We start from the raw sequence: 72,089 nt of genomic DNA, 5'->3' as shown, positions 1-72,089 counted from the left end.
AAAAGGTGGGCAGATATAAGTGAGGTGTCCCTAAAAGCTGCAGAAAACCTATGAATATATGACTACCTAGATGCGGAGGTTGGCACCCTAAAGAAAAGGATGAGAATGGCGCCCCCGCTCGTGCGATGGCTGTCCCTAATCTCCTACCTTCTCCCTATAAGGATTACAGTCAGAAGAAGGAAGGCCAGATGGCTTGTAATATCATGTGAGAATATATGATGTTCTAAGAGCACAGTAAACCACCACCCCCCTTTTTTTCTTTTAAAATGTTGTCAATGTGATGTAAGAAATAGGGGATAGAGGTAATAAATCTTAACCCTATGCATCAATAAGGATATAAAACAAGAATCCAGGTCTGCTGCAGCATAATAATAACCTCAGCTCATGCAGTGCCAAGACACAAATGGTAAAGTCCCTACATCCAGGTAGGTTTGACCATAACATACATACAGATAAACGCCACAATGCATTTACAGATGTGTCACTATACCCATCCACTAGGACCTTTAGATAATAAAGTCAAAAGAATGATATAATCATATATACTCATCTGCTATATTCATGGTACACAGGTGGTTACGGGTCCAGATTAAGTGACTACTTCGGTAGTTGAAGACAAAAACTCTCAAAACTCTCGACGCGTTTCCCCCATAATTGGGTTCATCAGGAGAGACTAAGTGATAGCGTGGCAGTGTGGAGTTTCCAAAAATAAGGCTTTCTTGGATTTCGTCATACCTAACAGACCGGACATTCAGCATCTCCCACTCACACACCACTTCATCTCGCCCCCTATCTGTCGCTGTCCCTCAAGGTTCAGCTCTAGGACCCCTGCTCTTCTGCATCTACCCCTTTGGCCTGGGACAGTTCAGAGTCCTACGGCTTTCAGTATCACTAGTATGCTGATGACACACATATTTACCTCTCGAAATCACCCAATATCACCTCCTTACTAACCAGTATCCCACAATGTCTGTCCGCTATTTCATGTTTCTTCATCATTTTTCCATCTTACGCTACCTCCCCAACAGACCTATGCATCACAGTCAATGGCTGCTCACTCTCTCCAGTCCCGCAAGCTCCCTGCCTTGGGGTAACCCTTGACTCTGATCTCTCCTTCAAAACACACATTCAAGCCATCCTTTCCACTTCCTGCCAACTCCAACTCAAAAATATCTCCCAGGTCTCCACATTCCTCAATCAAGAATCTGCAAAAACACTAGTGCATGCCCTCATCATCTCCTGCTTCGACTACTGCAACCTTCTGTTTTGTGGCTTTTTATTAACACTCTTGCATCCATCCAATCTATCCTAACTTCTGCTGCCCGACTAATAAACCTATCCCCCGCTATTCCCCAGCCTCGCCTCTCTGCCAATCCCTTCACTGGCTCCCCATTGCCTAGAGACATTATTATTACTGTACATTTTTTATAGCGCCATTTATTCCATGGCGCTTTACATGTGAAAAGGGGGCAAATATAGACAAATACAATAAACATGAGCAAAAAACAAGGCACTAACAGGTACAGAAAGAGGGAGGACCCTGCCCGCGAAGACTCACAGTCTGCAGGCATGAGTTCAAAACCCTAACCTTGGCATACAAAGTCATCTGCAATCTGTCTCCTCCATACATCTGTGAACTAGTCTCCCAGTACTTACCTGCATGCAACCTTCGATCATCACAAGATTGCCTTCTGTACTCCCCTCTTCTCTTCCCACAATCACATACTAGATTTTTCTTATTTATCCCCCCACTCAGGAACGGTCTAGCCCAACATATCAGACTACTGCCTACCGTGGATACATTCAAAATGAACCTGAAGACCTACCTCTTCCGACAAACCTACAACTTGCAGTAACCCTCGTTCCACCAAACTGCTCCACGACCAGCTCAACCCTCACCTACTGTATCCTCACCCATGCCTTGTAGATTGTGAACCCTTGCGGGCAGGGTCCTTTCTACTCTTGTACCAGTCTGTAACTCGGTTTGTTCAAGATTATTGCACTTGTTTTTTGTTATGTATACCCCTTTTCAAATGTAAAGAGCGATGTTACAAACCGAGCTATAATAATAAATAATAATAATAACATGCCACTTCTACTGATTTCTGCAGAGATAATTATTCTCCATGTTCATGACATATTTAATACTTAGCAGAGCATCTTTGGCTGTTATGATCTGCTGCAAAAATAATGCCTATCCAGAGACCTGATTCTGGCAGCATTCCTGAGGAATCTTTGCCCATTCCTCATGGGCAAAAGCCTCAAGTTCACTAATATTCTTGGCTTTGCATTCTGCAGTCGCCTTCTTCAATTGCCACCAAAGATTTTTTATGGAGTTCAAGTCTGGCGACTGTGATAGCCACTTCAGAATTCCCCAGTACGTTTTCTGAAACCTAGTCTTGGTGGACTTTGAGGTATTTTTGGGATCATAGTCTGGCTGAAAGGTGCAATAGCACCCAAGTTTCATCTTCCTCATAGAAGGCATGACATTTTCTTCTGATATTTGATTAAATTCATGTTGTCTTCCAGATGGTAAAGATTTCCAGTGTCTGATGAAGCAAAGCAGCTCCAGAGTATCACTGAGCCACTGTGATGCTTCACTGTAGGCATCACTGAGCCTCCACCAGGCTGCACTGTAGGCAGGTTGTTTTTTTCAACTTATGCTTCAGTTTTCCTCGTTTAGACATACTATTGATCTAAAGGGACAAAAAATTCCATTTTTGCTTTATTTCTCCCTAGAACAAAATCCCAAAACTTCAGTTGCTTATTTATAGTTTTGAGCATATGAGACCTCATTTTCTTGTGCTTTTGGGTCAGTAGAAATGTACCTCTTGAAGCTCAGGCATGGGGACTTTCAGAGATTAGTATGTGTCTTACTGTGCAAATTAAAACCCCAGTGCCTACTGCCACTAAATCTTGCTGTAGGTCGTTTCAGTCATGTCACTTGAGAGTTGTTAACCACTTGCCTCCTCAGGAATCTGGTGGCAGACAGGGAGAGTGTCACGGACTTATGGCGACAGAGAAGAACCAGAAAACTGCGCTGTCTGATTTTTCACACTCTCGCACTGATTAGAAGATTAGAAGCACTTCACATTCATATTAAACACTGCGGGTTTCTTCTAGCAGTGCAGGGGTTAATCTGTTTCAGTTGAGAGCTTCTGGAAGTTTGCTTGCTTTGATGCTCTCAGCTGTCCAGAGTTAGCCACTCCCCTCTCCCATTTATACTGGCCTCTGGCATGCAGGGATTACCAGAGTTTGCTTCAAAGCGCATGGTTCAGGAGCTTGAGTTTTGTTGAGGAGGCATTTGGTGGATTCATCTAGAGACTGATGCTTGGTTTTGGTTGTGAGCAAATCCTCTTCTCCTACTTTGATTTTTCAGTTCCTTCACTCCCCGGTGCTCCCCTCTGTTGTTAGTGTGTGCATTTCGTATGATTGGTGTATTTTCCTATATCCCTGTACGTATTCTCTTGTTAGTCTGGTTGGTGTATTTCCATGCACTACTACTCCGGCTTCCTTGGGTGGGGGAAAGGAACAGACTAAGGGAAGATTCAGGAGCTCAGCAAGATGCATGGCAACTGTATCTTCACCATTAGAAGTAATCCAGCTAGCAGGGATAGTGCCCCCACCTAGCGCTAGGGACAGGCAAGTAGCCCCTGTCCCCAGGATACTCGACAACAGAGCTTCTACTTTCAGCCACGTTAACTTTGAACTTGAGAACATTGATTCCAATTGTGTCTCTGTGACCATGCACTGTTTTTGTATTTTGTTTATCCTTTTACCTTGTTTCTACAAGGCAATGATCTCTTAACTTTTTGGACAACTGTTTTAACAATTCAAGAAAATGAGTGAACTCAAGGCCAATACACAATGAGAAATGAACTAAGATTCCTTAAGAACGCTGCCAGAGACTGGTGTCTGGCTATATATCACGTTTGCAGCAGGTCATACCATCCAAAGGGCTCTACTAAGTACTACAAGTGTTTGTCATGAGGGGCTTGAATAATTCTGAGGCTGCAGTAATCAGTAAAGTGGCCATTTTGTGCTGAGTTTGAATAAATCCCTTGTTATATTAGTTGTGCTCTGTCATTTAAATTGTTATGGTTTGTTTGACACTGAAGTATTTCCTTCGGAGACTGTACATAAATTGATCCAGAGGTAAAAGCTCATTTGTGAGTTGGAAAATCAAATTTATAGCATATAAGTTTGGACTGTTCATTGTTGGGACTTACCGTAATGGCAACACAGCTAAAGCACAGTAAAATGGGATAGATGCATGATGGATGCTTTCCCATAACCAGTATGCAGTAACCATCATGGGAAGCAGTCTTGAGCACTTACTTAATGGATTTTGCAGGCGACATTACTTTTGATCTGAGTGCTATCCGACTAAACAACGGATCAGACTCGGACATGTTATTAAATGAGGCTGTGCACATGTCTGATCGCATTCAAGTATGCAAGTCTAATCAGACCGCAATCGGATAACGATGCTGAGTGCACATACACTTAGACCTGATTAGGCTGGTGTACTTACTTCCACTACTCGGACAACCTCTTCTCAATCCCTCTTTCCCCCTCAGTAACATAACACCTATACTTACGTCTGGGGCCAGTGCTGTTCCAGTGGTGTCTGCACTGGATCTCCTGGTGTTAAGCGCTCAGTTCCTTCGGATGTACAGGTGCTTCTCACAAAATTAGAATATCAACAAAAAGTTAATTTATTTCAGTTCTCCAATACAAAGAGTGAAACTCATAAATTATATAGAGTCATTACAAACAGAGTGATCTATTTCAAGTGTTTATTTCTGTTAAAGGGAACCTGTCACCTCCCCCCCCAGGCGTTTTAACTAAAAGAGCGACCTTGTGCAGCTGTAATGCTGCATTCTGACAAGGTGGCTCTTTTAGTTATTGGTGCTGTAACTGCAGAAATAATCGTTTTGTAATTTGTCAGAAAATACCTTTCTTCAGTCCTGGAGGCAGGCCTTTCCCCCCTGCTGCAGACGCCACACAGCCGTCACTCGGGTCTTCTTGGCGCCGGGCGCCGCCTCCTCACCGCTGTTTTGAAAATGAGCCGGCATCTGCGCTCTTTTGTCATGCCTTGGGCAGGCACAGTGAGCGCTGGCCGTCTTTCCTCATCTGCAGTCTAGCTGACTGCGCCTGTGCGGCCACCCTGCCTGTGAATCCCAGCCCCGCAGTGTCTTCTGCTTCTGAATTATTCTCACTGCAGGGCTGGGATTCACAGGCAGGGCGGCCGCACAGGCGCAGTCAGCTAGACTGCATATGAGGACAGAGGATGGCCAGCGCTCACTGCGCCTGCCCAAGGCATGACAAAAGAGCGCAGGCGCCGGCTGATTTCAAAACAGCGCTGAGGAGGCGGCGCCCGGCGCCAAGAGGATTTGAGTGACGGCTGTGTGGCGTCTGCAGCAGGGGGAAAGGCCTGCCTCCAGGACTGAAGAAAGGTATTTGGGACAAATTACAAAACGGATTATTTCTGCAGTTACAGCACCAATAACTAAAAGAGCCACCTTGTCAGAATGCATTACTGCTGCACAAGGTCGCTCTTTTAGTTAAAAACGCCTGGGGGGGTGACGGGTTCCCTTTAATGTTGATGATTATGGCGTACAGCCAATGAAAACCCAAAAGTCATTATCTCAGTAAATAAGAATAATTAACAAAAACACCTGCAAAGGCTTCCTAAGCGTTTAAAAAGGTCCCCTAGTCTGTTTCAGTACTCTCCACAATCATGGGGAAGACTGCTGACTTGACAGATGTCCAAAAGGCAGTCATTGACACACTCCACAAGGAGGGTAAGCCACAAAAGGTCATATTTTTTTTATTATTCTGTGGAAGCATGGTTGAACAGCAATGTCTGACCTTCATTTGTTCATTTTCATTGATCTTTTATTTATCATTACTTTTGCGAGATTCAGGTTATTTCTGTGACCATTGTGGGTTTTTCTATCATTAAACGAGGGGTACCAACAATTTTGACCATGTGTGTATTGTCATGGTTCTCAATGGCAAGAGAACGTAATAAAGCATACAAAAGGACTAGCTCTTGGAAGATGGGAACTCGAGCTGACCATGAGCTAAACCTACCGCACAACTAACAGCGGCCGGGTAGCGTGCCTACGTTTTATCCCTAGACGCCCAGCGCCAGCCGGAGAACTGACTGACCCTAGCAGAGGAAAATACAGACCTGGCTTACCTCTAGAGAAATTTTCCCCAAAAGGCAGACAGTAGCCCCCACATATATTGGCGGTGATTTTAGAGGAAATTGACATACGAAGTATGAAGATAGGTTTAGCAAATTGAGGTCCGCTTACTAGATAGTAGGAAGACAGAAAAGGGAACTTCACGGTCAGCTGAAAACCCTTTCAAAATACCATCCTGAAATTACTTTAAGACTCTAATATCAACTCATGACACCAGAGTGGCAATTTCAGCTCACAAGAGCTTCCAGCCTCAGAAATATTCAATCACAGAGAACTGGAACAAAAATGCAAAACAAACTTAGGACAACAAGTCCAACTTAGCTGATAGTTGTCTAGGAGCAGGAACATGCAACAGAAAGGCTTCTGTTAACATTGTTGGCTGGCATAGAAATGACTGAGGAGCAAGGCTAAATAGAAAACTCCCACATCCAGATGGAAAACAGGTGAACAGAGGAGATGAAGCACACAAGTGCAGTACCACCAGAAACCACCGGGGGAGCCCAGAAACCAAATTCACAACAGTACCCCCCCCTCAAGGAGGGGGCACTGAACCCTCACCAGAACCACCAGGGCGATCAGGATGAGCCCTATGAAAGGCACGGACCAAATCGGAGGCATGAACATCAGAGGCTGTCACCCAAGAGTTATCCTCCTGACCGTAGCCCTTCCACTTGACCAGATACTGAAGTCTCCGTCTGGAAACACGGGAGTCCAAGATCTTCTCGACAACGTACTCCAACTCACCCTCAACCAACACCGGAGCAGGAGGCTCCACGGAAGGCACAACCGGTACCTCATACCTGCGCAACAATGACCGATGGAAGACATTATGAATAGAAAAAGATGCAGGGAGGTCCAAACGAAAGGACACAGGGTTAAGAATCTCCAATATCTTGTACGGGCCGATGAACCGAGGCTTAAACTTAGGAGAAGAAACCTTCATAGGGACAAAACGAGAAGACAACCACACCAAGTCCCCAACACAAAGACGAGGACCAACACGACGACGGCGGTTGGCAAAATGCTGAGTCTTCTCCTGGGACAACTTCAAATTGTCCACCACATGCCCCCAAATCTGATGCAACCTCTCCACCACAGCATCCACTCCAGGACAATCCGAAGACTCCACCTGACCGGAAGAGAAACGAGGATGAAACCCCGAATTACAGAAGAAAGGAGAAACCAAGGTGGCAGAACTAGCCCGATTATTGAGGGCAAACTCCGCCAAGGGCAAAAAGGCAACCCAATCATCCTGATCCGCAGACACAAAACACCTCAAATAAGTCTCCAAGGTCTGATTAGTTCGCTCGGTCTGGCCATTAGTCTGAGGATGGAAAGCAGACGAAAAAGACAAATCAATGCCCATCCTAGCACAGAACGCTCGCCAAAATCTAGACACGAATTGGGTTCCCCTGTCAGAAACGATATTCTCCGGAATACCATGCAAGCGCACCACATTTTGAAAAAACAGAGGAACCAGCTCGGATGAGGAAGGCAATTTGGGCAAGGGAACCAAATGGACCATCTTAGAGAAACGGTCACACACCACCCAGATGACAGACATCTTCTGAGAAACAGGGAGATCAGAAATAAAATCCATGGAGATGTGAGTCCAAGGCCTCTTCGGAATAGGCAAGGATAACAACAATCCACTAGCCCGAGAACAACAAGGCTTGGCCCGAGCACAAACATCACAAGACTGCACAAAACCTCGCACATCTCGCGACAGGGAAGGCCACCAGAAGGACCTAGCCACCAAATCCCTGGTACCAAAGATTCCAGGATGACCTGCTAACGCAGAAGAATGGACCTCCGAGATGACTCTACTGGTCCAATCATCAGGAACAAACATTCTACCAGGCAGGCAACGATCAGGTCTATTCGCCTGAAACTCCTGCAAGACCCGTCGCAAGTCTGGGGAAACAGCAGATAATATCACTCCATCCTTAAGGATACCTGTAGGTTCAGAATTACCAGGGGAATCAGGCTCAAAACTCCTAGAAAGGGCATCCGCCTTCACATTTTTAGAACCTGGTAGGTAAGAAACCACAAAATTAAACCGAGAGAAAAATAACGACCAGCGCGCCTGTCTAGGATTCAGGCGCCTGGCAGACTCAAGATAAATCAAATTCTTGTGGTCAGTCAATACCACCACCTGATGTCTAGCCCCCTTAAGCCAATGACGCCACTCCTCAAAAGCCCACTTCATAGCCAAGAGCTCCCGATTACCAATATCATAATTTCGCTCAGCGGGCGAAAATTTACGAGAAAAGAACGCACAAGGTCTCATCACGGAGCAGTCGGAACTTTTCTGCGACAAAACCGCCCCAGCTCCGATTTCTGAAGCGTCAACCTCAACCTGAAAAGGAAGAGTAACATCAGGCTGACGCAATACAGGGGCGGAAGAAAAGCGGCGCTTAAGCTCCCGAAAGGCCTCCACAGCAGCAGGGGACCAATCAGCAACATCAGCACCCTTCTTAGTCAAATCAGTCAACGGTTTAGCAACATCAGAAAAACCAGTTATAAATCGACGATAAAAATTAGCAAAGCCCAAAAACTTCTGAAGGCTCTTAAGAGAAGAGGGTTGCGTCCAATCACAAATAGCCTGAACCTTGACAGGGTCCATCTCAATGGAAGAGGGGGAAAAAATGTACCCCAAAAACGAAATCTTTTGAACCCCAAAAACGCACTTAGAACCCTTTACACACAAGGAATTAGAGCGCAAAACCTGAAAAACCCTCCTGACCTGTTGGACATGAGAGTCCCAGTCATCCGAAAAAATCAAAATATCATCAAGATACACAATCAAAAATTTATCCAAACAATCACGGAAAATGTCATGCATAAAGGACTGAAAGACTGAAGGGGCACTTGAAAGACCAAAAGGCATTACTAAATACTCAAAATGGCCCTCAGGCGTATTAAATGCGGTTTTCCACTCATCCCCCTGCTTAATTCGCACCAAATTATACGCCCCACGAAGATCAATCTTAGAGAACCACTTGGCCCCCTTTATTCGAGCAAACAAATCAGTAAGCAGTGGCAAAGGATACTGATATTTAACCGTGATTTTATTCAAAAGCCGATAATCAATACACGGCCTCAAAGAGCCATCTTTTTTAGCTACAAAGAAAAAACCGGCTCCTAAGGGAGATGACGAAGGACGAATATGTCCCTTTTCCAAGGACTCCTTAATATATTCCCGCATAGCAGCATGTTCAGGCACAGATAGATTAAATAAACGACCCTTTGGAAACTTACTGCCCGGAATCAGATCTATAGTACAATCGCAATCTCTGTGCGGAGGTAGTGAACCAAGTTTAGGCTCCTCAAAAACGTCACGATAATCAGATAAAAATTCCGGAATCTCAGAGGGAATAGATGACGAAATGGAAACCAAAGGTACGTCCCCATGAGTCCCCTGACATCCCCAGCTTAACACAGACATTGCTTTCCAGTCGAGGACTGGGTTATGAGATTGCAGCCATGGCAATCCAAGCACCAACACATCATGTAGATTATACAACACAAGGAAGCGAATAATCTCCTGGTGATCCGGATTAATACGCATAGTTACTTGTGTCCAGTATTGTGGTTTGTTACTAGCCAATGGCGTGGAGTCAATACCCTTCAGAGGTATAGGAACTTCCAGAGGCTCTAAATCAAACCCACAGCGTTTGGCAAAGGACCAATCCATAAGACTCAAAGCGGCGCCAGAGTCGACATAGGCGTCCGCGGTAATAGACGATAAAGAGCAAATCAGGGTCACAGATAGAATAAACTTAGACTGTAAAGTGCCAATTGAAACAGACTTATCAACCTTCTTAGTACGTTTTGAGCATGCTGATATAACATGAGTTGAATCACCACAATAGAAGCATAACCCATTTTTTCGCCTAAAATTCTGTCGTTCGCTTCTGGACAGAATTCTATCACATTGCATAATCTCTGGCGTCTTCTCAGTAGACACTGCCAAATGGTGCACAGGTTTGCGCTCCCGCAAACGCCGATCAATCTGAATAGCCATTGTCATGGACTCATTCAGACCTGTAGGCACAGGGAACCCCACCATAACATCTTTAATGGCATCAGAGAGACCCTCTCTGAATTTCGCCGCCAGGGCGCACTCATTCCACTGAGTAAGCACAGACCACTTACGAAATTTTTGGCAGTATATTTCAGCCTCATCCTTCCCTTGAGACAGGGCCATTAAGGCTTTTTCAGCCTGAATTTCTAAATGAGGTTCCTCATAAAGCAACCCCAAAGCCAGGAAAAACGCATCCACATTGAGCAACGCAGGATCCCCTGGTGCCAAAGCAAATGCCCAATCCTGAGGGTCGCCCCGGAGCAAGGAAATTACAATCCTAACCTGCTGTGCAGGATCTCCAGCGGAGCGAGATCTCAGAGACAAAAATAATTTACAATTATGTTTGAAATTCTGGAAGCGAGATATATCCCCAGAGAAAAATTCAGGTAAAGGAATTCTAGGTTCAGATGTAGGAGCATGAATAACGAAATCCTGTAAGCTTTGAACCTTCATAGCGAGATTATTCAAACCTGTAGCTAAACTCTGAGGATCCATATTAATCAGGTGAAATCAGAACCATTCAAGGATTAGAAGGAGAGAGAGACGAAGGCTGCAGTAAGCAGAGATGCAAGTGAAACAACTAATGAGCAAACTCAGGAAAAAAAAAAAAATCTCTGCAGACTTCTTTTCTCTCCTTTCTTCTGCCAATTATTTTAACCCTTGGCCGGCCAAACTGTCATGGTTCTCAATGGCAAGAGAACGTAATAAAGCATACAAAAGGACTAGCTCTTGGAAGATGGGAACTCGAGCTGACCATGAGCTAAACCTACCGCACAACTAACAGCGGCCGGGTAGCGTGCCTACGTTTTATCCCTAGACGCCCAGCGCCAGCCGGAGAACTGACTGACCCTAGCAGAGGAAAATACAGACCTGGCTTACCTCTAGAGAAATTTTCCCCAAAAGGCAGACAGTAGCCCCCACATATATTGGCGGTGATTTTAGAGGAAATTGACATACGAAGTATGAAGATAGGTTTAGCAAATTGAGGTCCGCTTACTAGATAGTAGGAAGACAGAAAAGGGAACTTCACGGTCAGCTGAAAACCCTTTCAAAATACCATCCTGAAATTACTTTAAGACTCTAATATCAACTCATGACACCAGAGTGGCAATTTCAGCTCACAAGAGCTTCCAGCCTCAGAAATATTCAATCACAGAGAACTGGAACAAAAATGCAAAACAAACTTAGGACAACAAGTCCAACTTAGCTGATAGTTGTCTAGGAGCAGGAACATGCAACAGAAAGGCTTCTGGTAACATTGTTGGCCGGCATAGAAATGACTGAGGAGCAAGGCTAAATAGAAAACTCCCACATCCAGATGGAAAACAGGTGAACAGAGGAGATGAAGCACACAAGTGCAGTACCACCAGAAACCACCGGGGGAGCCCAGAAACCAAATTCACAACAGTGTATATAACACTGATAGATAGACGAAAAGCCAGCAATTCATCTGCCCGCGTACTGTAAAATCACTGCAGGAGCCGACAGGATAGAAGAGATGGATTACATACAGTAAATACATATAGAATCGGTAGATATACAGATGTCTGTGACAAATACAATTCATACAGTGTGCGTGCAGCTTACTGTACATGTATTTAATAAAAGATTATTTTTCTGTAAACAATGTCATGGGCTCCTGCGCAATTTTCGTAGCCAGCAGAAGGAAAGCCGACGGCTGGGAGCCGATGTTTATAGCATGGGAAGGGGGTAATACCCAGGGAGCTTCACATGCTATTAATACCAGCTCACAACTGTAGACTTAGCCTTTACTGGCTATTAAAATGGGAGACCCTAAAAAAAATGAGATAGGTTCCCCCCTATAATTAATAAGCAGCAAAGGCTATGCAGACAGCTGCGGGCTGATATTAGCTTAGGAAGGGGCGATGGGTACTGCACTCGGACGCTAAAAACATCGGCTCTCAGCCGCCCCAGAAAAGCGGCATCTCAGAACCCATGAACTCAAGTCATGTGACCCTGTTGACATAGCCAGTGGTACTTCTGCATGTCTATGTTGCTAAAATAAACAAAATACAAAAAAGAGAGATCAGAGTCTTCCTAAAGAATTGGTTCAGTACACACTTGAAGTATATATCAATACATAGGGTTTAAAAAGATGTATGAGTTTCCAGAGTATAATGAATCCCCTAGTCTAGAGGCTTATGCGGAGACGAACCTGGTAGTATTAAGTAGGTAGTTAGTACTTACATCTTAGCGATGTGTCCAGAGGGGAAAGATATATGTGACCAGAACCAATCAGCTGTTCTCGGTGTTGGCTGGAACTGCTCAGTTACGGAGCTGCACAGCACATCTACTGTATAGTGTCCACGGCCCAATACTGCACATCTACCCTGTATTCTAGTCAGAAGGGGGCGGATGTGCAGTACTGGCTGCGGCCACTATACAGTAGGCGGAGATATTCTGTGCAGCTCCGTAACTGAGCAGTTCCAGCCGCTGCCGCCACTGAGAACCACTGAGCGGTGGAAGTGCTGGGTGTTACCCCATCTGATCAGACATTGATGACTTATTCTTAGGCTGCCGTCACACTAGCAGTACTTGGTCAGTATTTTACAACAGTATTTGTAAGCCAAAACCAGGAGCGGAACAAATAGAGGAAATGTATAATAGAAACATCTGCACCACTTCTGCATTTATCACCTACGCCTGGTTTTGGTTTACAAATACTGATGTAAAATACTGACCAAATACTGATAGTGTGACGGCAGCCTAAGGATAGGCGATCAAGGTTAAAGTCCCTTAAACCTTCATGACGAGGCCAATTTCCGTTTTTGCATTTGTTTTTTTCCTCCTCTTCTTCCCAGCGCCATAACTCTTTTATTTTTCTGTCCACATAGACACATGAGCACTTGCTTTTTGCGGGACAAGTTGTACTTTTGAATGACACCATTCATTTTACCACATAGTGTACTGGAAAATGGGGAAAAAATCCAAGTGGGGTGAAATTGTAAAAAAAAAACACAATTCTGACATTGTTTTTGCGGTGTACATTTTTGGTAAAAATGACCTCGCGATATGATTTTCCTCATCAATATGTCACCAACATGTACAGATTTTGTATTATTTTGTTAGTAAAAAAATAAGAAGTTTGCAAAATAAATTTTTTTGTCGCTATTTTCCAAGACCCTTAACATTTTTATTTTTTGCCCAATGGAGCTGTGTGATCATTCATTTTTTGCTGGGCGAGACAACTTTTTTTATTAGTACCATTTTGGGACAGGTGTAACTTTTTGATCGCTAGTTACAGCCTTCTTTGTGGAATAGTGGCGACCAAAAAAACTTTATTTTGGCGTTCTTGAATTTTTTTCATTCAAGGCGTTTACTGATTGGGTTCATTGTGTTCCTATTTTGATATATTGGATATTCTGAAAGCGGCGATACCACACGTGCACTTTTTTTATACCTTTATTTTCAGTGGGGGGGAACGGGGATGATTTGAACTTTTGCTTTTTTTTTTCATGTTTTTTAAAAACTTTTTTTTTTTCGTACTGTTCTAGTTAGCTCCTTAGGGGACTTGAAGATGCGATGGTCTGGTCACTTGTACTACATATAGCAGAAATCACAGTCTTCTTTGAAGCCCGGCCACAGACTGGATTTCAAAGGAGTTCCATAAGGACAGGCACGGGGAACCCTTGAGCGCCATGAAAACCCATCGGCGACCTGCGATCATGTCACGGGCTCGCCAATGGGCGGAGATGACGCGTCCCAATGCCAGCGAGTGTTAAAGGCTGCCGTCAAACATTGACAGCAACATTTAGTAGGTTAACAATCACAGGCAGCGCACCGCTCCACCGGCGACTGTTAGTGGCAGGTACCTGGCTGTAGTACACAGCCATCACCTGCGGAGTATTGGGCAGGCGCACCCCGTGGACACGCTAAATATACCCGCTTCTAACATGCGCCATACATGTACCGTGGATGTCATGAAGGGGTTAAAAGACGCTCTAGAGACAGCACACGGGCACGGCACGGCGTTCTTAGGAATGCATGCGGTCATTCTTTTGAGCATTTCCTGAGCTCTTTTTCATACGTAATCCACCCGAAAAAGTCGCCGTGTGAACACGTCCTTACAGTGACAGCATCAGAAAATGGAGCCATTAATGAGCAGCATGAGTATAGAGTAATCTCAGCATCACCGTGCGTGACTGGAAACGTCTACATTTATTTATCCCATAAGGTAGATGCTGTAACCAATTGATAAAGCACCAGAATTGCCCTGCTCTGCTTGCTGAATCTCCTCGACAAAACAGTGATGATTGTAACTACACCAGAACGGTAGAAATCAAACGGGAAACCTACAAGAGCACGCGGGTCAGAGCACCTCACATGAAAAATGGCGGCAAAGTGACGGGTTACACGCAATGTCATGTGACCAGCAGCAGCGTCACAAAGCGTCAAGTACTTATAACTGCAGCAGACACATCAAGCAGCCAATCAGAGGCCAGCTATTTTCTAATGCAGATTAGAAATGTGATTGGCTGCTCTGGACGACCTCAGCTCGCTATTGGTTCATACTGTACATACATATAAAACGCATGATGAGGAATCTGCTGAATTATGAGAAAAACTAGCGCCGTATCCCAGCAACAGAGACCCGACACTTGTACGTGTAGCGCCGCGCTCTATGCACGGAGAGCTGCGTCACAGCCGCTTCCCTCCTGAGGTGACGGAGTCTCATCGTTTTCTGCCTACGTGTTTGACCACATTGACACGTGGCTGAGGAGGCGGAGCCGCACTGACGCCCCGCCCTCCTGGCCAGCGCTTCCCGAGTCCGCCGCTTCCTGAATGTACCATGGAGACGGAGGCCGGTGTGTGGGCGCTGCTGGAGCGGAGCGTGAGTACGGGGGGCGGCCGTGTAATGTGGGGTCTGCAGGGGCAGCTCATGGTGATGTGCGGACATGTCACTGCTGCTGCGGGACCACCGTTACACCCGGCTACTGGTCATGTACACCTACATAGCCTGACATATCCTACCGCTGCCAGTCTCAGGCGCCCCATGTGCCAGTCCCGGGTGCCCCCATGCGTCTATGTACCAGTCCCGGGTGTCGCTATGTACCAGTCCCGGGTGCCCTCATGCTGCTGCATGCCAGTTCTGGGTGCTGCTATGTACCAGTCCCGGGTCCCCCATGCCGCTGTGTACCAGTCCTGGGTCCCCCATGCCGCTATGTACTAGTCCCGGGTGCCCCCATGCTGCTGCATGCCAGTTCCGGGTGTCGCTATGTACCAGTCCCGGGTCCCCCATGCCGCTGTGTACCAGTCCCGGGTCCCCCATGCCGCTGTGTACCAGTCCCGGGTCCCCCATGCCGCTATGTACCAGTCCCGGGTCCCCCATGCCGCTGTGTACCAGTCCCGGGTCCCCCATACCGCTGTGTACCAGTCCCGGGTCCCCCATGCCGCTGTGTACCAGTCCCGGGTGCCCCCATGCCGCTACGTGCCAGGGTGTCTGTTTGGGCACAGTCAATCACAACATGTGGCATCTGGCTAAAGCGATTGGTGCTGGCGGCGGCCTTCAGGGGCCGTGCTCGGCTGTGCACCGTGTAGTCACTGTGGGCACATGTACCCACCTGCTGGTACTCACCCTGTGACTTGTGCACATGGCGGCCTTCACTGTTCATTACGCTTTCTTTTTCTTGTAGCCCATCGACTGGTCAGAGCCGTGGATCGTTGGGCTGTTGAGTTTCCACCTACTTTGCTTCATACTGACCTGCATTTCCTTCAAATTCTACAAATGTCAGATAGCCCTCTTCCTGTTTATGGGTAAGACATCCCAGAAAATGGCATCTAGAAAGTGAATCTAGCAAATGTCCGAATGGAAGTCCATAAAATGGGAGAAGAGAAGGGCGGCTGCTCTCCATTGTAATCCATGGTCATCACAGTGACTGGCGTTCCTATACCTGAACGCCTGGCCTCGGAATACCCTTTTAATGTTTGTAGTAGATTGAGAAGCAGTGGTCCGGTACTAGGTCCTAGCCCCAGCGCTCCACACCGTGACAGAAGGGTAATAAATAAAAGAAAAATTAAAGGCCCTAGCTCATCAATATCAGATGAGTGACTGCGCCAGGAGTCGGCACTACCACTGATCCAAGTGATCAGGACCAGCTGCAATGCTATTCTGGCGTCGGTGAACCATGGCCCCTTCAGCCTGTGATCGGTCAGGAATCAGACCGCCACCGATCTAATATTTAGGACTTCAGTGACAGGTCTACAGTATCAGAGTCCCAGTAAACCCCTTTAATCCCAGTGGAAATCTTCAGCGCTCAGCAGTTTTCCTTGTTTTCCTTAGTGGGCCTGGTCAGTTGTGCCGAATACATCAATGAAGTGGCGGCTCTAAACTGGAAGTAAGTGATGAAATGTCTGCACTGGGATAATGTTCACTGGGTGACAACAATATAATATAGGGGACTCGCTGTATAAAAAGTATATGTCTCCCTACTACCAGACAAAATGTTCATGTAAGGTCTGTTAACCCCTTCCTGACATCTGCTGCATTCAGGTGGAGGGTAAATGCAAGTAAATGTTGTTGACTATTTGTTTACTTCTGTGGGAATTACAGAAACAAATGAGCGAGTGTTTTCCATCATCCCATAAAAATGAGCAGAGTGCGGCGCCGACATTCATGGCCACTTTCCATTTACTCTCTAAAGCTAATTTAAAGAGAATAATCAGTGATTTATTTTCCTAAATAGCATCTGTTGAAAAAATGCCGCCCTAACGGACTTGAATGTTCAATAAAAGTCATGTCCGAACGTCCAGGTTGTGGGATCCCGGCATAGAGAGCAGGACCTCACAGCCCCCCCTAACAATGAGAGCGTGAGATCTCGCATGTTATGATGAGGTCTCGCTCTTTGATCTGACGCGTCCTTTATTCAGCAGTTGCCCATCAGTAACCTATATTACCCCGTTCGGTAACCACTTAGTAAAGGACGTAGCGGAGCTGGTTTAGACCATAGTGTGAGATCTTGTATATTTTCACTATTAATGGGCTTCAGGGGGTGTGCGGTCCCGCTTTCTATGCCGGGGTCCCACACCCTGGAAGTTTATTTTATTCATGTTATTTATTAAAATCATTGTTTTTGTTTTTAAATGAAAATGGCAACCATGGATCGATGATATGTAATCCTTTATTTAAGAAAAAAGTGATCTTACATCCTGGATGTTGTCCTTACAGTAGGTTAGTGATCATGTGAGCACAGCAGGCCAGCTGTGCCTGATGGAAGCCTTCGGTCTCTGAGCACACCTGTACATCAGCAGGTGCAGATCCTACATCTGGAGTCTGCACCTATCAGACCTTTGATGCATATCCTGTGGATATGATGGAGGAAAATACCTGACCTGTATATAGGCCAGGACTACACAGCCGCACCATCGTAGTGGGACTGCAGTAATAGGGAGCCCCTGTAATAATGGATCTGAGCAAAACAGCTATGGGCCATCTACCTACATTGCATCTCACCGCTGCCATTTCGCTTTCCTGGATTAATATATATATACTTTTTTTTTCGTCAGGTTGTACTCCAGGCAGCAGTACTTTGATTCCTCTGGGATGTTCATTTCTTTAGCCTTCTCAGCTCCTTTGTTGTGTAATACGATCATAATTGTGGTAAGTACAGAGGACTTCTGTGTCAATTATTTAGTTTCAATGATGCTGTTAGATTAAAGTAGCACCCTGGCAGTTTATATTACTACCGTATTTTCTGGCGTATAAGACGACTTTTTAACCCCTAAAAATTGTCCCAAAAGTCGGGGGTCGTCTTATACGCCGGGTACGGCGTGTGCAGGGAGTGATCCTGGATGTTCCCAGGGTCTGAAGGAGGGGAAACTCTCATTCAGGCCCTGGGATCCATATTCATGTAAAAAATAAGGAATAAAAATAAAAAATATGGATATACTCACCCTCGGACGAGCCCTGGCTGTCACCGATGCAAGCGTCTGCCTCCGTTCCTAAGAAAGCAGAGTGAAGGACCTTCCATGACGTCGCGCCTTGTGATTGGTCGCGTGACCGCTCATGTGACCGCTCACGCGACCAATCACAAGCCGCGACGTCATTGCAGGTCCTACACTTACTGCATTCTTAGGAACAGAGGCAGACGCTTGCAGCGGTGACAGCCAGGGTTCGTCGGAGGGGTGAGTATATCCATATTTTTTATTCTTTATTTTTTTACATGAATATGGATCCCAGGGCCTGAAGGAGTTTCCTCTCCTCCAGACCCTGGGAACCACACGCCGCATAAGATGACTGGGCGTATAAGATGACCCCCCCGTCTTATACGGCGGGCATATCCCAAATTCCATATTTTATATGGAAAAGTTGGGGGTCGTCTTATACGCCCAGTCGTCTTATACACCAGAAAATACGGTATTTGTCCCCTTCACCACAGTTATGTGCAAAGTACATGTATTAAAACCCTTAAAGAAGTTGTCCACTTTGCAACTAAAAGTCTGCAGTATATTGTGACTGCAGACTTAACAGAAGACTGGACAACACGTTTACTTACTGCTTTCTCCCTTCCCCAGCGCCTTTTCGGTCCTGTTTTTCACCACTTTATCGCAGTACTGACAGGCCATCTCATGCAGCGACACCTGTGTGAACTGGAATTCGCTTTGTCAGTACGAGTGTGTAAGACTCTCATCATGGCTGCCTTAGGATTATACTGAGAAAACAAATTGCAGAAATCTGAGAGCCGTATAGTCAGACCTGCAGTCACGTGGTGCAGAAGAGGGTCTGCACAGCACAGGGAGCCGAAGAAGTGAGAAAGTGCAAGGATTGTAACACATATGTACACACAGTGGTTCTTGAAAATTTGTCAACTCTCGAGAATTTGACTATTTTTTACATAAATTTGGCCTGAAACTACATGAGATTTTTACACAAGTCTTAAAAGTCGAAGAGAGCGAAATCAAACAAATGAGTCAAAAATATCCCATGTCTTTGAGTAGTACAAGTATGTGAACCTTTTGCTCTCAATATCTGGTGTGACCTCGTGCAGCAATAACGTCACCTAAACGTCTCCAGTAATTGTTGATCTTGCAAATCGACTTGGAGGAATTTTAGTCCATTGCACCTTACAGAACAGTGTAAATGCTCTCATGTTTGGGGGTTTTCTCCCATGAACTGCTCACATCAGACCCTCCACATCCTCTCTATATGATTGCGTACAGGACTTTGTTTTGGCCACTCCAAAAGATTAAAGGGAATCTGTCACCTACTGTTGGCCCTAAAAACTGGCCACCGCCATCAGGGGCTTATCTACAGCATTCTGTAATGCTAACCTGAAAGATAAGAAAAACAAGTTACATTATACTCACCCAGAGGCGGTCCCGGTTCTGGTCTGAAGGTCGTTGAAGGCTGGGTCCGGCGACGTCCTCTTCTTTCCTTTCTGCCACGGCTCCGACATACTGATTTGCCCTGTTGAGGGCAGAGCAAAGTACTCTAGTGCGCAGGTGTCGGGAAAGGTCAGAGAGGCCCGGCGCCTGCGCACTGCAGTACTTTCCGCTGCCATCAACAGGGCAAATCAGTACGCCTGCGCCAGAGCCGCGGCAGGAAGCAAGGAAGAGGACAACATCATATGAAGATGGGAGGCGCCGGACCCAGCCTTCAACGCCCATCGGACCGGACCGCCCCTGGGTCAGTATAATCTAACCTGTTTTTCTTACCTTTCAGGTTACATCGGGGGCTTATCTACAGCATTACAGAATGCTATAGATAAGCCCCTGATGCCGGTGGCCGCAGCTTATAGGGCCAAAATTAGGTGACAGATACCCTGTAACTTTATTCTTCTTTATCCATTCTTTTGTGGAAGGACTTTTGTACTTTGGGTGATTGTCTTGCTGCATGACCCACAGTCTCTTGAGATTCAGTCAAGGGCAGATGTCCTGACATTTTTTTAGAATTTGCTGACAAAATTCACAATTTGTTATTCCATCAACAAAGACAAGCTTTGCTGGCCCAGATGTCGCAAAACATGCCCAAACCATGATAAAGCTACAACCGTGTGTCACAGATGGTATGAGGTTTCTATTCTGTAACGTAGTGTTTTTCTTTCTCCAAACACAACTCTTCTCATTTAACCTCTTTACCACCAATGATGGACATAGTATTTCTTGATCCAGTGTTAGTTCCTGGATCAGGACGTGTTATGTCCGTCACGGTTTAACCCCTTCACCCCAAACCTTACTGACCAGGCCAAATTTTACAATTTTGACTAGTGTCACTTTATATGGTAATAACTCTGGAACGCATCAATGGATCCTACTGATTCTGAGAATTTCTCATGACTTATTGTACTTGATGATAGTGGTACAATTTGTTCGATATGACTTGCGTTTACTTGTGAAAAAAATTGGAAATTTGGTGCAAATTTTGAAAAATGTGCACTTTTTTTCAAACTTAATGTTTATGCCCTTTAACCCCTTAAAGCCCAAGGTTGGTTTGCACGTTAATGACCGGGCCGATTTTTACAATTCTGACCACTGTCCCTTTATGAGGTTATAACTCTGGAACGCTTCAACGGATCTTGGCGTTTATGACACTGTTTTCTCGTGACATATTGTACTTCATGATAGTGGTAAAATTTATTCGATATAACGTGCGTTTATTTGTGAAAAAAAACGGAAATATTTGAAAATTTAGCAATTTTCCAACTTTGAATTTTTATGCCCTTAAATCACAGAGATATGTCACACAAAATAATTAATAGGTAACATTTCCCACATGTCTACTTTACATCAGCACAATTTTGGAACCAAAATTTTTTTGTTAGGGAGTTATAAGGGTTAAAAGTTGACCAGCAATTTCTCATTTTTACAACACCAATATTTTTTAGGGACCACATCACATTTGAAGTAATTTTGAATGGTCTATATGATAGAAAATACCCAAGTGTGACACCATTCTAAAAACTGCACCCCTCAAGGTGCTCAAAACCACATTTAAGAAGTTTATTAACCCTTCAGGTGTTTTACAGGAATTTTTGGAATGTTTAAAAAAAAAAAAATGAACATTTAACTTATTTTCACAAAAAATTTACTTCAGCTCCAATTTGTTTTATTTTACCAAGGGTAACAGGAGAAAATTGACCCCAAAAGTTGTTGTACAATTTGTTCTGAGTACGCTGATACCCCATATGTGGGTGTAAACCACTGTTTGGGCGCAGGGCCCAAACAGAAGGGAAGGAGCGCCATTTGACTTTTCAATGCAAAATTGACTGGAATTGAGATGGGACGCCATGTTGCGTTTGGAGAGCCCCTGATGTGCCTAAACATTGAAACCCCCCACAAGTGACACCATTTTGGAAAGTAGACCCCCTAAGGAACTTATCTAGATGTGTGGTGAGCACTTTGACCCACCAAGTGCTTCACAGAAGTTTATAATGCAGAGCCGTCAAAATTAAAAATTATATTTTCTCTGTCGCCCATGACGGCACCACGGAGAGAGGGGATCCGCCCACCAAGGACAGGAAACCTACAGATAAAAAGGGCGGTACCACTCTCCCGCATCAGTTGGTTTCCTGTCCTTGATGGGAGACCTACAGACTTACCAGAAGGAAGATCGTCGTGGGATTCCGGGGCCAATCAGTCCGACTCAGGCAGCTGGGGTCCCTCTGCCTCGGCTGGTGTGGTCACCCGAAGCGCCACCGCTGGGGCTAGTGGGCCTCTAGGGTGTGCGGGGGAGGTGACATGGAGTTCGCGGTCACCTCCCTAGGTAAGATGCAGCAGCGGCAACATCCAGGGGGGTCCCTCTGTGGTTGCGGGAGGAGCAGCGCGGCTCTCCCTTTGGAAGCGTCAGCCTGCACACTGCATAGCCGACCGGCATGCAGGGACCGCGCGTTAGGGCAGGCTGCAGGCTGCAAAAAGACCGGGAGCTTCGGTGGGCAGCGGGTCATGTGCGGCACCATCTTGAAACTGCACGTTGGAAAGAGCGATAATGGCACACTCCGCAGGCGCCGGAAGAGGCGCTTCTGCGCAGGCGCATAATTGAATCAAGCGGTGGGAATCGCCGCTGCATAAAAAGAGGCTGCTTCAGTAATCCGTCGGTAAAGGAACCGCAGCACGAGCCGCGGCACAGGCCGCAGCACTAGCCACACAAAAAAAAAAAAATGCCACAGCAGCGATAAACATACAGGGGGGTCCCTCTGTGGTTACGGGGAGAGTGGCGCTCTCCCCCCTGAAGCATAAGCCTGCAATCTGCAAAAGCCGGGGCCCCCGGTGTGCAAGGAAAAAAAAGCCGCATGCTGCCTCTCCCAGAATCTTCTCCAGGGAAACACCTGAGCTCAGCCTACTTCAGTTGCCAGGCCTGGACCTCATGGGGGAGAGAAAATCATTGACAGCAATGCAGCATTCCTGATGGGACGCCGCTTCCCCTTATGATGGGCTCTCGGCGTCACCAGCTCCCCCTGTTTTTTTAGCAGGTATGGAGCCAGCACAGGTAAGTGCATGGTGGAATGTTCTGTTGATAGCTCATGCCTTTGTGCAAAGCTGTGCTAGAGCTTCATATGTGAGGTATGTTTTCACATATACACAGCCAGTCCTTGGACCTCTAGGCTATAATAAGGCCATATGTCCAGGCTACATCTCATGATTTGCCTTAAGTTAGTTGCATGTCTTGTCTGCGCAGAGCCTTATGATTAGACTTCAAAAGTGACCTTTGGAAGCATGGTTTTCACTTTTTTTTTTGTGAGGGGGGTCTGATAAACAGGTGTCTCACTTTTCTTTGCAACTTAACTACTCTATGCCTTGGGAGGACACATAGTGTTAATGGAGCACTTTGCCTCCATGAAGACTGCCCTTCAGCTGCGACTCATTAGTTAGCTCCTTCGGGTGGGGTCAGTCTGACAAATGAGATGTACTATTCAGAGTGGAGGCTTATCCGTATCTCTGAGAGATTGCTCTTTTGCTTGTAACTATGTGCCAATTTTCAAGCATGACTGTAGCTCTATGCTTTATATTGTGTGTGGCTGAACATCATATAATAATAAAAATAATAATGGTCTTTATTTTTGTATAGCGCTAACATATTACGCAGCGCTTTGCGGACCTTGTCATCGCTGTCCCCGGTGGGGCTCACAGTCTGAATTTCCTGTCGGTGTGTCTTTGGGGTGTGGGAGGAGGCCGGAGTGCCCGGAGGAGACCCACGCAAACACGGAGAGAGCATGCGGGCTCTTTGCGGATGTTGTCCTGGGTGGGATTTGGGCCCGGGACTCCAGCGCTGCAGGGCTGGCCACTAAGCCACCGTGCTGCTCCATATCATACGGCATCATGATACTTTTATGCATGATACTTTTATGCATTATATTGAGTGCAACACATTGCATCATGTTTCCTCTATGCATCGTATTGAGTGCCTCTGTGTGTCATATTGCATCTTAGAGCCTCTATGCATCTTACCGAGTGCCCCTGCATGTAATGGTGCCTCTTTGCATTATATTGCGTGTCTGTGTATCATATTGCTTCTATCAGGGTGGATTGATTTAAATCACGCCGATTTAAATCATGATTTAAATCACGATTTAAATCAAAAGATTTTTTTCTATTTAAATCGGATCGATTTAAATCATGATTTTAATCATGATTTAAATCACTGATTTAAATCAAAAGGTTTTTTTTAATATAAATCACGATTAAAATGAGAAGTGAGAGCAGTGCGCATGTGCGCCCATAGTTTCACGGACGAAACTAGGGGCAACGATCTAACGCCAGGGTGAGGGGGGGACCCCAAAGTAAGTAAAAATCTTTTTTGTTTTACTATATGGCAATAGGTAGGTGTTTAAAAGCAGCATGTCTTAATTGTATAAACTATTAATAGCCTCCACATTTTGTTCATACTGCCCCTTTAATTCCACACTTCTAGCTTGGTTTCACTTTTGGTTTAGTTTCTTTTTCCATTCAGTTGACATGCCCAAACTTGTTGGATAGTCAGCATCCTACAGAAACCTCTGGAAGAGCATGGCATTGTGAATGTTACACATATACAGCCTTTATTCTACTGAGTTAAACAACTCAGCTTTATCTCATGATGGAAGAACCTTTGGATGGTAAAATATTTTCCTCAAAAAGCAGTTTATTGAAAAAAATCCGATTTAAATAAAAAAAATCCGATTTAAATAAAAAAAAATCAGATTTTTTTGATTTTTTTAAAAAAACATTGATTTTTATCCACCCTGGCTTCTATGCATTATGTCGTGTGTCCCTGTATCATGTCGCATCATAGTGCTTCTATGCATTATATTACATGCCTCTACGTATCATATTACATCATGGTGCCTCTATGCCTTATATTGCGTGCCTCTGTGCATCATATTGCGGCATGGTGCCTCTATGCATCTTACTGAGTGCCTCTGTGCGTCATATGGCATCATGGTGCCTCTATACATCATACTAAGTGCCCCTGTGCATCATATTGCATCATGGTGCCTCTATGCATTATATGGCATGTCTCTGTGTATCATATTGCATCATAGTGCTTTTATGCATTATATTGCATGCCTCTATGTATCATTTTGCATCATAGTACCTCTAGGCATCGTATTGAGTGCCTCTGCGTGTTGTATTGCATCATAGTGCCTCTATGCATCGTACTGAGTGCCTCTGGGTGTCATATTGTCTCTGGGTGTCATATTGTATCATAGTGCATCAATGCATCATATTGAGTGCCTCTGTGCTTCATATTGCATTATTGTGCCTCTACGTATCATATTGAGAGCCTCTGTGCATCATGTTGCATCATAGTGCCTTTATGCATCATATTGAGTGCCGCTGTGCAGCATGTTGCATTATAGTGCCTTTATGCATCATATTGAGTACCTCTGCTTCATATTGCATCATTGTGCTTTTATGCATCATATTGAGTGCCGCTGTGCAGCATGTTGCATTGTAGTGCCTTTATGCATCATATTGAGTACCTCTGCTTCATATTGCATCATTGTGCTTTTATGCATCATATTGAGTGCCTCTGCATCATGTGGCATCTTAGTGCCTCTATGCATCATATCGAGTGCCTCTGTGTATCATATTGCATCATAGTGCCTCTGTGCTTCATGTTGTATTATAGTGTTTCATATTGCCTGTGTGCATCATAGTTCACAGTGCCTCTGTGCATCATGTCGCATCTTAGTGCTTCATATTGCCTTTATACATTGTATTGCATTATATTGCATCGTGGTGCTTCATTGTGCTTTTTTGCTTCACATTGCACATTGCACATTGATGCATAGCCCCTCCATGCATCAAGATGTGTGCTTACAGGCATCTTATTGCTTCAGTGCCCCTGTGCCTTAGGGGGTATCATTAGTATCATAGTACCTCTGTGCTTCCTAGTACTTCGGGCTTGGTATTTTCTTTTTTGGCTCTGGGTTAGACCTTCTGATTTAGGTTATGCAGCCACGCACAAGGTATATCGTGGATCTACCATTTCACGTTTTTGTCTTGGGCCCCAACTTTGGCTTATAGAGTCCTAGTGGTTTTGTACCCAGTTCCAACTTCTGTTGATTCATTCTTTACAACAGGGCTTAGCTGAGCTTTGCTTGAATTGGCTGAGTAAATTAGCAGTTCTTCCGTATGGAACAGTTTTTCTCAACCTATAAAGGGACATACTACTGTCCTGGGAGCAGAAAATACCAAGAGGTGGAAGGAAAAAATCCTTAACAATTCCACATGTGACAATCAGGCTGGTTTCCTTGATTAACATCCAGTAGACAGATTCCCGTCCCATAAGTCTATTGTACTATGGTTACCAGGGACGGCATGTCTGCCTTTGGCACCTTGTGGCGAATCAGCACCTCTCTGGTGGGAAGAATCCTGTTTTTCTCTAGCCATGGAGTATGGTTACTCTCTCCATGGCTGATAACACTGGCAAGCTTGCCTTTTAGGATATGTATATGTGTGTAATGTCAGTAAAATAGGAGCGATGATCCACGTTTCCCTTTCAGCGTTTCTAATGAGAGGCCAACTCTGGTAATGTTAGGAAATATTACCTGCCGGATTGTGTATTCCTTAGTTGCAATAATATCCAACCCTTGTTTGGGGTTTAGACACCTAAGGATTCGGAATAGACGTGATCTCCTGGATGAGTAATGTGTGTACATCCTAAAGCTCTGCCATTATCCATGTACTAACTGTTATTGGTTTGATCTTCCCACAGTCCAGGACCGGAGGCTAGTGGCACGCGCGGGGTGAGAGCGCGCCCTTATGACGCAAGCAGACGCCGCGGTGCATGACTGGGTAATCCAGTCTGAACAGGCACATGTTGCTTCTCCAAGTCCCCTCCTCGTGGAAATATAGAGCAGGTGGTTGGGGGCCGGTACTCTGAGGCCTAATATGTGGAAATGGTCAAAAGGCTGGTCACCCAGACTTCTCTGGTGCATCTCCTCAGAATATTAGCCATAATATTGATTGTGAATGTTTCCAGGAGTGGAGTAGACCATATAGGAACCACCTTTCAGGTTCCAAGTTAGAAGAGGGAGTTTCCAATAACGGCTGTCTAAGAGTTTCTGCAAGGAATTGGAATAGGGGCTAGCCACAAATACTTTAAAAGTTCAAGTCTTGGCTTTAAGGGCCCTGTACAATTCCGACCCGGCTGGGTATCGGGGATATCCAGGTTCATCAAAGCGTTGGCCAGGTCTAGACCCATCCCCTCTCGGTTTACTCCTTGGAATTTAAACTTGGATCTTATATCCCTATCCAAACCTCCTTTTGAACCCCGGTCAGAGGATTCTCTGGGAATCTGTCCCTTAAAACATCACTTTATGAATCGGTGGGTTCCCAGGTTTATCAGGGCAGCAGGTAGTTCGAGGCCACTTCCAGTAAAAGTTCCCTTCAATGGGATTTATTTTTGGTCCTTAAAACCCTGTCTAAACCGCCCTTCAAACCCTTAGAGGATATCCCATTAAAACTCCTATCCCTCAAAACATCCCTGCTCGTCGCCCTCTCATCTGCTCGTAGAATAAGCGACATACAGGCACTACCTTCTAACCCTCCTCATACATGGTTTTTAGAGAATAGGGTTACTCTCAAAATAGATCCTGCATACCTCCCGAAGGTGGCATCCCGGTTCCACAGAACTCAAGAGATATCTCTTCCCTCCTTTTGTCTTAACCCTAAGAATAGGGAGGAGGAATCATTGCATACACTAGATGTCAGGAGATGCTTCACGTAGTACTTAGAAGCCACCAGAGAGAATAGGGAGGATGCCTCTCTTTTTGTGTGCTTTCAGGATCCCTGGAAGGGGAAAAAAGCCTCCAAAGCTACTCTGGCGAGATGGATCACAGATGCTATCAGCCTATCATACTCATCAAGTGGAATGTCTATTTCCGGGGAGGTCAAGGCTCACTCAACGAGAGCAGTGGCAGCTTCTTGGGCGAGAAGGCCGGAGCTTCGATTGACCAGATATGTAGAGCTGCTACTTGGTCATCACCTTCCACATTCTATAGGCACTATAGATTGGACCTTATCTCCTCTTCGGACCTTACTTTCGGTAAAGGGTTCTGGAAGCGGTGGTCCCTCCCTGAATGTACAAATCTATGAAATCTCTCCGTGGTGCCGTCATGGGCGACAGAGAAAAATATAGTTCTTACCGATAACGGTATTTCTCTGAGCCCATGACGGCACCCGTACATTCCCTCCCTTCACTCATGGGTGTGCACGTTAATATAGTGCCATAGTTTATTTTATGATAGGTCACGCGGTATCTCAATTAAGTTAAGTAATATTGAAACTAATAAGCTGTTCCATAGTCTCCCATTGTTCTCTAGTAAACAACTGATGCGGGAGAGTGGTACCGCCCTTTTTATCTGTAGGTTTCCTGTCCTTGGTGGGCGGATCCCCTCTCTCCGTGGTGCCGTCATGGGCTCAGAGAAATACCGTTATCGGTAAGAACTATATTTTTTTTCACAAATATGATCTTTTCGTCCCCAATTTTTTTATTTTCCCAAGGGTAAGAGAAGAATCTCCGATCTTACACTTTGCAGAGCACTGTGTCAGATCAGCGATCTGACGTGCCCTGCTCCTGGCTTACCAGCGCTTGCTCTAAGCAGGCACTTGGTAAGCCACCTCCCTGCAGGACTCGGAAGTAGTCCCGCGGCCATTTTGGATCCGGGACCTCCAGGGAGGAGACGCTCGGTACAAGGTGAGCACATCGCTTTGTACCGATCGTCTCAGGGAAGCACACAGGGAGCCCCCTCCCTGTGCGATGTTTCCCTGTACTGCCGAAACACTGCGATCATGTTTGATCGCAGTGTGCCGGGGGTTAATGTGCCAGGAGCGGTCCGTGACCGCTCCTGGCACATAGTGCCGGATGTCAGCTGCGATAGTCAGCTGACACCCGGCCGCGCTCCCCCCGTGAGCGTGGCCGATCGCATATGACGTACTATCCCGTCACTGGGAATTAAGTCCCAGGTCACCTTGACGGGATAGTAAGTCATATGGGATTAAGGGGTTAAACCAAAGTGTCATGTCAAACAAAATAGTTGTTAACATTTCCCACGTGACTACTTTACATCAGAACAGTTTTAAAAACTTTTTTTGTTTGTTTTTAGGAAGTTAGAAGGGTTAAAAGTTGACCAGCGATTACTCATTTTTCCAACAAAATTTACAAAACCATTTTTGTTTTTTTTAGAGACCGCCCTCACATTAGAAGTGACTTTGAGGGGTCACCCAGAAGTGACACCATTCTAAAAATTGCACCCCCTCAAGGTGCTCAAAACCTCATTCAAGATGTATTAACCTTTCAGGTGCTTTACAGGAATTTTTGCAATGTGAAAGGAAAATGTGATCATTTAGCTTTTTTTTTTTTCACCAAAATTTTACTGTAGACCCAAATTTCTTTTTCACAAGGGTAACAGGAGAATTTGGACCTCAAATGTGTTGTGTAATTTCTCCTGAGCACGCCCATACCCCATATGTGGGGGGAAATGTACTGTTCGGGCGCACGGCTGGGCTTGGAAAGGAAGGAGCGCCATTTGACTTTTTGAACGTGAAATGGGGTGTGATCATTAGCGGACGCCATGTCGCGTTTGGAAAATTCCCAAAATAATTGAATTCTCCCCCCCAGCCCATAAGAGACCCCATTTTACACTGTGTTCCAAATTATTATGCAAATAATATTTCCTCATATTTTCTCTAAATTACCTATCTGAATTGCAGTCATTGTTATTTTCCAGTCATCTACTATTCTAGTATAATTGCAATGTTTTGGAAAAAACTGCCTATGAAAACAGTATCTTTTTAAAAAAAATAAACACTCAAAATGCATGTTCCAAATTATTATGCACAGCAGAGTTTTCAACCTTTTTTTTTATTTTGAACAAAAAAATGGTCAGTTGTGAAGTTATAAGCATTATCAGCTTATTACAAAATGAAATCAAACAGTTTTCAAGTGAAAACTTTATTCTAGGTGATGTTACATTTGCACATAGGACCCCTTGTTCAAAAGAAGCTTCTGAACTCTCTCGTCCATTAAATTTGTCAGTTTTTGGATGGTTTCTGCTTCAATTGTTTTGCATGTGGACATAATACCCTCCCAGAGCTGTTGCTTAGATGTGAGCTGCCTCCCGCCATCATAGACACTCCTTTTGATGATGCTCCAGAGGTTCTCAATGGGGTTGAGGTCAGGGGAAGATGGTGGCCACACCATAAGGTTGTCCTCTTTTATGCCCATAGCAGTCAGAGATGCAGATGTGTTTTTTGCAGCATGAGACGGTGCATTATCATGCATGAAAATGATCTTGCTGCGGAAAGCACGGTTCTTCCTCTTGAACCATGGCAGGAAGTGTTGTTTTAGAAACTCCACATAGATTATGGAGTTCAGCTTTACCCCTTCAGGGATCATAAAGGGGCCGACAATCTCTCTCCCCATGATTCCAGCCCAAAACATTACTCCACCTCCTCCTTGTTGGCGCCTTAGCCATGTTTTCATGGGGTGTCCATCAACCAGCCATCCTACACTCCATCCATCTGGACCATCGAGCGTTGCACGGTACTCATCGGTGAACAAAACAGTTTGGAAGTCAGTCTTCATGTATCGTTTGGCCCACTGGAGACGTTTCTGCTTGTTGCAGTGGATAGAGGTGGTCGACAGGATGGCTTACGCACAGCTGCAAACCTCTGAAGGACCCTGCATCTTGTTGTTCTGGGGACGTTGGAGGCACCAGCAGCTTCAAAAACTTGTCTGCTGCTATGACAAGGCATTTTTGCAGCTGCTCTTTTAACCTTGCACAATTGCCTGTTGGAAAGGGTCCTCAATTTTTCCTTATCAGCACGCACACGTATGTGCTGGGAATCAGCTACATACTTCTTGATTGTGCGATGATCACGATGAAGTGTCTTGGCAATGTTGATTGTAGTCATGCCTTGACCTAAATACTCCATAATATGTTACTTCTCAGCAGCCGACACATCCTTTTTCTTTCCCATTTTGGCAAAAAATGTAGGCTGCTTAATAATGTGGAACAGCCTTCTTAACCCCTTCATGACCCAGCCTATTTTGGCCTTAATGACCTTGCCATTTTTTGAAATTGACCAGTGTCCCTTTATGAGGTAATAACTCAGGAACGCTTCAACGGATCCTAGCGGTTCTGAGATTGTTTTTTCGTGACATATTGGGCTTCATGTTAGTGGTAAATTTAGGTCGATAATTTCTGAGTTTATTTGTGGAAAAAAACGGAAATTTGGCGAAAATTTTGAAAATTTCGCAATTTTCACATTTTGAATTTTTATTCTGTTAAACCAGAGAGTTATGTGACACAAAATAGTTAATAAATAACATATCCCACATGTCTACTTTACATCAGCACAATTTTGGAAACAACATTTTTTTTTTGCTAGGACGTTATAAGGGTTAAAATTTGACCAACGATTTCTCATTTTTACAACGAAATTTACAAAACCATTTTTTTTAGGGACCACCTCACATTTGAAGTCAGTTTGAGGGGTCTATATGGCTGAAAATACCCAAAAGTGACACCATTCTAAAAACTGCACCCCTCAAGGTGCTCAAAACCACATTCAAGAAGTTTATTAACCCTTCAGGTGCTTCACAGCAGCAGAAGCAACATGGAAGGAAAAAATGAACATTTAACTTTTTAGTCACAAAAATGATCTTTTAGCAACAATTTTTTTATTTTCCCAAGGGTAAAAAGAGAAACTGGACCCCAAAAGTTATTTTACAATTTGTCCTGAGTACGCTGATACCCCATATGTGGGGTGGAACCACTGTTTGGGCGCACGACAGGGCTTGGAAGGGAAGGAGCGCCATTTGACTTTTTGAATGAAAAATTGGCTCCAATCTTTAGCGGACACCATGTCGCGTTTGGAGAGCCCCCGTGTGCCTAAACATTGGAGCTCCCCCACAAGTGACCCCATTTTGGAAACTAGACCCCCCCAAGGAACTTATCTAGATGCATAGTGAGCACTTTAAACCCCCAGGTGCTTCACAAATTGATCCGTAAAAATGAAAAAGTACTTTTTTTTCACCAAAAAATTATTTTAGCCTCAATTTTTTCATTTTCACATGGGCAACAGGATAAAATGTATCCTAAAATTTGTTGGACAATTTCTCCTGAGTACACCGATACCTCACATGTGGGGGTAAACCACTGTTTGGGCACATGGTAAGGCTCGGAAGGGGAGGCGTGCCATTTGACTTTTTGAATGGAAAATTAGCTCCAATCGTTAGCGGACACCATGTCGCGTTTGGAGAGCCCCTGTGTGCCTAAACATTGGAGCTCCCCTACAAGTGACCCCATTTTGGAAACTACACCCCCCAAGGAACTTATCTAGATGCATAGTGAGCACTTAAAACCCCCAGGTGCTTCACAGAAGTTTATAACGCAGAGCCGCGAAAATAAAAAATAATTTTTCTTTCCTCAAAAATGATTTTTAGCCCGGAATTTTTTATTTTCCCAAGGGTAATAGGAGAAATTGGACCCCAAATGTTGTTGTCCAGTTTGTCCTGAGTACGATGATACCCCATATGTGGGGGTAAACCACTGTTTGGGCGCACGGCAGGGCTCGGAAGGGAAGGCACGTCATTTGGCTTTTTGAATGGAAAATTAGCTCCAATCATTAGCGGACACCACGTTGCGTTTGCAGAGCCCCTGATGTGCCTAAACAGTAGAAACTCCCCACAAGTTACCGCATTTTGGAAACTAGACCCCCAAAGGAACTAATCTAGATGTGTGGTGAGCACTTTGAACCCCCAAGTGCTTCACAGAAGTTTATAACGCAGAGCCGTGAAAATAATAAATGTGTTTCCTTTCCTCAAAAATATTTTTTTAGCCCAGAATGTTTTATTTTTGCAAGGGTAACAGGAGAAATTTGACACCAAAAGTTGTTGTCCAGTTTCTCCTGAGTACGCTGATACCCCATATGTGGGGGTAAACCACTTTTTGGGCACATGCCGGGGCTCGGAAGGGAAGTAGTGACGTTTTGGAATGCAGACTTTGATGGAATGGTCTGCGGGCATCATGTTACGTTTGCAGAGCCCCTGATGTGCCTAAACAGTAGAAACCCCCACAAGTGACCCCATTTTGGAGACTAGACCGCCCAATGAACTTATCTAGATGTGTGGTGAGCACGTTCAACCCCCAAGTGCTTCACAGAAGTTTACAACACAGAGCCGTGAAAATAAAAAATCATTTTTCTTTCCTCAAAAAGGATGTTTTAGCAAGCAATTTTTTATTTTCACAAGGGTAACAGGAGAAATTGGACCCCAATATTTGTTGCCCAGTTTGTTGAGAGTACGCTGATACCCCATATGTGGGGGTAAACCACTGTTTGGGCGCACGTGAGGGCTCGAAAGGGAAGTAGTGACATTTGAAATGCAGACTTTGATGGAATGGTCTGCGGGCGTCACGTTGCATTTGCAGAGCCCCTGATGTGCCTAAACAGTAGAAACCCCCCACACGTGACCCCATTTTGGAAATTAGACCCCCCCCAAGGAACTTATCTAGATGTGTGGTGAGCACTTTCAACCCCCAAGTGCTTCACAGAAGTTTATAACGCAGAGCCGTGAAAATAAAAAATAATTGTTCTTTCCTCAAAAATTATGTTTTAGCAAGTAATTTTTTATTTTTGCAAGGGTAACAGGAGAAATTGGACCCCAATAGTTGTTGCCCAGTTTGTCCTGAGTACGCTGGTACCCCATATGTGGGGGTAAACCACTGTTTGGGCACACGTCGGGGCTTGGAAGGGAGGGAGCACCATTTGACTTTTTGAACGCAAGATTGGCTGGAATCAATGGTGGCGCCATGTTGCGTTTGGAGACCCCTGATGTGCCTAAACAGTGGAAACCCCTCAATTCTAACTTCAACACTAATCCCAACACACCCCTAACCCTAATCCCAACTGTAGCCATAACCCTAATCACAACCCTAACCCCAATACACCTGTAACCCTAATCCTAACCCTAATCCCAACCCTAACCACAACTGTAACCCCAACACACCCCTAACCCTATCCGTAACCCTAACCACAAGCCTAATCTTAACCCTATTTCCAACCCTAGCCCTAATTCCAACCCTAACCCTAAGGATATGTGCCCACGTTGCGGATTCGTGTGAGATTTTTCCGCACGATTTTTGAAAAATCTGAAGGTAAAAGGCACTGCATTTTACCTGCGGATTTACAGCAGATTTCAAGGTTTTTTTTGTGCGGATTTCTCCTGCGGATTCCTATTGAGGAACAGGTGTAAAACGCTGCAGAATCCGCACAAAGAATTGACATGCTGCGGAAAATACAACGCAGCGTTTCCGCACGGAATTTTCCGCACCATGGCCACAGCGGATTTGGTTTTCCATAGGTGTACATGGTACTGTAAACCTGATGGAAAACTGCTACGAATTCGCAGCTGCCAATCCGCTGCGGATCCGCAGCCAAATCCGCACTGTGTGCACATGCCCTACCCCTAACCCTACCCCTAGTTCTAACCCTAGTTCTAACCCTAGTTCTAACCCTAGTGGAAAAAGAAAAAAAAAATTTCTTTTTTTTATTATTGTCCCTACCTATGGGGGTGATAAAGAGGGGGGGGGGGGGGTCATTTACAATTTTTTTTATTTTGATCACTGTGATAGGTTTTATCACAGTGATCAAACTATACCTGGAACGAATCGGCCGGCAGATTCGGCGGGCGCACTGGGCATGCGCCCGCCATTTTGGAAGATGGCGGCGCCCATGGAGAAGACGGATGGACACCGGGAGCCTCGGTAAGTATAAGGGGGGAGATCGGGGCACGGGGGGGGGGCGTCGGAGCACGGGGGGGTGACATAGGAGCACGGGGGGAGCGGACAGGAGGACGGGGGAGCGGAGCACAGGATGGAGGGGACTACGGGACAGATCGGTGGCTTGGGGGGGCGATCGGTGGGGTGGGGGGGTCACATCAGTGTTTCCAGCCATGGCCGATAATATTGCAGCATCGGCCATGGCTGGATTGTAATATTTCACCAGTTTTTTAGGTGAAATATTACAAATCGATTGGCAGTTTCACTTTCAACAGCCAATCAGAGCGATCGTAGCCACGGGGGGCTGAAGCCACCCCCCCTGGGCTGAAGCACCACTCCCCCTGTCCCTGCAGATCGGGTGAAATTGGAGTTAACCCTTTCACCCGATCTGCAGGGACGCGATCATTCCATGACGCATACGCTGCGTCACAGGTCGGATTGGCACCGACTTTCATGACGCAGCGTATGCGTCAAAGGTCGGGAAGGGGTTAAGTAGTCTTGCCTTTATTTGGACACACCGGCCAAACTAATGTGCACAGGTATCTGCAATTGCTTTCAGTGATATAAAGAGCCCTGACACACATCACCATCAATGAGTTTAAATGACAAACAAAAAAATTCTTACCTTATCACTCCGAAACTCTATGTGCATAATAATTTGGAACACAGTGTACAGACTACACATCTCAATTCATGTAAGGGTGCAGTGATGATATTGGCACCACAGATATGTCACAGAATTTTATACCATTGATCAGTGAAGAAAGAATAATTACAATTTTACTACCAAAATTTTGTTTTTGGCCCAGATTTTTCATTTTCAGAGGGGCAAGTGAGTAAATAATGGCACCAAAATGTAGAAATATCCCCTATGTGGCTGTACAGTACTGATTAGCTACATGGTGAGACTCTGGAGGGACGGAGCGCTATTTGCCTAGCAGATTTTCCTAGAATAGTTTGCGGACTCCATATACAGAGCCCCTAAGTGCTAGAAGAGCTGAATCCCCATTTTGGAAATTATAATTTGGGAGTTTATCTACAGATGTAGTGATGCTTTTGACTCCATGGGTGTTTTCCAGAAACGAGCACTAGTGGATATTGCGGAGTGAAAATTGCAAACTGCCGTTGTAGTGACCAGCTCATTATGGAGATACAAACATGTAGATTAGGCGGGCTGTCATACAGAAATGCCAAAACGTGGCGCTAAATGTGGTTTAGGTACACTCTGGGGCTCAGAAGGGAGGGAGCATTTGGATTTGGGAGCGCAGAATTTGCTCGATTTCTTTTGGGGGGCAAGGAGCCATTTCACTTTTTCACAGCCTTTGTCTGCCAGTAATGTGGAAGCCCCCTGAATTTTCATTGACAGATGACTGACTCCTCAGCGTGGTCTTTTTTTTTTTTTTTTTTTTTTTGTGGATTGATTTGAAGCTTTGGCTGGGAACATTTTACATACCACTTAGGATCACATTTGTGCAGGATAAATGTGATCCAAGACGTAATATGATCTTTGGGAGGCAGAATGAAAAAATCAACATCAGGCAGGGTGTAACAGGAGAACTGCCTGTGTAAAGACACAGGTCTAATGCATTGCAATGCTAAAAAGAAAAATAAACAATAAAAGCACACACATTTGGTATCCCCGCTTATGTAACAACCTGACCTATAAAAATGTCCTACTAGTTAACCCCTTCAGTGAACACCACCATAAAAAAATGGCAAACTATGGTTTTTCATCATACCGCTGGATAAAATGTGGAATAAAACAGGATAAAAAAAAATGCTATTGCGAGTGTGAAAGCACAACCAACATTCAAAAGTGACCAAAACATCAGCCAGAAAGCATTGGTACTGAGATGTGGTCTGTGGTCCCCACCTGCAGAACCACTCCTTTATAGGGGGGTGTCTTGATAATTGCCAATAATTTCCATCTGTTGTCTATTCCATTTGCACAACAGCATGTGAAATTGATTGTCAATCAGTGTTGCTTCCTAAGTGGACCGTTTGATGTCACAGAAGTTTGATTTACTTGGAGTTATATTTTGTTGTTTAAGTGCTCCCTTTATTTTTTTGAGCTGTGTGTGTGTGTGTGTGTGTGTGTGTGTGTGTGTGTGTATATATATATTCCCCACCTGTGAACTTAGTCTCATAAGCATAAAAATGTTATTGAACATGGAACAATTTCCTGCAAGCTGAAAGCACTGCACCCCTCTACCTTTTAATATTATTGTCGTTTTCACACCTTCCCGAAATGACAGAATTATCCATTTCCGAATTACAAGCTCCATCTTGTTTGTCTGATTTACAGGTCCATTGGGTGTATAAGACGTTGTCCGTAATGACAGAACTAAAGACTCTGCAGAATAAAAAGAAAGCCGCCAGAGACAGAAAGAAGGAAAACTGATTGGAGTCATACATGATGCTATCTCGCCAGATGCCGGGCATCGTCACAAGTCGCACACATAAAAAAATATTTAAAGGGGTTGTCCTTTACTCGGACCACTCATTTTCAATTACTATGTTGCTAAAATATTAATACCTATGTTCTCCTCCAGTGCCGACATCGTTCCAGTGGTGTCAGCAAAGGCTCTTCCGGGGCTCACATGACTTTGTCATGCAATCCCTGCGGCCAGTCAGCGCTGCCTTCACTCTCTTTTTCTACAGACAAGTCGGTCATCCAGGATTTCAGAGCTGCGACTGCTCTCTCACCCCTTCCGGATGTCAATTACGTCTGTAGGAGGGGAGAGCCAGTGCCGCCACCACTGGAATGGCACTAGAGGTGTTATTTTACTAGGTGGAAACCTAGGAATTGAGAATGGGTTGTCCCGAGTAGTGGACAACCCCTCTAATATCCCTGTACATCTCACAAAAGGAATATTGGTCTATTCACATTCACTTGAGTGTTGGTAAGGATGTATCTGCCATAAACATCCACTATGCTTCTATCCTGGGGCAGACTTGCAGGTAAAATGAAGATTTACTCTATAGCTCCGCTGGACATAACTAGTTATGAGGCCCCCACCCAGACATCTATCATAAGAGGACCTTTACCGTGAGAGAGACCACATGGAAGAAGTGTGACCGCGTTAAATACCATTTACTCCTGCCTCCCCTGATGGCCTCCCAGAAACTGCCGTACCAGACCACAAAATCTCACAAGGGTGTTTTTGTTTTGTTTTTTTGAAAGAAAAGAATGAACTCTTGTACGTGTATATATTTTTTCTTGTAAAGTAAATGTGACTGTATTGCATTTTTAAAATCAAACCTCTTAAGGTGAAGTTCATGTTTGGCCTGGTGGAAATACATTGTCCAAGCATTTATATTCAGGAGAGCACCACAAACGGCAATATGACACGTATTGTACCACTGGGACATATACTTGTCATCTTAAGATACTCTGCAAGTACTGCCGCAAAATACTCCGCATTCAGTGGTATAAAAGGCAGGGTGTGCATTGTGACAGCTCACCTTGGCTGGGGGGGAAACAAAAGAGAGTATGCAGACAGGATAGCGTGGGATTGCAGTTGCTGCTTTCTGTGAGGCAAAACATTTCCCTGCCTGTTTAAAAACATGTTCTGCCTCACAGAAAGCAGCAGCTGCAATCTCATGCTGTAATGTCTGTATACTCTCTTTTGCTTCCTCCGCTGCCCAGGATATAAACTTAAACTGATAAATAGTGTAACAAGGAGGAAAGACTCAATATGTCAGAAGTGCAGTCTTTGAGTTAAGCCACGTTCAGTATTTGTAAACCAAAACGAGTGGAACAATCGGGAAAAGTACAATAGAAACATATGCACCACTTCTGTATTTATTACCCACTCCTGGTTTTGGCTTACAAATACTGATGTAAAATTCTGACCAAATACTGAACGTGGCCTTACCAGAACACCGCTACAAAATGCTATAAGAAGCGATTAATGTTAGTGACCAGGCCACATTTTTCCATTCTGACGTGTCACTTTACGTGGCAATAACTGTTTTTGAGATTGTTTACTCATGGCACATTACACTTTATGTTGGTGGTAAATTTAGGTTAACGTGTTTTGTATTTTGTTTGAAAAATATCAGATATTTGGCAAAAACATTTTTTCAAAAATTTAGCAATTTTCAAACTTTCAATGTTTTTGCATGTAATCAAGACAGTGACACTACACAAAATAGTTAATAAATAACCTCTGCCTTATGTCTTTACATCAGCGCCATCTGTAATATGTTTTGTTAGAACGTTAGGTTTATAATGTAGCAGTTATTTTTATTTTTTTCCCATGGAAATTTTTTCTTTGTTTAAGGGATCTATTAACTTTTGAAGTAACTTTGGGGCACCAATATATTGGAACCCAACCCGCAAAACTGATACCATTTTTAATAATGGCACCTCTTGCCATATTCCAAAACTGCGTTCAGGTAGCTTATTAACCCTTCATATGATTTTCAGGTATTAATGCAGGGTGGTATGACAGGAATGAAAAATTATATTTTTACTAAAACGTTGCTATCTTCTGAACAGGCCACTCTACCCAGCACACTATTAGGCCATTGCTTGGCCATGCATCGTCATCGCAACCAATAGGATCACGCGATCGTAAACTTATAGGGGAGCCCCCATACTGTGCTAGCTATCTAGAAACATGAAAACGTTAAGGATCCTAAAAGATGGCGAAACAAACAATTTTTTTTTTTTAATTATTTTTTTCCCTCTGCACTTTTGCCACTTAAATAAGTAAAAAAAAAAATACAAATTTGTAGTGATCTGTGGAATTAGTATGACAAAACGAACACTGTCTAAACAAAACCCAAAAAGACAATTGCAGAATTGCATTTTTTTGCATAATTTCGCTGCACTTGGAAGGGCTTTTTTTCTTTTAACCAGCATGTTGAATGGTGAAATAAATGGTGCTCTTCAAAACTACAACTCACGCTGCAAAAAAAGCAAGCTCTGACAGAAAAAAAATTAGGCCATGTGCACACGTTGCGGATTGGGGTGCAGAATTTTCTGCACAAAATCTGCATCTCCTGGCTGAAAACGCAGGTGCGGGTTTTGTGCGTTTTTGTTGCGGATTTTCTGCATTTTTTACCCCTGCGGATTTCTATAATGCAAGGGTTCAGAAACGCTGCAGTTCCGCACAAAAGAAGTGACATGCTACTTCTCTTGATCCGCAGCGGTTTTCATGCTGATTTTTCCTCATCTTTAGCACAGCATTTTTTTTCTAGTTATTTACATTGTACTGTAAATCACTTTGCGGAACTTCAACGTTTCTGCGTGGAAAAAAATGCTGCGGATCCGCAGGAAATCCACATCGTGTGCACACAGCCTTCTGTTTCTTGAAAGAAGGGAAGGAAAAAACAAAGCAGATACAAAGTTGCCCAGTTGAGAAGCGGTTTAGAAGGGAAAACTTGCACATATGCTGGTTCAAAGGTTTATCATTCGTAACCAAAATACATTTTACCTAAAAATGTACTTTACAATGATGCATCCTGAGCTCCTGTAAGAGAAATCATACCACTAATTGTCCACATGGTGGCAGCAGCGCAGCACACATAACTTTTTGAAAGTAGAACAAATAATCACACATTTTATAGAGATGATTTTTTAATTTTTAAATCTGTGATTTAGACGATTACATATGAATGTAATCTACAACTGCAGACATTTATGGCCTATGCCAGTACACACAGTCAATTCAGGTGGCCTAAATTATTGTTGCTTCTCTTCACTGGCCAAACTTGGTGTGATGGTTTGTGGTGGATTTCAGTGTTAGCTTTGTTCCAGATGTCCTCCAAAAAGATCCTTTTTTTGGCTTGTCATCAATACTCAGAAAATTATCCCAAAAGTCCTGTGTGTCATCTTGATGGTTCTTGGAAATTGCAGGTCAGCAATCAAATCAAGAATTAAGAAGTGACCAGGAAGCCATCATCTTCCAGTGCTGTCATATTCCAGACCTGCAACCTCCCTGGAGCCCAGAAGTACAAGGTGCTCAGAGACATGACAAAGGTAAGGAAGGCTTAAACCTAGCTGCCTCTGAATATGACACAGAAGGTGAAACGACAAGACTGGGCCAAGAAATGTCTCCAAATGTTTTATGGACTAATGAGATGAGAGTGACTCTACCGACCAGATGGATGGGCCAGAGGCTGGATCAGCAATTGGTACAGATTTCTGCTTCGACTCAGACACCAGCAAGGTGGAGATGGGGCACTGCTATGGGCTGGTATTATTAACCCCTTTTACCCCCAAGGGTGGTTTGCACGTTAATGACCGGGCCAATTTTTACAATTCTGACCACTGTCCCTTTATGAGGTTATAACTCTGGAACGCTTCAACGGATCTTGGCGTTTATGACACTGTTTTCTCGTGACATATTGTACTTCATGATAGTGGTAAAATTTATTCGATATAACTTGCGTTTATTTGTGAAAAAAACGGAAATTTGGCGAAAACTTTGAAAAATTCGCAATTTTCCAACTTTTAATTTTTATGCCCTTAAATCACAGTGATATGTCACGCAAAATACTTAATAAGTAACATTTCCCACATGTCTACTTTACATCAGCACAATTTTGTAACCAAAATTTTTTTTTGTTAGGGAGTTATAAGGGTTAAAAGTTGACAAGAAATTTCTCATTTTTACAACACCATTTTTTTTTAGGGACCACATCACATTTGAAGTCATTTTGAGGGGTCTATATGATAGAAAATACCCAAGTGTGACACCATTCTAAAAACTGCACCCCTCAAGGTGCTCAAAACCACATTCAAGAAATTTATTAACCCTTCAGGTGTTTCACAGGAATTTTTGGAATGTTTAAATAAAAATGAACATTTAACTTTTTTTCACACAAAATTTACTTCAGCTCCAATTTGTTTTATTTTACCAAGGGTAACAGGAGAAAATGAACCCCAAAACTTGTTGTACAATTTGTCCTGAGTACGCCGATACCCCATATGTGGGGGTAAACCACTGTTTGGGCGCATGGGAGAGCTCGGAAGGAAAGGAGCGCCATTTTACTTTTCAATGCAAAATTGACTGGAATTGAGATGGGATGCCATGTTGCGTTTGGAGAGCCCCTAATGTGCCTAAACATTGAAACCCCCCACACGTGACACCATTTTGGAAAGTAGACCCCCTAAGGAACTTATCTAGATGTGTGGTGAGCACTTTGACCCACCAAGTGCTTCACAGAAGTTTATAATGCAGAGCCGTAAAAATAAAAAATATTTTTTCACAAAAATGATCTTTTCGCCCCCAATTTTTTATTTTCCCAAGGGTAACAGAAGAAATTGGACCCTAAAACTTGTGCAATTTGTCCTGAGTACGCTGATGCCCGATATGTGGGGGTAAATGACTGTTTGGGAGCAAGGGAGAGCTCGGAAGGGAAGGAGCGCCGTTTGACTTTTCAATGCAAAATTGACTGGAATTGAGATGGGACACCATGTCGCGTTTGGAGAGCCCCTGATGTGCCTAAACATTAAAACCCCCCACAAGTGACACCATTTTGGAAAGTAGACCCCCTAAGGAACTTATCTAGATGTGTTTCGAGAGCTTTGAACCCCCAAGTGTTTCACTACAGTTTATAACGCAGAGCCGTGAAAATAAAAATTCTTTTTTTCAGAAAAATGATTTTTTAGCCCCCAGTTTAGTATTTTCCCAAGGGTAGCAGGAGAAATTGGACCCCAAAAGTTGTTGTCCAATTTGTCCTGAGTACGCTGATGCCCCATATGTGAGGGGGAACCACTGTTTGGGTGCATGGCAGAGCTCGGAAGGGAAGGAGCGCCATTTGGAATGCAGACTTAGATGGATTGGTCTGCAGGCGTCACGTTGTATTTGCAGAGCCCCTGATGTACCCAAACAGTAGAAACCCCCACTAGTGACCCCATATTGGAAACTAGACCCCCAAAGAACTTATCTAGATGTGTTGTGAGAACTTTGAACCCCCAAGTGTTTCACTACAGTTTACAAAGCAGAGCCGTGAAAATAAAAAAATCTTTTTTTTTTCCACAAAAATGATTTTTAGCCACCCAAATTTTTATTTTCCCAAGGATAACAAGAGAACTTCGACCCCAAAAGTTGTCCAATTTGTCCCGAGTATGCTGATACCCCATATGTTGGGGTAAACACCTGTTTGGGCGCACGGGAGAGCTCGGAAGGGAAGGAGCACTGTTTTACTTTTTCAATGCAGAATTGGCTGGAATTGAGATCGGACGCCATGTCGTGTTTGGAGAGCCCCTGATGTGCCTGAACAGTGGAAACTCTCCAATTCTACCTGAAACCCTAATCCAAACACACCCCTAACCCTAATCCCAACGGTAACCGTAACCACACCCCTAACCCTGACACACCCCTAACTCTAATCCCAACCGTAAATGTAATCCAAACCTCAACCCTAACTTTAGCCCCAACCCTAACCCTAACTTTAGCCCCAACCTTAACTTTAGCTCCAACCCTAGCCCTAATGGGAAAATGGAAATAAATACATTTTTTTAATTTTATTATTTTTCCCTAACTAAGGGGGTGATGAAGGGGGGTTTGATTTACTTTTATAGCGTTTTTTTATATCGGATTTTTATGATTGGCAGCTGTCACATACTAAAAGAAGCTTTTTATAGCAAAAAAGTTTTTGCGTCTCCACATTTTGAGACCTATAATTTTTCCATATTTTGGTCCACAGAGTCATGTGAGGTCTTGTTTTTTGCGGGACGAGTTGACGTTTTTATTGGTAACTTTTTCGGACATGTGACAGTTTTTGATCACTTTTTATTCCGATTTTTGTGAGGCAGAATGACCAAAAACCAGCTATTCATGAATTTCTTTTGGAGGAGGCGTTTATACCTTTCCACGTCTGGTAAAATTGATAAAGCAGCTTTATTCTTCGGGTCAGTACGATTACAGCGATATCTCATTTATATCATTTTTTTATGTTTTGGTGCTTTTATACGATAAAAGCTATTTTATAGAAAAAATAAGTATTTTGGCATCGCTTTATTCTGAGGACTATAACTTTTTTTTATTTTTTTGCTTATGATGCTGTATGGCGGCTCTTTTTTGCGGAACAAGATGACGGTACGGTCACCATGCGGTACCATGGTTATTTATATCCGTCTTTTTTATCGCTTGTTATTCCACTTTATGTTCGGATGTATGATAATAAAGCGGTTTTTTGGCTTTTTTTTTTTCTTACAGTGTTCACTGAAGGGGTTAACTAGTGGGACAGTTTTATAGGTTGGGTCATTACGGACGCGGCGATACTAAATATGTGTACTTGTTTTTTTTGTTTTTTTTTAGATAAAGAAATGTATTTATGGGAATAATATTTTTTTTATTTTCTTTATTTAGGAATTTTTTTTTTTATTTTTTTTTACACATGTGGAAATTTTTTTTTTTACTTTGTCCCGGGGGGACATCACAGATCGCTGATCTGACAGTTTGCACAGCACTCTGTCAGATCAGCGATCTGACATACAGCCGTGCAGGCTTACCAGCGCCTGCTGTGGACCCGGAAGTACTCCCTGCAGGACCCGGATGCAGCCCCGCGGCCATTTTGGATCCGGGGACTGCAGGGTGGAGACGCTCGGTACAAGGTGAGTACATCGCCTTGTACCGATTGTCTCAGGGAAGCCCGCAGGGAGCCCCCTCCCTGCGCGATGCTTCCCTGTACCGCCGGTACACTGCGATCATGTTTGAGCGCAGTGTGCTGGGGGTTAATGTGCCGAGGGCGGTCCGTGACCGCTCCTGGCACATAGCGCCGGATGTCAGCTGCGATAGTCAGCTAACACCTGGCCGCGATCGGCCGAGCTCCGCCCGTGAGCGCGGCCGATCGCATATGACGTACTATCCCGTCGGTGGTCATACGGGCCCACCCCACCTCGACGGGATAGTACGTCAGATGTCAGAAAGGGGTTAAAGATGAGGTAGTTGGAAGTTTTTGGGTTGAAGATGGAAAATCAACTCCCAAACCTACTGCCAATGTTTAGAAGGCACTTTAACCCCTTTCTGACCTCGGACGGGATAGTACATCCGAGGTCAGAACCCCCGCTTTGATGCGGGCTCCGGCGGTTTAACTAGTTAAATGCCACTCTCAAACGCTGACAGCGGCATTTAACCGGCCATCGGGCTGGAAATGAGCGCATCGCCGACCCCCGTCACATGATCGGGGGTCAGCGATGCGTCTGCATAGTAACCATAGAGGTCCTTGAAACCTCTATGGTTGCTGATGCCGGATTGCTATGAGCGCCACCCTGTGGTCGGCGCTTATAGCAATGCAGGAATTCAGCTACATAGCAGCGATTTGATTATCGCTCCCATGTAGCTGAGGCGATCGAGTTGTGCCAGCCATGGAGGCTATTGAAGCATGGCAAAAGTAAAAAACAATATAAAAGTGTAAATCACGCCCCTTTCACCCCATTCAAAATTAAAAAAAAAATGAAACTTACGCATATTTAGTATCACCGCGTTCAGAATCGACTGATCTATCAATAAAAAAAGGATTAACCTGATCGCTAAACAGCGTAGCACGAAAAAAATTAGAAATGACAAAATTAAGTTTTTTGGCCGCCGCGACATTGCATTAAAATGCAATAACGGGCGATCAAAAGAACATATCTGCACAAAAGTGGTATCAATGAAAACGTCAGGTTGGAACGCAAAAAATAAGCCCTCACCCGTCCCCAGATCACGAAAAATGGAGACGCTACGGGTATCGGAAAATGGCGCACTTTTTTTTTTTTTTTTTTTTTTTTTTTTTAAGCAAAGTTTTGAATTTTTTTTCACCACTTAGATAAAAGAGAACCTAGACATGTTTGGTGTCTATGAACTCATAATGACCTAGTAAAAAAGCCAAACAAAAAAACAAGTGTGGGATTGACTTATTTTGCATTTTCACCGCTTTTTTTCCCGTTTTCTAGTACACAACATGGTAAAACCAAGGCTGTTGTTCAAAAGTACAACTCGTTTCGCAAAAAATAAGCCCTCACATGGCCATATTGATGGAAAAAATAAAGTTATGGCTCTGGGAAGGAGGGGAGTGAAAAATAAAAACGGAAAATCCCAAGGTCATGAAGGGGTTAAGCAGTGGTGCAGGAAAAAGTGAATTTTTCAGGACAATGCTCTATTGCAGCATTGAAGTCTCACTGCTCGGATGCCAAAAAAACTCTTGAAAGAATAATGACATGGCCCCTTCCTCTCTTGACCTAAACACTGCTGAGAACTTATGGCCCTTCTTAATGGGGATATTTATGGTGAAGGAAAACTCACCTGAAAGCAGGTTCACACTGAGCACATGTAACAGAGTCTGGAGATGCCGTGGAGAACGATCTGCTGCCTACAACATTTTTCAGTATGACCGGTTTGGCAGTGGGTCAGTAATGGTGTGGGTTGGCATTTATTTGGAAGGCGGCACAGCCCGCCATGTGCTCGCCAAAGGTAGCCTGACTGCCATTAGGTACCGAGATGAGATCCTCAGACCCCTTGTGAGACCATATGCTGGTGCAGTTGGCCCTGGGTTCCTCCTAATGCTGGACAATGCCAGACCTCATGTGGCTGGAGTGTGTCATCAGTTCCTGAAAGATGAAGGCATTGAAGCTATGGACTGACCCGCCCGTTCCCCAGACCTGAATCCGACTGAGCACAGCTGGGACATCATGTCTCGCTCCATCCACCAACATCACGTTGCACCACAGATTGTCCAGGAGTTGGCGGATGCTTTAGTCCAGGTCTGGGAGGAGGTCCCTCAAGAGACCATCCACCGCCTCATCAGGAGCATGCCCAGGCATTGTACAGTACGGCGGTCATACAGGCACGTGGAGGCCACACACAATACTGAGCATATTTTCCTTGTCATAAGGCATTTCCGCTGAAGTTTGATCAGCCTGTAATTTGATTTTCCACTTTGATTTTGAGTATCATTCCAATTCCAGACCTCCATGGGATATTCATTTTGATTTATGTAAGTCCGTAAGGACAGGGTCCTCTCCCCTCTGTACCAGTCTCATTGTAAATTTGTTTACTGTAAATGATATCTATAACTCTTTATATAACCCCTTTCTCATGTACAGCACCATGGAACTAATGGTGCTATTATATAAATAATAATTATTTGCATTGATAATTCTGTTATATTGTTCTGAACACATTCCACTATGCAATAAATAAAAATTTGCAACTGGAATATTTCATTCAGAGATATCTACGATGTGGTATTTTTGTGTTCCCTTTATGTTTTTGAGCAGTGTGTGTATATACTGTGTGTGTATGTATGTATGTATGTATATGTATGTATGTATGTATGTGTATATATATATATATATATATATATATATATATATATATACATACAGTACAGACCAAAAGTTTGGACACACCTCATTTAAAGATTTTCCTGTATTTTCATGACTATGAAAATTGTACATTCACACTGAAGGCATCAAATCTATGAATTAACACATGTGGAATTATGTACTTAACAAAAAAGTGTGAAACAACTGAAATTATGTCCTTTATTCTAGGTTTTTCAAAGTAGCCACCTTTTGTTTTGATGACTGCTTTGCACACTCTTGGCATTCTCTTCATGAGCTTCAAGAGGTAGTCACCGGAAATGGTTTTCACTTCACAGGTGTGCCCTGTCAGGTTTAATAAGTGGGATTTCTTGCCTTATAAATGTTGGGATCATCAGGTGTGTTGTGCAGAAGTCTGGTGGATACATAGCTGATAGTCCTACTGAATAGACTTAGAATTTGTATTATCGCAAGAAAAAAGCAGCTAAGTAAAGAAAAATGAGTGTTCATCATTACTTTAAGAAATGAAGGTCAGTCAGTCCGAAAAATTGGGCAAACTTTGAAAGTGTCCCCAAGTGCAGTGGCAAAAACCATCAAGCGCTACAAAGAAACTGGCTCACATGAGGACCGCCCCAGGAAAGGAAGACCAAGAGTCACCTCTGCTTCTGAGGATAAGTTTATCCGAGTCACCAGCCTCAGAAATCGCAGGTTAACAGCAGCTCAGATTAGAGACCAGGTCAATGCCACACAGAGTTCTAGCAGCAGACACATCTCTACAATAACTGTTAGGGCTCATTTCCACTTGCGAGAAAAAAAAATCTGGACCAAAAAAAAGGGATTAAAAGTATGCGTTTGTCATGCGAGTTCAATGCAATTTTTTAATCGCACCATCCGTTTTACATCTGTATGACATCCGTATGCAATAAGTTTTTTTTCTCTGCAACTATTTTTATACAGTCATTTACAGGACCATTTACAGTGTTCTATGCCACAGAATGGTAAGGTATCCATAAAAAACGGATGCAATATGGATGGTCTGTATTCCGTGCGTTTTTTTCTCGCACCCATCGACTTGCATTGGCGAGTCTCGTCTGAGACTCGCAACAAATCGCAGCATGCTGCGATTTTTTTCTCAGTCCGATTTCGGCTGAGAAAAAAATAGCAAATGAAAAGACACCTATTGAATAACATTGGTCCGAGTGCAATCCGATTTATCGGATTGCACTCGTCCGTTTTCCTCGCAAGTGGAAATGAACCCTTAAGAGGAGACTTTGTGCCGCAGGCCTTCATGGTAAAAGGTGATGGTGTGGGGGTGCTTTGCTGGTGACACTGTTGGGGATTTATTCAAAATTGAAGGCATACTGAACCAGCATGGCTACCACAGAACCTTGCTGCGGCATGCTATTCCATCCGGTTTGCGTTTAGTTGGACCATCATTTATTTTTCAACAGGACAATGACCCCAAACACACCTCCAGGCTGTGTAAGGGCTATTTGACCAAGAAGGAGAGTGATGGGGTGCTACGCCAGATGACCTGGCCTCCACAGTCACCAGACCTGAACCCAATCGAGATGGTTTGAGGTGAGCTGGACCGCAGAGTGAAGGCAAAAGGGCCAACAAATTCTAAGCAACTCTGGGAACTCCTTCAGGATTGTTGGAAGACCATTTCCGTTGACTACCTCTTGAAGCTCATCAAGAGAATGCCAAGAGTGTGCAAAGCAGTCATCAAAGCAAAAGGTGGCTACTTTGAAGAACCTAGAATATAAGACATATTTTCAGTTGTTTCACATTTTTTTGTTAAGTATATAATTCCACATGTTAATTCATAGTTTTGATGCCTTCAGTGTGAATGTACACAGGAGTTTTGTATTTATTGTCAGTGTACATATAATACTGAGATGACCAGTGACATTATACACAGGACCTCTGTATACAGTATCAGTGGACAGGTAATACAGGGATCACCAGTGACATTATACACAGGAGCTCTTTACACAGTATATAGTGCATAGTGTGCGTGTACATGTAATACATTGACTCACCAGTGACGTCTCTAGGTGAAGTCCTACATCTTCACTTTTCATCTTCATCCAGCACAGGCCGCCATCACTTCTTCCAGCCAGGACTCGTCTCTGCAGGAATTAACACAGTTATCTAAAGCACCACTGGCAGAGCACATTACTTCATTTTTTTCCAACTTCTACACTACACCAGATGAAGGAAAGAAAAGGCAACATAGTGTCGCTCTGCACAGTAACAGGACCCCCCCTTTGAAAACGTTATCCTCAAAAAATAAAATACATCACTGCAGTAATAATATCCCTTACCCCTATGATAATAATATCCCCCATCCTGGCCCCCTTGTGTTATATTCCTGGCTCCAGCCATATATTCTCCCATCCTGCCCTCACGAGTTTCCATTCTGCCCCATGTGATGTCCCATCCTGCCCCATATGATCTCATCCTGCCCCATCTGTCTCCACCCTGCACCAAGTGTCTCCATTCTGCCCCATTTGTCTCGATCTTGCACCATGATCTTGTCCCATCTTTCCATCCTGCCCCATCTGTCTCCATCCTGCCCCATTATCCTGCACCATGTCACATGGGTCAGGATGGAGACAGATGGGGGAGGATGGAGACACATGGTCCATGTGCCTCCATCCTGCAGTTGCGGCTTGCCGCTTTCAATAATAAAACATTAAAAAAATAAAAACTCTTTCTACTTGCCTGGCTGTGATCCACCGGCGACGTCACCTCCATACATTTCAAGCGAATGACAATGACGACATACGTTGGCGACATGCGGGCCCCCTCTGCTCACCGGGCCCCATATGCTAGTCAGGGCAGACCCTGCCCACAGAGAATACTTTGAGCCACGCTACCTTGATAAAGACCATAGAAATCAGCATTAAATAGAAAGTCGCATGCCTCGGGAACTGATTGAAAAAAAAAATACTCAGACGAGCAGCAGGAATTAAAAAAAACACTTTTTAGCGACTCACAGGTCCTCATGAAAACCCTTAAAAATTTTTTGGGTCCTGTTTTTTAAATCTTTTATAAAGTATGTAGTGGAAAAGGTTGTTACTAGTTTTACTGTGCACCTTCTATTTGCTGATATAAGGCTTCCGTACGCGTTGCATTGTATACTGCTACATCTACGCAGAGCGCCACTGATTGATGTTGCAGCTGCATCAACATTCAAGACTATTACTGATTGTTTTCCTGTGGACATTCAGGCCCGGCTGGTACAGTACCAACTGTTTTATATGTGCAGTAATCGGTTATATACTCAAATAACAAACATCTGTGATCAGAGGTCTCCAATCCCAACCATCACAACAGAGACGGTCAATGTGGGGCTCCTGCCATGATCGCTGTGCTAATGCCAACATGATCACCATGATGTAACTGAATATCTTAAAGGGTATCAGTCAGCAGGTGTGTGCTATGTAATCTAAGAGCAGCATGACGTAGGGGCTGAGAGCCTGTTGCCAGCGATGTGCCACTCTGCTTGTAGTTTCAACAAAATCAATATTTATCAGCAGGAGATTATCACTAGATGACTAGTTGTCTCGTGTCATGTAGTCCTCCTGCTTTGTGTAACGCCTCCCCCTCACTGATCGGTATCGTTCTGCCTATGCACAGTGTACACAGCTGCCAATCAATGGTGTGGGCTGGATTATACAGAGCTCTGCATTCTGAGAACTGGTAGATTTTATCAAAACTACAGCAAACATCCTAGTAAGTGACACCAATGGAAACAGGGTCTCTGGCCATACATCATGCTACTCTCAAACTACACAGCAAAATCCTGGTGACAGATTCGCTTTCATGCAAAGCCAATCCATGTCATATAGTTACATCATGGAGCTACTTAATGGTGGAAACTTGCACAAGGAGGTGGTCTCCAAGGATGCAGAAGTGTTACTAGCAAAGAGGAAAATGTGCCAAGTCATGGCGCCCAGGCCCAATTGAGTAGGATTGTGGAGGTCAGACAGCTCCTGAAAAGACATATTTTGTGCCTTTGCCTTAGGTTCCCCGTCTTTAATGTACAGTTTGTAGCAGAGTCATCCATTCAAGCAAACATTCATTTTCCTTGTAGACCTCCTTTTATTTTTTTTTAAACATTCCCTATGTCATTAATAATGCCTGCGACCTGAGATCGATGTTCAGGGGTTAAATGGGTATAGCGGGTGTGTGTACATAGAGATGTGATATCGCGGTACAATATTTGTAGAGGTGATCACTGTTACATCAGCAGAAGGAAACACCATAATGTAATTGTCAAATGAGTCATGTCTCCTGAGGAATCTTCTCCGGAAACCTCTTAAATGTCTGTCATGATCAGGAGAAAAGTCAACATCCGCGAGATAGAAAGTTTTCTGGCAGCTAAGCTTCGATGTGGCTGCGGATAAAATATACAGGGATGGCGATGTTCTTCTAGGCTCCTTTTCAGTGCAGCGACACAGACAATATCCATCTGAGGCTATGTGCCCACATTGCGGATATGTCCGCAGCATTTCCGCAACTCCCTGCCGCGGGTAAAACGCATGCGGAGTTCGCATGTGTTTTCCTGCAAAACACAAGTGTTTTTAGCTTGCAGAATGCTTGCGCTTTACAAGGGATTTGAAGCATTGCTTGGAAAACTCATTGACAGGTTGATCACATATGTCGAGCATAGTGCCTGACAAGTGTGACCAACTTTTTACTGTTGATGCTGCCTATGCAGCATCAATAGTAAAAGATAGAATGTTAAAAATACTAAAAAAAAAAAAAATATGGTTATTCTCACCTTCCGATGGCCCCTGATCTCCTCAGCGGCGCTCCCGCTACATTCCGTTCCCAGGGATGCTTTGCGCAAAGGACCTTTGTGACGTCACGGTCGCGTGACCGCGACGTCATTTCAGGTGATTTGCGCAATGTATTTTTTGGGGGGTGGGAGAGGGAATGAAGGAGGACGGGGTGGGGGTAGCGGCATTAATGGGATCAGATAGACCATCTCTCAGAATCTGTGTTGTGTCAATGTTAAGTCAGTGAGTCGCCCACCAGGGCAATGGATATACTCAGTACTGGGTCCGGTCGCTCTTAAAGGGGATGTCATGGTGGCTGCGACCTGATCCGTGGCCCTGGGCGCTCACTTAAAGGGGAAAGGTCCTTTAAGGGGAATTGTGAATAAAGTCTATTGTTTGTGACACCACCTGTGGTTCTCGGTCAGTAGAAACCGATGCCGCTTAAAGGGGTCATCTGGGCTGATGATATGGCGGCTAGATGGTGACGCTTCCCACAGGTGAAGCGGGGTCCCCCGGGCTCCCAAGGTGGGTGACAAAGATGGTTTATGCCAAGGAATAAGTGGAGGACACAAGTTGTAGTCTTTACATATTATTATTGTTATTCCTGAGAGATGCGTTCTTGATTAATTACGCTGGCTGAACATTTTAATAATCCTGCCTATTATGTCACCAGCAGCACCAAACTCATACCAGTATATAACAGACCTAATGTACCATAACAGTAGAAAACACCACCGGGTAGGACAACATACCCTCCCAGCAGTGCCAAATACCACAGTGATGGAGTAAACGTCTCTCCAGCTTTACCTGCCACTGGCAGTGTAATCGCCTCTCACACTTTCACACTGTCAGCAGCATTTAGCCCCTTCCCACACCCATACTAGCCCGCATGTTCACAGAATATGTGTTAAAAACCTGGAGACAGATTCCCTTTAAGCAAAAACAGCACCACAAGGCTCCCTCCCCCCCACCTGCTTATTCTTCTCATGAATCTGTGTTTATCACATGCATGTTGATGGCGTCCTGATGTACTACTCATAGTAATGTAATGAGTTGTCCAGGTGTTTGGTATTGATGGCCTAATGTTAGGATAGGTGGTCCATATCAGATCAGTGGAGGTCCAACACTTGCCCAACTCATGATGATCAGCTTTTCGGAGCCAGACACCACAGCTCCTTACACCATGTAGTGGTCGTTCTTCTGTACTGCAGCTGAACCCTAAAATGATGACTGCACAGTGCAAAGAGCTCTGGTGCTCTGGCTCCATACAACATTTACTTTGGGAGGCAGTAGGACCAGAGAACAGCTGATTGATGGGGGTGCCTGATCTTGGGTCATCATCACTAGTGTTGAGCATTCCGATACCGCAAGTATCGGGTATCGGCCGATACTTGCGGGTATCGGAATTCCGATACCGAGATCCGATACTTTTGTGGTATCGGGTATCGGTATCGAAACAACATTAATGTGTAAAATAAAGAATTAAAATAAAAAATATTGCTATACTCACCTCTCCGACGCAGCCTGGACCTCACCGAGGGAACCGGCAGCGTTGTTTGCTTAAAATGCGCGCTTTTCCTTCCTTCCGTGACGTCACGGCTTCTGATTGGTCGCATGCCGCCCATGTGGCCGCGACGCGACCAATCACAGCAAGCCGTGACGTAATTTTCAGGTCCTTCTAGGCATTCAGTATTTTAAAATTACGTTCCGGCTTTGTGATTGGTCGCATCGCGGTCACATGGGCGACGCGACCAATCACAAGCCGTGACGTCACGGGAGGCAGGAAACGCGCGCATTTTTAAAATTACGTCACGGCTTGTGATTGGTTGCGTGCCGCCCATGTGACCGCGACGTGACCAATCACAGCAAGCCGTGACGTAATTTCAGGTCCTGAATGCAGAAATAGGCATTCAGGACCTGAAATTACGTCACGGCTTGCTGTGATTGGTCGCGTCGCGGCCACATGGGCGGCACGCGACCAATCAGAAGCCGTGACGTCACGGAAGGAAGGAAAAGCGCGCATTTTAAGCAAAGAACACTGCCGGTTCCCTCGGTGAGGTCCAGGCTGCGTCGGAGAGGTGAGTATAGCAATATTTTTTATTTTAACTCTTTATTTTACACATTAATATGGTTCCCAGGGCCTGAAGGAGAGTTTCCTCTCCTTCAGACCCTGGGAACCATCAGGATACCGTCCGATACTTGAGTCCCATTGACTTGTATTGGTATCGGGTATCGGTATCGGATTAGATCCGATACTTTGCCGGTATCGGCCGATACTTTCCGATACCGATACTTTCAAGTATCGGACGGTATCGCTCAACACTAATCATCACCAATCTGACATTGATCCTAATTGTGCTAATTATAGGCCAATAAATACTTCTTTAATTGATTCTATCAGTGGGCATAATTACACAATGAATCTAAAGTATACTTATCAGTAAAATGTACAGTGAAGACTTTGGCAACAAGATGTTAACATTACGATGACGCAGAACAGTATAAAGAGATAATAATGGCCATTAACGCTGGACTGAAAAATGTGACTGGAAGTAAGAACATCCGAGGCTGGGTTTCAGAAGGTGAGAGACGCCGGCATGACATCACATAATGATGATTGAGGAAAAAATATCTATTCTGACGCATGAACTAAACTATTATAAGTCCAAGGTGAATATGTGGAACTTCATCTCCCGCTGCCTCTGGCAAGGTTATTCAGAATATTACATCCAGCTGTTCGAGCCTGTCTTCATGAGGAGAAGATTTATGGACAAAATGGTCTTTTCTCACTACTAGGATCAGATTATCGTATTACACAGAACAGAATGCATTCTCAGAGATCGTCTATATCTCTCTTCTCTGACTTTAAGGAGTTGTATAGTTTCATATCGTGTCTGGTGCGTCAGTGTTTTAACCATAGCGCTAAACTGGGAAGGTTTCACTGTATCCACTTATAGCCATTTACAAAAGTATTCATGCCCCATGAACTTTTCCATAATTTTTTACATTACACCCACAAACTTACATACATTTTATTGGGATTTTAGGTGATATGCCGACACAAAGTAGCAAGTATTTGTGAAGTGTAAACCAAATGATACATGGTTTTCTCATTATTTTAAAACTATAAATCTGAAAATTGTGACAAGCAATACAATTTGTATTCAGCCCCCTGTAGTCTGATTCTCCATAAATAATATCCTGAGTGACCAGTTGCCTCCAGAAGTCGCAAAATTAGTAAATTGAGTCCACCTGTGTGTTATTTATTCTCAGTAAAACTACAGCTGTTCTGTGAAGACCTCAGAAGTTTGTTTGAGAAAATTAGGGATCAAAGAACATCATGAAAATCAGGGAACACACAAGACATGTCAGGGATAAAGTTGTGGATAAGAGTAAAACTGAGTTATGCTGTGCAAATTAATTGGGACAAAGCAAAAAAACATATTTTTGAATATTTAATAATAAAATGTTATAATGCACTGTTACATACTAATTTTAGTAAGAAATATGTCCTCCTTTAGCAGATATGAGATTTTCAATGCGTTTTGGCATTGATTCTACCAAGTTTTTGCATAAATTCTTCAATTCTTCATCATCGACCCACACTTGTATGGCACTGTTTATCATGCATTCTTTGGTTGTACAGTCCATTTTGCCAAGACGTCTCTCCACAATGCTCCACAAATTTTTCTATAGGATTTAAGTCTGGTGAATTGCCAGGCCAGTCCAGCACTTTTACTTTATTTCCTTGCAGGAATTTCTTCACACACTTGGAATCTTGGCATGGAGCCAAATCTTGTTGGAATGTCCCTTCAAATTTACAGATGAATGGCACAATAAAACGTTTTAAAACGTCTATGTATTTGGATGAATTCATCATACCATCAACAGGAAATAAGCTCCCTGTACCATCAGCTGTAAAAAAGCCCCAAAACGTCTGTTTTTGAGGGTGTTTTACAGTTTGTTGAATACGATCAGCTCGCAATGGTTCATTTTTGCTTCTTCTAACAACACTTGCTCTGTACCCTTGAACAAAAAGATGGGTTTTATCACTTAAAATTACCTTTTTCCGCTGACTAGTTGACCAAGATTTATTTATTATATGTTAAAACTGGTTTGAATCACTGACTGTTAACCAACTTACGATTTTACTTAAAAAAATGCTTTGTCCCAATTAATTTGCACAGCACTGTACACACCTTGGCTGCTATGAATGAGCTTATTAATGGTTGACTGAGGAATATTCTGCCACACTGAATGCACTTGGGCAAATCATCAAGATTCTCTGCTGGCAGCTTCCAATTGCAATTGCCGACTAATGACGTCCCTTTGGAGAAATGGCCGAACCACAGGCTCTACCACCAAATCAATGTAATGTCGAGCTGTTGGGGTATGTGCACTTGTAGAATGATCCTCTGCGGATTTTTCTGCAGCGGATTTGATAAATCCGCAGGTCAAAAACAGGGCGTTTTTCCTGCGGATTTACCGTGGAATTACCGCGGTTTTTGTGCGGATTCCACTGCGGTTTTACACCTGCGGTTTTCTATTATGGAGCAGGTGTAAAACCGCTGCGGATTCCGCACAAAGAATTGACATGCTGCGGAATGTAAACCAATGTGCTTCCGCGCGTTTTTTTCCGCAGCATGTGCAGTGTGGATTGCGTTTCCCATAGGTTTACATTGTACTGTAAACGCATGGGAAACTGCTGCGGACCCGCAGCTGCGGAAACGCTGCGGATCCGCAGCAAAATCCGTAGCGTGTGAACATACCCTTAGTGTTCCTGGAATGAAGACAAGACGGGTCCGGCTACCGTACATTTGTTCCGGTTGTTTAAACTTTTTATTCCACTACAGAAACTTTTCTTTTGCCTCGGCTTTAGAGGCACGGATGAAAATGACAGCATCAAGATGACAAATATTATTTCTATAATACACTGAGAGAGAAAGATTATTTTTGGGAAAGTCAATATCAGCAGTGAGCTGAAGAAGAAACAGTTTAAGCCAGTGCGTTTGATTTATACAGAAACTTCATACTTGGATATTAAGTTAAATTCCCCTACTCTACGTATATGCTGTATATACCGGTTGATTGATTTTTGTTTTAATATAATCTCAAATTTTTAAATACCGTAGTTAAATTGTACATTGGTTCTAAAAACAAGTAACAACAATGTACCCCTCATTACAAACCCAGAATGGAGGGATTTTTAATTCTGCAGCATACAGCTCTTTCTCTAGGCTACTGGCCATGTCTGTGGTCTCAAAGTAGCTGGTTACCTAGGCAAGGAGCGCGCTGCTGGCAGGTCCTATGCTTTGGATCCTGCAAGTGCTGCTCTGAAGCTGCCTGGATCGCTGGATCTAACCAGTCTCGGTGCTTCTCCTGTGCTGCAGAGGCAAACCTATCTCTGCCAGCCGCCTGGGACCGAACTGAGAACACTCATTTGACCCCGATAAAAGGAATGTCTGATATTGTTCATGCGCCCATTGGCAACTCCATAACGAGCTCACTCCCTGGGCGTCGATGGACTGCAATGAGGGCCGGGGGATTTTCTGAAGATCCCCGTATCTGTCATTAGGGTACTCCTGTGAACGGCAGCTTCTGGCTGTTATTCAAAGGAAACAGGGATTTTTGCCATAACCAGCAATATTGTGGTATTCCTGTGTAGAGCATGGACGATCAAATGATCGCAGGTTCACAAATACAATGAAAAGTTAAAATATATATACCGTATATACTCGAGTATAAGCCGACCCGAGTATAAGCCGACCCCCCTAATTTTGCCACAAAAAACTGGGAAAACTTATTGACTCGAGTATAAGCCTAGGGTGGAAAATGCAGCAGGTACCGGTGAATTTCAAAATTAAAAATAGATACTCCATACCGTTCATTATGGCCCCATAGATGCTGCACATAAAGCTGTGCCATATACAATGCTCTGCACCGTTGCCCCATAGATAGCTGTGCCATATATATAATTGTTGTGAATTAGACTTTTTGGCTCCCTCTTGTGGTCACTAGTGGTATGACTCTGGGATTGTCTTTTTTCTGTTTGGCACTCACCTGGGTCGTTAGTCCAGGGGTGTCGCTATATTAACTTCCTGGATCCTTAGTCCGGTGCCTGGCATCGTTGTAATCAGATCCTTCTGTTGCTCCTGTCTGCTGGTCCTGGCTCTTGCAAAATTAAGCTAAGTCTTGCTTCTTTGTTTTTTGAGTTACTTGCTTTGCTACTATTTTTGTCCAGCTTGTACTAAATGTGATTTCTGACCTTGCTGGAAGCTCTAGGGGGCTGGTGTTCTCCCCCCGGCCGTTAGACGGTTCGGGGGTTCTTTAATATCCAGCGTGGATATTTTATTAGGGTTTTTGCTGACCATATAAGTCATCTTACTATATTCTGCTATTAGCTAGTGGGCCTCTCTTTGCTAAATACCTAGCTCATTCTTATGTTTGTCTTTTCCTCTTACCTCACCGTTATTATTTGTTGGGGGCTTGTATCCAACTTTTGGGGTCTTTTCTCTGGAGGCAAGAAAGGTCTTTCTTTTCCCTTCTAGGGTTAGTTAGTTCTCCGGCTGGCGCGAGACGTCTAGAACCAACGTAGGCACGTTCCCCGGCTACTTCTATTTGTGGTGCTAGGATTAGATATATGGTCAGCCCAGTTACCACTGCCCTATGAGCTGTTTTTTTTGTGTTTGCAGACTTGGTATTGATTCCTGAGACCCTCTGCCATTGGGGTCATAACATATAATGCTCTGCACCATTGCCCCATAGCTGTGCCATATAGTGCTCTGCACCGTTGCCCCATAGCTGTGCCATATATATAATGCTCTGCACCGTTGCCCCATAGCTGTGCCATATATATAATGCTCTGCACTGTTGCCCCATAGCTGTGCCATATATATAATGCTCTGCACCATTGCCCCATAGCTGTGCCATATAGTGCTCTGCACCGTTGCCCCATAGCTGTGCCATATATATAATGCTCTGCACCGTTGCCCCATAGCTGTGCCATATAATGCTCTGCACCGTTGCCCCATAGCTGTGCCATATATATAATGCTCTGCACCGTTGCCCCATAGCTGTGCCATATAATGCTCTGCACCGTTGCCCCATAGCTGTGCCATATATATAATGATCTGCACCGTTGCCCCATAGCTGTGCCATATAGTGCTCTGCACCGTTGCCCCATAGCTGTGCCATATATATAATGCTCTGCACCGTTGCCCCATAGCTGTGCCATATATATAATGCTCTGCACCGTTGCCCCATAGCTGTGCCATATAATGCTCTGCACCGTTGCCCCATAGCTGTGCCATATATATAATGCTCTGCACCGTTGCCCCATAGCTGTGCCATATAGTGCTCTGCACCGTTGCCCCATAGCTGTGCCATACATATAATGCTCTGCACCGTTGCCCCATAGCTGTGCCATATATATAATGCTCTGCACCATTGCCCCATAGCTGTGCCATATAGTGCTCTGCACCGTTGCCCCATAGCTGTGCCATATATATAATGCTCTGCACCATTGCCCCATAGCTGTGCCATATAGTGCTCTGCACCGTAGCCCCATAGCTGTGCCATATAGTGCTCTGCACCGTTGCCCCATAGCTGTGCCATATAGTGCTCTGCACCGTTGCCCCATAGCTGTGCCATATAGTGCTCTGCACCGTTGCCCCATAGCTGTGCCATATAGTGCTCTGCACCGTTGCCCCATAGCTGTGCCATATAGTGCTCTGCACCGTTGCCCCATAGCTGTGCCTTATATATAGTGCTCTGCACCGTTGCCCCATAGATACTCCACATAAATCTGTGCCATATATAATGCTGGTGCTGCTGCTGCAATAAAAAAAAAAAACACATACTCACCTCTCTTGCTTGCAGCTCCTCGGCGTCCCGGCGTCTCTCTGCACTGACTGATCAGGCAGAGGGCGGCGCGCACACTATATGCGTCATCGCGCCCTCTGACCTGCACAGTCAGAGCGGAGAGACGCCGGGAAGATGGCATGGCACCCGGCGTGTGGAACGAGGGAAGGTAAATATGACATACTTACCTGCTCCCGGTGTCCTGCTCCTTCCCCCTGCCTGTCTTCGGTGCCGCAGCCTCTTCCTATATCAGCGGTCACCGGCACCGCTTCATTAGAGAAATGAATAGGCGGCTCCGCCCCTATGGGAGGTGGAGCAGCCTATTCATTTCTCTAATGAGCGGTCCCATGTGACCACTCAGGGGAAGAGCTGCGGCACCCGGAGACCGTGGGACGGGCAGGGGGAGCGACAGGAACGCCGGAACTAGGTGAGTATATGACAGTCCTCACCCGCTGACCCCACCACCGATTATGACTCGAGTATAAGCCGAGAGGGGCACTTTCAGCCCAAAAATTTGGGCTGAAAATCTCGGCTTATACTCGAGTATATACGGTAAGTATATTTTTAAAAATATCAAAAAATAAATAAAAATGTAAAATTGGCCTTCTTTTCTGCCATTAAAACTACGGTAACAATGGAAAAATAAACATGGGTCTTGGAAGAAGGGGAGGAAAATACCAAAAAGTAAAAATGGACATATGCCATGTCAGGAAGGGGTCAATTTTGTTAACTATAGGGAATCTGTCACTAGTTTTTTGCTACCTCATCTGAGAGCAGCATAATGTAGAAAAAGGGATCCTGATTCCAACAATGTATCACATAGTTTACCGGATGCAGCTGTTGTGACACAATCAGAGTTTTTAGATGTAGCGCACATTGTCTATTAACAGTGAGCTGCTTATCAGAGGATGGGATGTGGTTGGACCAGGGCTCATGTGAGCTGTAGTTAAGGCATTGATGATCACCTGGTGCTAAAACCTTCATTGCATGAAAACAACAGCACACAACCTAATAAGTGACACATCCCTGAAATGTCTCGGCCCCTACCTCATGCTGTCCTCAGATTACATAGCAAAAACCTCCTGAATGATTGCCTTTAACTTTTGAAATTGGAGTCTTTTCTGGTCCTGACAATTGCAGCTGGAGTGTGGCTGTTTATTTCAGCTGTCATTCCACTGGAGATTGAGTATGTACACTGGTAGTGCCAGCACGATTATTTTGGGTAAAACTATGTAAAGGTACCTAACCTAGAGGCGGCGGAGAGGTTGTCTGATATACAATTTTCAGATGCTCTATTAATGCAATCACGTGCAATAGAGATAGGGGATCTCCATTCAGAATGTGAATGATTTAGCCAGAGCAGAGAGCGGCTACTAAACCTATTGTAGGTAGAGATGAGTACACACCGATGGGTACATTTGTTATTGAGCAGAAGTACTCACCCCAAATAAGAAAATAGGAAATTCACTCAACGACTCATCTGTGACCACTTCATCCATGGTTAAACTAATGTTTCTTGGGCTCTTCAAGAAGATTCCGGCATAACCTCATTTTGCATCTGTTTGACAGATGGGACAATTAAGTGTCACAAATTGTTGGTCAATTACAGATTAATATTGAATAGTAGCAATTGATATAAACCTGGGTGCCAATCTGAAGTGGCATACATTATAGACACTCGGAATTATGACCGGTCTCCTACAAGGATGAGCACTGTAAAATGTTCGCTCAGTAACCACAAGTTGACAAGTGAGGATAAATTGAGAACTAGATGTAAAGGTGCATTGACACTCTCGGATTATCGGGAATGAGCGTTCCTAGGAGAACTCGCTTCATGATAATTTTGCAAACTAAACAGGCTGCAGATCACTTGACGAATAAGAAAAACACTCTATCCGGTGAAATTATTAATTGTTTGCTCAAAAGATCATTGTTCTTGACAGCACATCACATTGTGTAAACAGGGACCATTCGGCCGAAAACATTTGTCGCCTATGTGGACTAAACAATCTAATACAGATTGCTTAGTGCACGTCCTTAGCAAGGTCTGCCTGTGTAAACAGGCTATTTAACCCCTTACTGACCTCGGACGGGATAGTACGCCTGAGGTCAGAAGCCCCTCTTTGATGCGGGCTCCGGCGGTGAGCCCGCATCAAAGCCGGGACATGTCAGCTGTTTTGAACAGCTGACATGTGCCCGCAATAGGCGCGGGCAGAATCGCGATCTGCCCGCGCCTATTAACTAGTTGAATGCCGCTGTCAAACGCAGACAGCGGCATTTAACTACCGCATCCGGCCGGGCGGCCGGAAATGACGTCATCGCCGACCCCCGTCACATGATCGGAGGTCGGCGATGCTTTAGAATGGTAACCATAGAGGTCCTTGAGACCTCTATGGTTACTGATCTCCGGCAGCTGTGAGCGCCACCCTGTGGTCGGCGCTCACAGCACACCTGATTTTCTGCTACATAGCAGCAAACTGATGATCACTGTTATGTAGCAGAGCCGATCGCGCTGTGCCTGCTTCTAGCCTCCCATGGAGGCTATTGAAGCATGGCAAAAGTAAAAAAAAAAAAGTTAAAAAAAATGTGAAAAAAATAAAAAAAAATATAAAGGTTTAAATCACCCCCCTTTCGCCCCAATCAAAATAAAAATCAAACCTACACATATTTGGTATCGCCGCGTTCAGAATTGCCCGATCTATCAATAAAAAAAGCATTAACCTGATCACTAAATGGCGTAACGAGAAAAAAATTAGAAACGCCAGAATTACGTTTTTTTGGTTGCCGCGACATTGCATCAAAATGCAATAACAGGCGATCAAAAGAACGTATCTGCACCAAAATGGTATCATTACAAACGCCAGCTCGGCATGCAAATAATAAGCCCTCACGTGACCCCAGATCACGAAAAATGGAGACGCTACGAGTATCGGAAAATGGCGCTTTTTTTTTTTTTGCAAAGTTTGGATTTTTTTTTCACCACTTAGGTGAAAAATAACCTAGTCATGTTAGGTGTCTATGAACTTGTACTGACCTGGAGAATCATAATGGCTGGTCAATTTTAGCAATTAGTGAACCTAGCAAAAAATCCAAACAAAAAACAAGTGTGGGACTGCACTTTTTTTGCAATTTCACCGCACTTGGAATTTTTTTCCCATTTTCTAGTACACGACATGGTAAAACCAATGATGTCGTTCAAAAGTACAACTCGTCCCGCAAAAAATAAGCCCTCACATGGCCAAATTGACGGAAAAATAAAAAAGTTATGGCTCTGGGAAGGAGGGGAGTGAAAAACAAACACGGGAAAACGGAAAATCCCAAGGTCATGAAGGGGTTAAAGACTGCCATCAGGCAAATAGTAGTTGATTGGCAGTCATTTAGTGGTGCCAGTCAGCTATTGTAAACAGTCCTTAAATGTGACTATTTAAAGGGTTTGTCCACTACTCACCTCCGCTGCTGATGCCGTTCCAGCGGTGATGGCACTGTATCTCCCAAGGCTCTCATGACATTGTTATGTCATGCAATCCCTGAGGCTACCTCACTCTCCCAACTGCAGCTCTTATTTTCTCTGGATATAAGTTACATCCGAAGGAGGGGAGAGTGAAGGGGATGCTAATTGGCTGCAGGGATCACATGCTATGATGTCACACAACCCCTTGGAGAGCCAGTGTCAACACCACTGGAATGGCAGTGGTACCGGATGTGAGCATAGGTGTTATTATTTTACTTGGGGGAAATATAGGGGTGATTAGTGGTTATTTGAGTAGTGGAAAACCCCTTAAAGGTCGTCACAAAGTAGCACCTGAAGAACTCTCTATATCCTTTGCCTGCTCAATGGCTATTCAGCAAGTGGCGATCTACTGTATTTATTCACACCCTTCTATGACAGCTAGCAATATCTTTCCCAGCAATTTGTGCCACAGTTCTGGAATGGATCAGAGAAGCTAGACTTTTCTCTGCACAGTTATCATTGTGGCTTAGGCACCCATGACTCTAATGCCAATTCACCTTTTACCCTTCCTTTGACCACTTTTAGTTAAGTACCAATCTCTGCATACCAGCAGAACCTCACAAGACTTGTCCTTATGGAGATGCTCTGATCCACCTCGTACAGCCATCACAACAGTTGTCAAAATCACTCAGATACTTATGTTTGCCCAATTTTCCTACTTACGATACATCAACATTGAAAGGGTTGCACTCCATAGGCTACAAGTCCTCAGTCACTCTCTGCGACTGCAGACTTGTGTGTTTTCTGGTGCTGGTGCCAGGAGATGTGGGCACACAACTGCAAGTATGCAATCTGCATACGTGCGGTCGTGTACCGACAAGACGTTCATGGCCTCACGCAATGCAAGTGTATTGAACGAAGCTGGACACGTCTAGCTGAAGGAGGCCAAAAGTATACAAATCTTATACTTGGGGTCACATGACTGCAAGTTAATGGCATCAGCACCTGAAAATTTTCAAACAGCACAGTGCACACAATGTGAGGATTCACAAGTCTGCAGTTGGATTGACTCTAGAAGTGTACCATAAGGCCGAGCAACACTATTAAAAAAGTACTCCCATCAAAGTACTCACCCCCATTGACATTTTCTGTGTTTTGCTACCTCACAGCCTGAAATTTCACAGTTTTACTTTGAGGGTTTGCATCAGTTCGTGTAAAGAACATGCCTACAACTGAACATTTGGTCTTTTTTATTGTGAAGCAAACATCAAATAGGACAAAATAGCTGAAAACTTCAGTGTGCATAACAATTCAACCCCCTAAAGTCAGTACTATCTAGAGCCCTCTTTTGCGGAAAGTATCTATGAGCTTTCAACATCTTGCTACTGGGATTTTTGCCCTTTCCTCAAGGCAAAACCACTCCATCTGCTTCAAGTTAGATAGTTTTCTATGGTGAACAGCAATCTTCAAGTCTGACCACAGATTGTCAAATGGATTAAGGTCTGGGCTTTGACTAGGCCACTCCAAAACATTTACATGTTTCCCCTTAAACCACTAAAGTGTTGCTTTAACAGTATGCTTTGTGTCATTGTCTTGTTGGAAAGTGAACCTCCGTCCCAGTCTCAAATCACTGACAGACTGAAACAGGTTTTGTTCAAGATTATCCTTGTTTCTTGTATCATCCATCTTCTCCTTGACCCAAACCATTTTCCCTGTCCTTATTGCCGAAAAACATACCCACAGCATGACGATGCCACCACCATGTTTCACTGTGGGGATGGTATACCTGGGATTAGCTGTGTTGGTTTGGCGCCAGACATAGTATTTACCTTGGGGGCCAAAAAGTTCAATAATGGCCTCATCTGACCACAGCACCTTCCTCTATACATTTGTGGAGTCTCCCACATGTATTTTGGCAAACTCAAAATGAGCCTTACAATTTTTGTGTGTAAGTAAAGGTTTTTTGTAAACCCACTCATCCATAAAGGCCACCACTATGGAGAGTATGGCTTATTGTGGTCATATGGACAGATACTCCAGTCTCGGCTTGGGAACTCTGCAGCTCCTTCAGGGTTCCCTTTGATTAATGCCTTCCTTGCCCAGGCTCAGAGTTTTGGTGAGAGGCCCTTTCTTAGCAGGTTTGTTGTTATACCATGTTCTTTCCATTTGATCATAATGAAGTTGATGGTTCTCCGGAGGATCATCCGAGACTGGGATGCTTAGACCATGTGACACTTAGATTGTACACTGGTGGACGTCTTTTCACTAAGCATGTGACTTATGAAAGTAATTGCTTGTACCGGAAATTTTTAGGGGCTTAATCACAAAAGGGGTGAACACATATGCACATGCTAATTTTTAGTTGCTTGATCCTATGAATTTAATTTATGCCTATATTTTTCTCACTTTAGTTCACCAACTTAGACTATTTAGTGCAGATGCATCTGGAGCTCCCTCCTGGGCCTAGGGGTTACTCGGTACTGTGTCCGGTCGTCATTAAAGGGGTGGTCATGGTGGCAGCGACCCGGTCCATGGCTCTGGGCATCCAAATTAAAGGAAGGGTCTTTAAAGGGGTTTTTAGGAATAAGAATGTTCGTGATGCCACTTGTGGTATTTGGTCAGAGGTGACCGATGCTGCTTAAAGGGGTCCTCTGGGGAGTGATGGCACTGCAGCAAGGATAGGAGAAGCTGGGGTCCCCAGGGCTCCTGGTGTAGTAGGGACAGATAGTAGATGGTGTAGAAAGAACTAGAGGACACAAGGTTGCAGTCTCTTTACCGCTTTACTGGTGTAAGGCAGCCATAGTCCAGGGCACCGGATCACAGGTACTGGTATGGTCCGGCCAGCTTGGAAGCGACTCAGGAATCCCCCTAGCCAGGTGGGGTTGGAAGCCTTCCTCTCAGCACTGTGTTGTAGTCCCTTGCTGACTTAGGCCTCACACAAGGTCCTCACGTTCTCTCTGTCCCCCTTGTTGGTAGGACACTACCTGCATGACAGGTAACTCGAGCCTTTTTACAGTGTCTCTCAGATGAATCCGGGCTCTATCTGTTACTGTGCCTTCAGGTATAAAATGGTGGACAGGTGACCTGCAATCTGCTGTCCCGCGGTTTCTGCCATGGGGCATGAAGTTACCCCTACAACCTCGGTCTTCCGGCTACCGGAATTCTGTGCTTCAGCGTGGAGGAAGCTCAGTTGTAGCTTCCCTCCAGCTCTTTACTTCTGCGCTTCTCTTCCCCTTTCAGTCTTCTGCAGACAGCTCTGCTTTTCTTTCCTTCCAGGAGCTGCAGCACCACGTGGCTGCACAGCCCCAGCTTTTCTCTCTCAGACTATCCACTCCTCTTCCTGTCTCTGACAGACTGACTAACTCGTCCCCCAGGCCAGAATATATATTATCTAGGGAAGCTCCCCTGCAACCGGGTTCAGAGCTCCCCTTTCTGGCCTGGAGTCAGAACAGTGTGGCATGTGCTGGTTACCTGATAAAGGGATCCTTCCTTGATTCCAAGCATTACATCACTCCCCCCATGAGGAAAGCAATGCCACTGTAAAAACCAGTTACCTGGGGTGTTACACATCACACACAAATTGGATTACAAAAATATTAAAACACAAGTTGCAATGTAACAAAATAAGTAAAAAGTCAAGGAGGTGAATAGTTTTGCAAGCCACTGTAGCACGGTGTACTTAATATTGCTCATTTTGCCTTTCTATCCAGTAAATTCTTCTCTTTTCCCTGCTTTGTTTGGAAACAGGAAATCTCTTTCCTCTTCAGCTCCTGACCTAGCTGCTCCCTCCTCCTTCTGATAGAGACTTTAGCAGTGACTTGTGAGTAATGTGTGGCACCCCAGAGTCCGGTTGCCACGGTGACATTGCCTCCCTCTTGAAGGGTTATGTCATGCCTGGAAACAGGAAGAGGTTCACATGCCAGGTAATGCACAGAATGCATCACAATTCCTGCTCCAGGCCAGAAGGGGGAGTTCTAGCCCTGACTTCAGGGGAGATGCTCTCTCTGGTCGGGAGGAGGAGTCAGTTTTAGGCTGGTAGAAAGTTAGTCAGAGGAGAGGAGAGAGAGAAGAGCGGAGACAAGGGCTCTGAAGAATTGCAGCTGCGTCAGAGCTGACCCTGGAGCGGAGCACTGACAAGAAGGATGCCAGAGTCCTTGGCTGTGCGGGTGCTGTATGCCCCAACAGCCGAATCTGGAGGTCAGGGGATTACAAGATCCCTGGCCACAACGAACACCCAGAGGCACCGCAGCAGACCAAGAGCCGGGGCTGCTAGTGAACAGGCAGTACCCGTGATAGGCTCGCGCTGTCTGTCATACAGGTCAAAGTCAACATGCAGGAGAGGGCCCAGCTAGCTACAGGCAGCAGGAACCTGAAAATAAAGAGCAGCAGGAAGGCCTCCAAGCCCACCTGGCAAGGTGGACTCCTTAATGCTTCCAGGCTAGCCGGACTCCTGCTGTCATCTGTAACTGGTACCCCGGACTGCATGTTCATCTACCAAGAAGTAAAGGTAAAGAAAACTGCACTTTTCTGCATCCCTTGCTTATTCTCTGTACCCCAACGTTCACCACCACCTGAACCGACTGTTATATCTGCCCTGTGGCCCCGCTCTACCCGTGGGAGCTGTACCACCTTTGCTGCATCACCATCGGCCCCAGTGGACTTGAACCGCAGCGTCGACCATCCCTTGCCGAACACCACGGTTGGCATCACGAATAAATCCTATATAACTTTTCCCCTTGCATTTTTATTGCACGCCCAGGGCCACGGAACCGGGTCACGGCCCCGTGACTTCCCCATAGAACTGTCTGACCCAGTTCCTAGTACTCCACGGCACTCCTGGGCGTCGCTTCTTGCTTCTACATAGAGCTTAAAAGGATTCAGCTGATTAGATTTTAATCATGTGATATCATAGGCTTGATGGAAAAGAGAAGGATTAGCTTGGTAGAAAGGCACAATGAGCAATTGTAAGCACACAGTCCCATATATTATGATGATTGCAATATATTAGGAGAATAACAACTTTAAAGATAGGAGTGCTTCTTTAAGTACTGACTGTTTTCCAATCCTTGACATCATTGTAACATGATAAGGTTACTTCATATGTCAGTGATTTTAATGTCATGACTGATGGATTGAATCTTATGGTGGACAGGAGGTGGTTAATCAATCAATCATTTCTTTACAATGGTTATATCTACCAGTGGACCAGGCAAAGCAGTGATTACTTCATGCACAGATACAATTTCTATATGAGTACTATCTGCGAGATTTATGATATATTCATTATACAATATTCACCAAATCCTACACTTAAGATATTGCACATTGGCAGTTTTAGAGTCATGAATATGTAACCCCTTCACCACCTTGGCATTTTCCATTTTTGTATTTTCGTTTTTTGCTCCACTTCTTCCCAGAGCCGTAACTTTTAATTTTTTTTTTGTCACTATATCCATATGAACGCTTGTTTTTGCGGGACGAGTTGTACTTTTAAATAACACCATGGAGTTTAACATACAGTGTACTGGAAAATGGGAAAAAAATTCCAAGTGCAGTAGAATTGCAAAATAAGTGAACTTCCACAATTGTTGTTTGGGTTTTTTATTTACCACGTTGACTAAAAGGTAAAACTAACCTGCCATCACGATTGACAGGTCAATACTAGTCCACAGATACTAAACTAACTGGTGAAATAAAAATCCAAAGTTTGTAAGGTGAAAATAATGTTGCCATTTTCCGAGACCCGTAGCATCTCCATTTTTCATGACCTGGGGCTGGGTGATGGTTTTTTTGTGTGTGCGGAGCTGACATTTTTATTTATACCAATTTGGGGTAGATAAAATGTTTTGATCACCTGTTATTGCACTTTATTGCAATGTTGCAGTGACCAAAAAAATATTATTCTGGTGTTTTGATTTTTTCTCGTTACGCTGTTTACCGATTGGATTAATTTACATTATATTTTTCTGAATGCAGTGATCCCAAATATGTGTATTATTTTATTGTGGCGGCTGTTAGAGGCACGTGACAGCTGATCAGATCAGCTGTCATGTGCAGGGAATGATGCGGGCTCAGTGCTGGAGCCTTCATCAAATGTAAGTAGATTACTTTTTATGTACCTATACGTCCAAGGTTATAAAGGGGTTAAAGCGTAACTGTCTTTTCTATTTTTATTCCATAAATCAATAGTACAAATGGAAATAAGAAACTTTGTATTATATTTAATCAGAGAAAAATGCTTTTTTCTCTGCCAAAATTCAGTTGTCAAGATTCTCAATTATGATGTAATATCTGTATTTGGTGAAGTTTTTCCCATTACTGAGATAGGTGATGGCGGCTACGTACACAGTTGTATGTAGATAGGAGGAGGGAGGAGCTAGAGACAGAGCTCCTCCCCCCCCATGTGCATAACATCTTATCAGTAGCAGCCGCCATCTCCTATCTCAGTAATGGGAAAAAGTCTTCATTTGATACAGATTTTACTTCAGAATCTTGATAATTGAATTTTGGCAGAGAAAAAGGCAGATTTCTCAGATGAAATATATTACAAAATTTATTATTTTCATGTGTACTATTGATTTATGAAATAAAAATTAAAGCGACGGTTACTCTTTAACTAAATAATAAATTGTGTTTTACTAGGTCATAGTATAAATACCAACAGGGAAATCCTCTTCCAAGGCTACACAATCAGTTCTGGGGAATACCCTATGAAACTTTGATTCATCTCTAAGGTATATTAAAAAATCATAACTTGTTATAACTGTTCCCGCTTAAAGCACTCAATTACATAAGCGCAGCGTGCAGACGCCATGTAGCTCAGATCTTGTGAATCATTTATTACATCTTTGCTTTCATAGTTAAAAAGGTTAAAGAGAAATTACCACCAAAAAAGTTAGAATTTCCTGCAGAACTTCCAGCAGCCGGAGCCTTACTTCATATGGACAAAACTAGTTATTGCGCAGTTGGTAAAATATGTCTGGGATTATTGGGTCCTTTTTTAACTTTAGGACCTCATTTTGCCATGACTACTGTTTTACGCCGGTTTCACACGACCTGATATTTCCTGTATCGGGAAAAAACAGTACCGGAGATATCAGTGTCCGTGTGTCTGTATGTGTAATACTAGCGGCACACATGTGCCGCATCAGTGCCACACGTACCGGCGCCTGGGTAGAAGCGGTACAGTTAGTACTGTTACCCAGTGCCAGGTACTGAAGACCACTTGCATCATTTTCCCCTGTTCTGCCAGCGATCAGCAACAGCAGGGGAGAATGTTGAGAGTTATATTCAACTGATAACAGCGAGAGCAGGCGGTGGCTGATTGGACTACTACTTCCATAAGCCTACATCTACTGCCACCAACAACACTGAGAGCAGGTGGCAGCTGATGGAGTATTCATCAGCTGCTGCCAGCGCTATAAATAAATAAATTTAAAAAATGGCATCGGCTCCCCTGTAATTTTGATAACCAGCCAGGCAAAACTCACAGCTGGGGGCTGCAACCCTCAGCTATCTGCTTCAGCAAGGCTGGTTATTAAGAATAGAGGGGTCCCTCTCTGTTTTTTAAATTATTGAAATAAATAATTTAAAAAAGCAATGTGAGGTCCCCCCATTTTTGACGAGACTTACTAAAGCTCACAGCTGGGGGCTAGTATTCTCAGGTTGCTAAGGGGCCTTGGATATTGAATCCCCAGCCTAAAAATATCCCGCAGCCGCCAAGAAAGGCCACATCTATTAGATGCACCAATTATGGCGCTTTGCCTGGCTCTTCCCACTTGCCCTGTGGTGGTGGCAAGTGGGGTAAAATTTGCGGGGTTGATGTCACCTTTGTATTGTACGGTGACATCAAGCCCATGGAGTACTAATAGAGAGGCATTTATAAAACATCTATCCATTACTAATCCTAAAGTTATATTGTAATTAAAGACACAGCAAGTATGAAGTCTTTTATTTGAAATAAAAACAAAGCACACTTTTTCAGTTTTATTCAAAAATAACAAACACATCTATACTCACATTGAAACCCTAGTCTCCTCTAATAAAACAAAAATATAAAATCAACAACATCCCTCACCTGTCCGACGTTCTGTCCCATGCCATAATCCGTGTCTGGAGATAAATAGTATTCAACCTGGAGGGTGCAAAGATGCGACCGTCCAATTTGGGAACCACTGATGAATGAGCTGTTGCAAGCGCAGCATCAGTGAGCAGCGGACATTTCAGTGTATTATGCCCCTGGACACACAGTCCATGGAAACACACTGACATGTGCATAGACCGACTCACTTGAATGGGTCTACATGTGTAAGTATCTCAGGTACGTGTAAAAAATAAACCACACATAGCGGACATGTGAAAGTGGACTTAGTTGAAGTATTCTGCAGCCTCCAGGGTCTAGGTTCATAGTTTGATTCCCTGGATAGTCTTGTGTAGGTGGATACTTGCATGAACCAATAACTACAGGAAGCTTCTTGTACTTTACTGGGGATAGTTCTTGGCCACAAAGGAAAGTAAAACACAGTCTGTTATAGAACAGAAAGTAACAGCACACATAACGATTCACATGGGCCAAATACTAAAAAGTTGCAGCATGAAGAGTGGAAATCAATTGTCATGAGTGACACAGGAATCTCTGTAGGGCCTACTATGCCTACAGAAACAGGGGCATTCATCATCATATACCAGCTCAGAAATTCCTAGTTCACCACTGATGCTGACAACACAGGGGTTACATCCCAAACTTAAAAAAGGCCGAAAAATTACTCTTTTACTAACCTTTCTAGATAGCCATGTGAGTGTTGCATAGCCTTGGTGCACTTGCATTTCCCAGTTGGCTCAGGCACAGAGACGCCCTACCAACCGTAACAGTGGTCCACATGGCATATCTTCACCATGATGTCTTTCTGCTCATATCGTGGGTAGTTTTGGTATGAATTTTTCCTTCCAAAATTGTTATCTTCTTAACCTTCATCAGGCTGCATAATTTTACAACGTTAACAGGCTGCAGAGGTACAATTGTACCTTCATATATACCTCCACTGTGGGAAGACTTTCTCCTTTACTTGGTTTCAGAAACGAAAGTTCATTCAGCTACAAATGTTATGCTGATATCTATTGGCCAGTGTTGTTACTGCTCACTTATGTTGTTGTCAATTAAGTTGATTCAAACTGGGAGTGGCTTCTACTTCTCTTCC

General features: G+C 44.1%; 1 protein-coding gene across 2 annotated transcripts; it reads left to right on the top strand.

The window, feature by feature from the left end:
* Window positions 1–14,815: 14,815 nt before the first annotated feature.
* Window positions 14,816–38,714, top strand: TMEM18 (transmembrane protein 18). Of its 2 annotated transcripts, XM_077291342.1 has the most exons (5): window positions 14,816–15,154; window positions 15,957–16,077; window positions 16,604–16,658; window positions 17,827–17,920; window positions 36,832–38,714. In XM_077291342.1, the coding sequence occupies exons 1-5, from the start codon at window positions 15,113–15,115 to the stop codon at window positions 36,925–36,927; spliced, it is 408 nt and encodes a 135-aa protein (XP_077147457.1). In that variant the 5' UTR covers window positions 14,816–15,112; the 3' UTR covers window positions 36,928–38,714. The 2 variants fall into 2 exon arrangements, with proteins under 2 accessions (XP_077147457.1, XP_077147458.1); XM_077291343.1 differs by lacking the exon at window positions 16,604–16,658 and having other exon boundaries at window positions 15,091–15,154.
* The last annotated feature ends 33,375 nt before the right edge of the window (window positions 38,715–72,089 follow it).

This window comes from Ranitomeya variabilis, chromosome 2 (assembly GCF_051348905.1).
Source record: "Ranitomeya variabilis isolate aRanVar5 chromosome 2, aRanVar5.hap1, whole genome shotgun sequence".
NCBI classification, from domain to species: domain Eukaryota; kingdom Metazoa; phylum Chordata; class Amphibia; order Anura; family Dendrobatidae; genus Ranitomeya; species Ranitomeya variabilis.
This window is presented reverse-complemented; position numbering and strand designations above follow the sequence as displayed.

Excerpts from the sequence above, each read along its gene's own strand:
- TMEM18 (XM_077291342.1), top strand. The coding sequence starts at position 15,113 with ATGGAGACGGAGGCCGGTGTGTGGGCGCTGCTGGAGCGGAGC. Across the intron at positions 16,659-17,826 it reads GTGGCGGCTCTAAACTGGAA|GTTGTACTCCAGGCAGCAGT; the intron begins GTAAGTGATGAA and ends TTTTTTCGTCAG. Across the intron at positions 17,921-36,831 it reads GTAATACGATCATAATTGTG|GTCCATTGGGTGTATAAGAC; the intron begins GTAAGTACAGAG and ends TCTGATTTACAG.